At 43.3% G+C, this 72089-nt stretch overlaps 2 protein-coding genes and 1 pseudogene across 3 annotated transcripts; 1 reads left to right on the top strand and 2 right to left on the bottom strand.

Moving 5' to 3' along the window:
- Positions 1 to 12439: 12439 nt before the first annotated feature.
- Positions 12440 to 17245, bottom strand: LOC123094075 (anthocyanin regulatory R-S protein). 2 transcript variants are annotated; one of them, XM_044516153.1, is made up of 9 exons: positions 17107 to 17240; positions 16853 to 17018; positions 16459 to 16719; positions 15222 to 15318; positions 15114 to 15128; positions 14945 to 15001; positions 13342 to 13983; positions 12867 to 13265; positions 12440 to 12758 (listed from the first exon to the last, which is right to left on the bottom strand). In XM_044516153.1, exons 2-9 carry the CDS (start codon positions 16990 to 16992, stop codon positions 12675 to 12677), a joined length of 1695 nt encoding a protein of 564 aa, XP_044372088.1. In that variant the 5' UTR covers positions 16993 to 17018; positions 17107 to 17240; the 3' UTR covers positions 12440 to 12674. The 2 variants fall into 2 exon arrangements, with proteins under 2 accessions (XP_044372088.1, XP_044372087.1); XM_044516152.1 differs by having other exon boundaries at positions 15114 to 15318; positions 17107 to 17245.
- Positions 17246 to 21647: 4402 nt separating this feature from the next.
- On the bottom strand, positions 21648 to 26390 carry LOC123094074 (anthocyanin regulatory R-S protein-like; annotated as a pseudogene).
- Positions 26391 to 45253: 18863 nt separating this feature from the next.
- On the top strand, positions 45254 to 48309 carry LOC123089861 (F-box/FBD/LRR-repeat protein At1g13570). Its single transcript, XM_044511419.1, has 5 exons — positions 45254 to 45639; positions 46213 to 46342; positions 46526 to 47398; positions 47502 to 47654; positions 47731 to 48309. Exons 2-5 carry the CDS (start codon positions 46241 to 46243, stop codon positions 48166 to 48168), a joined length of 1566 nt encoding a protein of 521 aa, XP_044367354.1. The 5' UTR covers positions 45254 to 45639; positions 46213 to 46240; the 3' UTR covers positions 48169 to 48309.
- The last annotated feature ends 23780 nt before the right edge of the window (positions 48310 to 72089 follow it).

The following is a 72089-nucleotide window of genomic DNA, read 5'->3' as shown; positions in this document are numbered from 1 at the left end:
GGTGGCAAACGGCGGTGACATCTACGGCGTCACCATGGGCTTCGGTGGCACATCTCACCGTCGCACAAAAGATGGGCACGGCCTCCAGGTCGAGCTTGTCAGGTGAGTATACAATTTTGCATCTCAACACCATGCGCATATTTTAGTACTCCTGCAATTTTGGCAGTAGCCACCGCTAACAAAGGGAGGGACGGTAGTGGGTTCGAGAAAATACATTCTCCCTTGTAGCGTGCATGTATCAGCCACTGGTTATCTTTGAGATTCGGATTTTTTTTTACGAACCGGCAGGAGCACTGCCTTTTCATATAAGAAGAAGAATGCATCTGGTCGTTGTGTTGCTTAGTTAACCTCAAATTCATGACCCCTTCTTTCTATTAATTTTTGTCACCTCTCATATCAATCAGTCACTATTTTCCCGGACAACCTTTTCCCGTAGTTATTACGTGCAATATCTCTCCTCTCAGTCACAAATTAAAGTAGAGACGAGTAGTACTACACTCACTCAGGTTTTTTTCATATGATTCTAAAAGTTATATTTGTTTTATCTTTTGAACCATAAGTTTGATTTACAATACATTTGCGTATTTATGTTCCTTGTGAAAAGAACATTGAAATAAGATCACTCTTGAATATATTTTCAAAAATTATAAAATTCAGATATGAAACGTGGAGAGGCCTTACGAAACTGTAAAAAACTGATGTATGTGCCATTTCATCGAGTTTTTCATAGGCCAATTTTCTATAGGTCTTTTTTAATATATCTCTTTGGTATAAACATATTTGTCCAAATAGAATATAACACAAACTTTTATTTCAGAAGATATCAAGCAACTAGATCGTTAAATAGAAAGTGAAAATATATTTCTGGGATAGAGTTGCAACGAGTGGGAGGCATTCAAACGGAAGGACGCTATTTAAAAAAGGCTGACACACACAAACTGACCACGTGACAGAAAGGTGGAGAAAAGTGAAATGTACAGCAGGTTAGATTGTGATTTCTTTAGGACCCTGAAATAATTAAGCGGCAGATAAATGCACAGTATATACCGTGCATGGTAGAAAATGCACTCTCTAGTGGGTTCCTGATGTTTCTTAGCTTGAGCTCAAACGAGCTTGGAAATCTATTTTTTTTACAAAGTATCTAAGTAATTTTAGTATTTTTATGATACATAGACAAATGTTTTGAGTGCTTATAAGGTTACATCATGAAATAACATTTCTGGAGCTCGTGGCTAAAGAAAACCGATGATCCAAAAGAAGCTATTTTCGAAAGCTTTGTAGGGTGCTCATCTTTTTCGCCGTGAGTCCTACAAATGTCGTTCCATAATGAAACTTTGGAAGCAACTAAAACATTTGCCAGTCTGTCATGATATAAAATTCAGAGTTATTTATTCATTATTGTCTGCATTTTCCTTCGTAGATGTCACCGAAGCCCGTGGTGACGCCGTAGATGTCACCGCCGTTTGCCACCGAGTCGATGATCCAGTCGCTGCAGGCCTGGACGCGGACGCGCGCCTCGTCCGCGAGCTCGACGGTGACGCTGGCGGCGTCCTTGGCGTGTGCAACAGCAGCCATCGGGCCGACGCTGAGGCCAGATGGCGTGTGACTCTTTTTGCTGTCACGGCATTGAGCAGATAACGGGGGAAAGCAGTTGCACATCCAACCATCTCCCTCTCTTTCTTGTTGGGTAGCTGAAGCAAGCGCTTTATTATTGACTCACTCATGCTGCAAGTCCCACCTAACATCAAGTATGCATGTAGTATCCTACTGGCTAGACTAATAAAGAATGAGAAGAAAACAGTAAGCGTCAAGTGTTCTTGATAAAACTAAAAAAATTAAATAAGGATATACTTCAATGTTCGGAAATTGCATTTGGAGGACGAGCTCCATGGAGACCTTTAAATTTGAAATTTAAAATTCATCAAAATTCATATTTCTACTTTTCAAAAACAATCTGAAAAAAAGAATTCAGAGATAGACAAATGCATAATGCATAAGTGCGTACATTTTTCAGGACGAAATACGTTGAATTATGGGCTGTGCAAAAAAGACAAATCTAAAGCTTTTTAACACATGATACTATTCATCCTACTAGACCATGAATTTGCCTTTTTTGTACATGTCGCAATTCAAGGTATTTCATCGTGAATTTCTATGCACATGTAGATTACATCCTTATATACATGCATATTTTTTCAGAATTATTTGAAACAGAAAATTTGAAATTTGAAATTTTTTGGCCTCCATTGTTCTCGGCAGCCAAACGTCCTCACTCATCTTCGGAAATTGCATCTGGAGGCCGAGCTCTATGGAGACCTTTATATTCAAAATTAAAAATTCGACTCTCGGCAGCCAAACGTCCTCACTCTTCAAAGTTGTCTTATATAGCTTTGTTCTATTCATTCGTTTAGGCATCTTTTGGTATTGGAGTATGGACACCTCCATTGCCGCTTGCTTGTGCTGTTTGAAATTGCTACTCAAGTTGATTGTGCAAACTGGTTTATTTGTTGGTTGGTTTGCTTTATTAATAGGGAAATCCCCATTGAGTGATCGCCGTTAGAGTTGTGGTCCTTGAGCATCCCTCCGTTGTTCGACTACATCCTCTACAGTCGAGGGTGAGTTACAAATCCATCTCTTCATTTGCTTTTTTTCATGTCACGATTCCATTTTCATGTCTAGTCGCGTAACATACGTGTCTTTGTGTATTTATCACCGCAACTCTTTCAGATTGTCCAGCATTTTTCACGGACAGTCTGAGGATGTGTAGATTGGGTACGTTTTCATGCTCTACCCCGTTCCGAGACAGGATTTAGGCGGCGCCTCCCCGTTGTTCTCTGAATGCATATTCTCCCGGCTTTTTTCCTAGGCGTGTGTCCGGGGAATAGGGGGGAGGAGTTGCCAAAATTTTGTCTTGGAACGGGGTAGAGTATGAAGAACGTACTCAATCTACACATCCTGGGGTGGGATTAGGACCCTCTTTACCTATTGGAGATGTAGGTAGATTCAATGCCGTTTCTCATCAACCCGGTAGAAAATAAAAATTCGATGTGATTAATTTAAATAAAACCTTAATTTTGTTGTGTTGCTTCCAATAAAGCAGAGGATGGTAGATAATCCGTGGATGTATAGTGGTTTTATCCATCGGAATCAAGTAACAACAAAGTGGGTCGAGAAAACCGATGTGTTTTTGTAGAAGATATTCCGTCGTCCAATGAGAATTGTCCCAGAATGCCCCTGTGCAAAAATGTGGCAGGCGTACCCATAGAGATCAGAATGACAATGACTTTGCACCTTAGCACATGAGGATATATGCCAAACTTTAACATGCCGATAAACTTTACCGAGCGGGACCGTAGTAGAGAGGAGGTGATGCGACGACGCATCTGTAATCTGACCCGTTCCCTTCTCTCCCTCGATCTTGAAAGGTTGCCACAAGTCGGGTACACCAAAATAGCACCCATGCATTCCTGTATGGATGAGCTTCACATGCATCCCACGTACGCATGCAGCTGCATGCGTCGTTTGCTTCCGGGCTGAAGATTGCAACAGCTAACGGCAGAATCAAATTCTATCAAGGCAAGAGAGAGAGAGAGGGAGAGGGACGGGTAAAGGCCTAGAGAGGCAGCTAGCCACGTATATAACATATATATAAATTGTTTTATTTTCAAACCGAGCAACTCTTTTCCCCCAATTTTCAATGAAGAAAACTGACAACTACAACAACACTGTTAACACGACCTTCACACACGTGCATACCTCAGCCCAAATGAACACCCGAGACATACACAAAGCCGACGAAGGGCTACGTACAGCCTACCAAAACCAGTAAGCCATAGAAGCTGAGAACAACGAACAAGAGCACAAAATGAAGTTACCACTCACTCTGGACGCCAGCAACAGAATCACCCCATCATTCCAATCCTGCTTGTCCTTCGATCCCATCCTCCACTTTTTGCGAAGAAGTCATCGCATTGGAATCGATGCACACAACCGAAGAATAGCAAAGTAGAAATAATAAGAAGAAACACAACAATCATGCACCCTCCCGTACCTTCATGTGTTGTTAGCTGTTGCCATCACTAGCACAGTCATCCTCACCACAAACAGAAAGCAAGGACGATACGATCACATTCTGTTGGGATTCAGCCTACCAAATTCTTCCAAATCACATCGTTCTGTTGGGAGTCAGTTTTTACTAGACGGCCAGTCGGTTGAATTGCAAATGTTTATTATGCATGCAAACTGAAGTCGGGTACGTACAAGTATTTACGAACCACCCATTCATGTTTGTATAAACTGCACATGTATCCGACGTATGCATGCAAGATTGCAACAGCTAACTGTAATCACTTCACTGCAATTAAATCGTGGAGTTGGTATGCTTAGTCGCTTAGAGCATCTACAACCGGACCTTGCAAATCCGGTCTGTGAAACGCCCGCGGACGCGCCCTGACCGTCTGCGGACATTGACCGGTCACGCCTTAAATAATGGATTCTACATCCGGATACCTCAGATTAGGAACCTTAAATCCATATTATTACGTGCAACGTAAACCTAATACTAAGCGGAGGTCATCCGGCTCCGCCGCGCCCATGTCCGGCCGCTGGTGAGGTAGAGTAGGACATGGGACACTAGCCGGCTCACGGGACTCGATCTACCGCCGTCTCCCATGCCCTACTTTTCCTCGTCGAAGCCCGTAACATGGCCGGTGCCGGTGGACGTGAGGTCAATGACGGGTCCTTCCAGGGAAGGACGCTGTTGCGGCGCCCGCACTGGTGCACCCTACGGGGCGCCGGAGAGTGTGACTCTGCCTCTCCAACGTCCACCACCGCAAGGGCCTCCACCGCCTCATGTGCATGCTGCCTCGCCCGGCGAGCATGCCGCGCCATGACATCGTCCGAGGAGGGCCATGCTTCATGCTCGGCACGCTAACGGAGGGGTTGCGTTTTCGCCACGGCATTCAGACACCAAACGAACAACACCGCCTCCGGTGAGGTAGCTACGCCGGATCCAAGAACCGGTTGTGCGGATGCAATGGATTCCCGGCGTTGCGAGTCTAAGCGTTGTCGTCATGCAGCCGCCTCCCGAGAGTGGCGGAGCGGAACCCGGACGGCCATCTCCTCCTCGGGGCCGCGTGGGATGAGCTCATGGTCGATGGATCTAGAGGTGAAGGACACAGATCCGCTGCCCGCTATGTCGAAGAAGGCCGGAGATCACCGGAGGTAATCTTCGGTGGCAGATGGGAGTGGCGGGGAGTGGAGTGAAGTGGCTCTAGGGTTTGGTCCGACGAGCGGATGGGGACGAATATATGTGCGGTAGATGCGGGTCAGTGCGGGCTAGGTGGTCGTGTCCGGGCGCGCCCGAGCTCCCCCATATCCGCTCCATATTTGGGCTGGAAATGAGGGGTGCCAGTCAGCCCTGGCGTTTGAGGTCGGTTTGAGGGGCCCATCTAGGTCTTTTTTCGTGACCGATCAGTGACCGAGTGTCCTGCCCTGGTGTTTGAGGCGGGTTTGAAGGGTCCGACTATACATGCTCTTAGTTAACATTTTCGCTACTCAGATTCAAGGATTCCGCGACGCAGTTGACGTGTGCGAGTTAATCGACCTTGGTTTCCAGGGTCGCAAATGGACTTTCGAAAAGAAAGTTACAGGGGGATCTTACACAAGAGTCAGACTACATAGAGCTTTGTGCACTCCCGAGTGGGGATCATGCTTTCCACTAGCGGCTGTGGAGCATCTAACAGCCGCTACTTCTGATCATTCGCCCATCAGAATGATGCTTGAGCCACCAGAAAGTACGCAAGTGCAGCGGCAGCTCCGGTACGAGTGCATGTGGGACACGCATCCCGAGCTAATCCCCACCGTCCAACATGCATGGGAGGCGAACGGCCCTAATCTTACGGCTGCGGAAGTTCGAGCGAACTTGCAATCTCGATCTAACAACTTGGGCGAGTGGAGTAAGTCAACTTTCGGCAGTGTCAAGGCAGAGATAAAGAGGTTGAAGAGAGATTTGGAAAGATTAAGGAATGATCCATTGAGGGCTGCACCGAGCCATATTGAGATTAAAACGAACGATTTATCTTCGTGAAGAGATAATGTGGCGCCAAAGATCAAGAGTGGCATGGCTGTCAGAAGGGGATAGGAATACACACTTTTTCCATCTCCGGGCGTCCAACAGAAGGCGCAAAAATCTGATCAAAGCGCTGCAGAAGCAGGACGGTCAATTAACGGATGACCTATCCGAAATGCAGCAACTAGCTCTAGATTTCTACAAAACTCTGTACACATCAGAGGGGGTGGAGGGACTATATGATGTTATCCAACATGTACCCTCAAAGGTCACAGCAGCAATGAATGACACTCTATTGGCGCCCTATAAAGATGAAGAAGTGAAGAAAGCCCTTTTTCAGATGTTCCCAACGAAGGCTCCTAGGCCTGACGGGTTCCCCGCGCACTTCCTCCAACGACATTGGGATATTTGTGGAGCTGCGGTCACCCGTGCGGTATTGAGTATAGTGCGAGGAGAAGAAAGCCCGGAGTGTGTCAATGACACGATTCTGGTTCTAATCCCTAAGGTATCAAAACCTACTCTTTTATCTCAATTTCGACCGATCAGCCTATGCAATGTCTTCTACAAAATTGCTTCAAAGGTTTTGGCTAACCGGTTGAAGGTTTTATTGCCCGAGATTATTTCTGAAGAGCAGTCAGCCTTCGTGCCTGGCAGGCTTATAACTGATAACATAATTTCAGCATATGAGTGTTTGCATTTTATGAAGAGGAATAAGTCCAAGAACAACAATTATTGTGCTCTTAAGCTTGACATGATGAAAGCATATGACAGAGTGGAGTGGAATTATCTAGAAGCTATCACGAGGAAACTTGGTTTTGCAGCACCGTGGATCAATATGGTGATGAGAATGGTCAGAATGGTATCCTTCACAGTTCTGTTTAGTGGAAATAAATTGGAGAATTCAAACCATCTAGAGGTATTCGACAGGGAGACCCAATCTCTTCATACCTTTTCTTGTTGGCAGCAGAGGGCCTTTCGTGCCTGTTAAAATCTCAGAGTCAATCATCCCAGCTCAGCGGCATCAAGGTGGCACCATCGGCACTGTCAGTGAACTACCTTTTATTTGCGGATGATAGCCTGCTGTTCTTCAAGGCGAGTGTTGATGGAGCGGAGGGTGTGTCACACCTTTTGGATACTTACTGCGGGGCCTCAGGCCAAAGGATTAATAGGGACAAATCGTCTATCTTTTTTAGCAAGGGATGCCCTCAGATTGTGAGAGATGCAGTCAAGGGGTGCCTTCAGGTGCCTAACGAGTCATACCTGGGTATGCCTACAGATGTCGGACACTCAAAAAAGGCACTTTCAAACATTTGAGTGATCGTGTATGGGACAAGGTAAAAGGTTGGATGGGTAAGTGTTTGTCCACGGGAGGAAAGGAGGTGTTGATCAAGGCAGTTGCACAAGCCATCCCGGTCTACTTCATGTCCTGTTTCAAGCTGCCTAGAGGTTTATGCGAGCACATAAATTCCATCATCCAAAAATTTTGGTGGGGCTTCAAGGAGGGACAACGGAAGCCGGCTTGGGTCTCGTGGGAAGTAATGACAAGACCAAAGTACTTGGGAGGAATGGGTTTCAGAGATCTGGAGCTTTTTAACCTCGCACTTTTGGCTAGGCAGGCCTGGAGGGTGCTGCAAGAGCCGTCATCGTTGAGTACGAGAATTTTGAAAGCCTTCTATTTTCCCAATACTGATATCCTCTTGGCAGAATTAGGGTCACGACCATCGCAGATTTGGCGAGCGATTTTGGAAGGGCGAGACATACTAAAGCAAGGCATCATCTGAAGGATTGGCAATGGACAGTCGACAAGCATATGGGACCATAACTGGATTCCCAAGGAGGGATCATTGCGGCCAATGCTGTCATTGGTCCAGAACCCTCCTGAGTTGGTCTCTGAGCTCCTTCTACCAGCAACTGGTTCCTGGAATAATGATCTTGTTAGGTCGATTTTCTTGCCAACAGATGCCGAGGCAATCTTGAGGATTCCAGTATGTACCAGCAACGTTGATGATTTTTGGGCTTGGCATCCAGAGAAGAAGGGAAGGTTCTCGGTGAGCTCGGCTTATAAATTTATGATCAAGACGAAGATCACCAGAGAGAACTGGCTCGAAGGGAGGAGTGGACCTTCGAGCAATGAAAGAGAAGAAAATGACTGGACCTCTCTTTGGTCCCTGAAAGTACCATCAAAAGTTAAGGTCTTTTTGTGGCGTCTTGCCCGGCACTGGCTACCCACAACCGACGTCCTCAGTCGAAGAAACATGGCCACTCGAGACACGTGCCCACTGTGTGGCTCCCCTGATTCCTGGAGGCACGCGCTCGTATCATGCTCTATGGCGCGCTGCACCTGGGCGTTGAGTGATTCAGAGCTGGTAGCGAAGATGGCAGACACCGGCGAGGCAAATGCTAAGCATTGGCTGTTCCACATGAGTGAGGAGGTGGATCACAGTTTATTCATAAAACTTGTTGTCACCCTATGGGCTATATGGTACGCCAGGAGGAAGGCCATCCACGAGGGGATTTTCCAATCCCCAATGCAAACCTCCAAGTTTGTTAACTCTTATATTGATGAGCTGCAGCAGCTCGAGAAATCTGTCAATTTACAGATGAGGACTGTAGCGACAAGTGGAGGGACAAGAAGCTGGCTAGCTCCACCAGTGGGGATGGTGAAAATCAATGTCGACGGAGCAGTCGCGCGACACAAGCGTGGAGGGGCAGTTTCTGCGGTGTGCTGAGACCAGAAGGGACTATATCTGGGTTCGTCGGCGGCAGTCTTTCGAGGCATTACTGATCCTACAACGCTGGAGACCTTCGCGTGCAGGGAGGCGTTGGCGTTGGCGCTGGATCTTCAGGTGTCTAACATTAAAGTTGCTTCAGACTGCAAGGGCGTGGTACTGGACATAAATGAAGGGACGGGTGGTCCACACTCAGCTATTGTTCATGAAATAGTGCAACGTAGGATCTCTTTTGAGTTAGTATCTTTTGTTTTTGAGAGTAGAAAAAACAACTTCGAGGCTCACAATCTCGCCAAGTTCGCCTGTAATTTAGATGTAGGTCGACATGTTTGGTTGGGACTCCCCCGTGACCAGACTAATGTACCTATGAATATTTCTATTATCTAATAAAGTGGTGAGATTTCTCAAAAAAAAGTTTACATTTTCGCTTTGCTACAACCATCCTAAACACATGCTAGTCAAGGATGCGAACGCAGGACCTCCTACTACAAGGAACGAGCTGATAGCCACTAAGACTAACAACCACTAAGACTAACAACCACTTCTGATTAATTAGCAGCGCCAAACCTTGAAAATAAAACTGAAACATTTTTTTTCTAAAAGAGTGAATATTTTCAAAACACGAATATTTTGCAGAAGTTGTGAAAAATAATTAAACTCGGACATTTTTGGAAATCTCAAACTTTTTTCAAATTATCAGCATTTTTTGAACGTGGACGTTCTTCGAAACACAAACAAATTTTAAGAGTAGGAGGTAACGTAGCAAACATTTATATAAAACACAAAATAATTTTGAATTTTTTTAACATTTATCAAAAACGCAAACTTTTTTTTAAACATGAGCATTTCTTGAAAACTAGCGGGTACTGTAGCAAACATTTATCTAAGACGACATTTTTATTTATCAGTTTTGGAAAAGTTGAACAATTTTGAAATTCTTAAAAAAAATTAAAACACGAACATTTTCAAGAATGTGGGAACATTTTTTGAGTTTTGAACAAATTTTAGAAAAGGAAGATAATTTAAATTTCTAAGCTTTTCTTACAATACTTGAACCAACTTTTCGAATCCTGGACATTTTTTGAAGAATTAAGTCTACAGAGGTGATGAGTACAAACCTTCTTCTGGCTCGATCTGATGACCACGTCCATATTCTTTTCCATTCCCTGGTTGTGAAAATACTGCTCTGCAAAGGGAAGATATAGGTAAACAATGAGATACAATTCATTTGCCTTATATTAACTCCACAGGAACACACTCTAGTGGTATTTTTATATAAAGGTATTTATGTTCCAAGGTTTAGCTTGCTACTCTGTATTTTGTTTTGCAGTACTTCTAAACACAACTTGTGTGATGCCTTCAACAGGCACCATCTTTTTCTTAAGATTTCTAACAAAAAATATGTATAAATATGAGAAGAAATCTTCAAGCCCAACACTGGCATGATAAGTGACAAATGCATCATATCTATCTATTCTGTGACCACATGCATGGTGAGATCAGGGGCTTATATATGCATGGCTGGTTAAACATGGCCCTTATATATCTTGGATGCAGATCCTCCAAAACTTTGACAGCCACAAGAAACAAGGCGGCTAGACACTGGTGAGGTCCACGATGTCACTACCGTGGCCCCTCCCACTCTCCCCCTCTCCAACGACAAGCCAGATAGATAGAGAGAGATTTTGCTCAATGAAACGTTGGGTCTATTACTACAGTAGATTATTGGTTGGTGAAGAACTGCATGTGTGGTACCTTGGCTTTATTATGCGGCCAAAGTACCATTAAAACGAATCCACCCACATACTCCTTCCGCCCTCGATGCTCGAAAATGAGACGAAAAAGTTTCCTCTGAAGTAGAAATGCGCAAAGTTTGACCAAATTTATAGGGTAACTATCAATAACAACAATACTACTCCCTCCATTGCTAAATATAAGTTTTTGTAGAGATTCCACTCGGTGGACTACATATAGAGCAAAATGAATGAATCTAAACTTAAAATGCATCTATATACATCCGTATGCGGTTTATAGTGAAATTTCTACAAAGACTTACATTTAGGAACGGAGGGAGTAGATACAAATGCTTTTCTACTCATAAAGTGTACAGTAGAAATGTTTGTCCAAAGAAGTAGTGTATACTCGCTCAAGCACAGTAGAAATATTTTTTCTACTGTGTGTGCGCAGACCAGTTGACAATTTGCCTTGGGAGAGGAAGTTGGAGCAGCTATATATATGCAAATATAGTGGCCAAGAATCCAAGGCATGCGTTGTATAGATAGAACTTGGAGCAGCCGGGCAAATGACAGGGACACAGAAGCACTCCTGCTTGCTTGCTGGTTACACCAACGGCAAGCAAAATATATACTCCTACCTACTTTGAAGGCATTTTATCAGAAACACGAACGAAAACACCATTTTTAGTAAGAAAACCGTAGCCAGGCCACATCTCCATCGTAAAACTCTTATCCTTTGGCTACACACACGTGAGGCCAGGCTCCATAGTCGTGGATTTGTTTAGATTATCTTACTTATCTGAGCGCAGCATGCATGTGAGGGCTGAGGACACACTGCATAAAATTCCAACAAAAAACGACGGATCTGTAAGCTATAGTAAGCAGTAATATGCATGCATCGATAATAATTGGGGTGAGTGAGTCATCAAAGAAACGAGTGTGGTGGGAGGCAAAAGACAAAGGGAGATCGACTCGTAGCGCATCAGGGTCCGTCTGCTAGCGATTTCTTTGCTCTCACCAGATATTATGAGATATGATTTGCTCTCGACATAAACGGAAAGCCTTGCTGTCAACAACAGGAATGGTTTTTTACGGCGCCATGAGGTGAGAGTCACAACACCAGGGCCACAAAAAGACTTGTCTTTTACTACAAAATATTGTTTATGTTTTCTTTCTTGTAATCCATCAGAGACAAAGACAACTAAAACAATGAGTTGGACATTCGGTGGTGCTGGAGGACATGCAGACTCATGGTGAGATGAGGGGCTTATCGCTGGCTGAATATGGGCCTTGTTTTGGATAATGGTCCTCCAAATCTTTGACACCCAAATATTGGACACACCATGATAAGTATATTCTTTTGTCTTCAGAGAGAGAGAGAGAGAGAGAGAGAGAGAGAGAGAGAGAGAGAGAGAGAGAGAGAGAGAGAGAGAGAGATCTATTCAATGGCACCACCTATTTACGGGCAATCTTAACCCATAATTTTCTCACAAACCTAACATTAGGGACAATCCAGTTAGGATTATAAGAAAATATGGGTTCAAATTCTGGGAGAATCGGAGGGAGGTCTGATTCTCAAGATTCTGGGAGAAACGGCCAAACGAACTGGTATGTAGTCCCTAATTACCGTGTTGCAACGAATTGTCTCCTTATCAAAATGTGTTTGCTGCCAGTAGTTGGCTCTGATAGAATTATGTTGGTGAAGGAGATTTTTGCAAGATGCAGAAGGGTCTAGTTCCCCTCAAAAAACAAGGTCCCGAACTCCTCAATTTTCCAAAACTAGAATAACAGAATCACAATTTATCACAATTGCCAAAGAGATCTACCTTTTTTCCAAGTTTTTTTGCGTCCGTCCTAATTATTTTTAACCAGAGAGAAGCCGGCACATGTCACCTAAATGGTTGTGAGGGAAGCCAATACTCTGCCAATTGTGGGAAAGTATCAGTTGACTCTACACGCAATATTGCTCACTGGTGGATGTACCGTTGCTATGCACTTTGTCATCGTGTACAAATGAAGTGCATTCACGTCTGATGTTGATATGGTCATATCTGATGCAATTGTCCTATCTGAAGAACATAACCATCAGTGTCTGAGCACTATACCATGCTCTACTGGTGTCTGGTCATGCTTTTGATATTAATTTTGCCAGCGGTTGCCTATAGCTTTCTGAAGCGCTTCAGTGATCATCCCAGGTGCCACGGTAGCAAAACCAGCCGCAACCTGCAACATTCCAACAATGTTGGTAAATGAGACTATAATGTGAAGCCTTAATAAACGTTATATATTCTATATTGTCAGATCGCCATTAGAAGGTGGTGAGATTGAGACCTGGTGAGTGGCTCGTATCTTGAGTTCAAGAAGGCCACCCGGTGTGGATGTGTGCACGGAGACGATGTCCAAACGGAGGTTCTTGATGGCGTCGAACACTCGTGTCATCAACAGCTTCTTCCATCGGCATTGCACCTCCAAGATCACCTCCTTGTCCATCATGATCACATTGACAACATTGCTTGGGCCATCGCCATCCTCCCTCTCTGACTCCGACGCCTTCCTCTTGCATCCAGTTGATAGTTTGATCTTCTTCCTTCCGGCAACATCATGGAGTCCCCGTCCCGTTCCTTCTTTTGGGTGCCATGATGGTGTCCTGCTAGATTCTAGCTCTTCTACCCTTTGCTCTAGCTCTTTGAGATATGTTATCGTCTCTGCGAGGATGGATGCTTTGTCCATCTGCAACCCAGGAAAAAAGCTATGGAAAACATTTTCTGCAATTTGCTAAGAAGCAATGGATGCTAAATAATACTACCTTGTTAATGGACGGGACCAATGACTTGAGAACTAGGAACATCTCGTTGAGCTTCTCCCGGCGTCTTCTTTCCGACAAGACATGTGTCTTGATGTTACTTTCTTGAGCTCTCATTGTCCAGTCACCGCCAGCCACAACTTTCTTCAACAACTTTTGTGACTCCCCGGGATCCCGCACATCCATGTCTTCCCAGTCTGATGACCTCTTCCATACGGTAAAGCAGGATGGACGAGAGCCATTAACAGAGCTACTTAAAGTTACGGTGTTATCATCGATTCTTGGTGCTTCCATGTTTGGCGCCATTTCCAAGGAAGACATGAACTCAAAGGACCTTTCGATGACCCAGTTGTCCTCAAGAGCACACACGTCCAACTCCTCAATGAGGCCATAGAAATCATCCACTTCCTCGGTGACGCAATTGATGTTCGCGTCGGACATGCTCTCGACCTCGCCTAGCTCAGAGATGAACCCCTTGGCGATATTGTCATCAAGGTCTTCGAACACGATGATTTCTACATCCCTGTTCCTAGTTTCGTTTGTTGATGGACTGGAGCTTGGCGCCTCTGACTCCAAGCATGCCTGGAAGGGTAGCTCCCAGAAAGATGTGCCGATCCCGTTCACCATGTCTGGATCCTCCAACACCTAGCAAATCCATTGATAGATCTTTGTTAGTAGCACTTCATTAATGTGGACTTATTAAGGGGGGGGGGGAACGTGTCCTACAATTGACGTGGTAGGTTGTCTTAACCTTGTGCATAGAACATATAAATATTTTCTACACCAGTCATACCGCAAAAGAATGAACTTATTAATAATAGTTTAAAAGTAAAGTATCACTGCAGGATCATTGCTGAAAAGTCTGTGATATGTCAGAATGACATGTATCTCATATGGGTGGGGAAAACATGTATGCATTTATCCAACGAGTACCAATATAAAAATAGCGAGTTGTGGAGATCCAACACATTTCATCCGTTCAACCGCGTTTATCCAACGGTCTACACCGCTCTGTTGTTCAGCGCTAAACATGTTTAGCGCCCTCCACTAATTAATATCATGCCTAGTATCAATGTTGCCATTAACCAAGCAATTATAGTCTATGGAAGTAAGATGTACTGCATACGGGCTTTCAGACATCATCCTCTTGATGTATCATCGTTGACAGGTGAACCGATTCACCCACCTGTGATGACCCTATCGCTCCTATAAAGGTAAGCATAACCCTCCGTTGTTGCCTAGCGTGCCGTCATATTCTAGTCTCACACCGCCACCCCCATTGATGGAATCATCCATGCTTAGATTATGCCATTATATATAATATTGTAAAACATATTTTTATATAATATTATTTGATATTACTAATGTTAATGTTTTTCTCTATAAACTTGATTAAACCATAAAAATATGCTTCTAAAAAAGTTGTATACACGATAATTTGTGACGGAGGGAGTACCGGTAATTGAAGCCGTCACAATTTCAAAGTTTGCGTGCACCCGTAAACAGAAGTACAAAACAAAAGGAAATAATATATTGAGAGATACTCAAAAATTAAAGTGAAAATCCTTCGCACATAAAAGTTATAGCGAAAATCATATGCCCTCACCAAATCCGACGTTCCAAGCTCCAGCACACCACCCATGAAGGGAATGCAAACGACTGTCTGAAAAATGTGATCCAGCTTGAGATCAGAGATCTAGAGGGTAAACATGTGATAGACGCATATAAGGAGATCTCGAAGCATGCATGAAGTATTAAACAAGTAATGTGCTGACCTGAATAGGCGCAGTCTGATTTAACCGTCCGGTAGCGTGGGCAAGCATCATGGTGTTAGTTAACGACCGAAAGATGTATACAGTTTGAGATAAATATGTATAAGATACCTTTGCTAAGAGAGCGCGCTGGAAAGTTTTGGTGTCTGCGTATTGAGCATTGTACAACCAAACATGTTCATTGCTCGCAAAGCTCTTGCCTGGCAACCTGAAAGTAACTAGGTAAGTAGGAGTATATTAATTCACAGGTGCTATTCATTAGACGGTGCCCGAGGTCGCCAACAAGGGCTTGCCAGGACCTTGTTGGAGGCGGGCACTAAGAAGTGGCGTCGCCACCGGAAGAGAGGTAGACCTTCGACTAGTTTGGGTTGGGAGTGGGGAGGGAAGCTGAACCAGAGTCATTGGATTTCAAACTAATGGCTCAAAACCCGACTTGAAAGCAGAATAAATTGAAATCCTATTCCTACACAAAGTTCCTACAAAAACTCTTACGATACTAATTTGTTTGGATCATAATTCCATGATTTAACCAGCTGCTTCCCGATTGAACAAGCACGTAAACTTTATTCCAAAATAAAAGGCAACTAATAAAATGTGGCACCATATTAACTTACACTTCAAGAACAAACACTTCAGTAACAACGCTTTGACTCTACAGTCAAAGTAAGTACAACAGACTAGCTTGACTTGTTTTACTGTATTACGTAATGTTTTGCCGGTTTTTCTTCTTGCTTTAGGTGCGTCGAAGTTTTACGCGGTGTAAGAATAAGAATCCTATCACCGTGTTTTCATGTCGTTTTGTCATGTTTCTCTTTTAGACTGAAGAGTGTACCGTAGTGTTTCACTATATATCTTTAAAAATGAATGCAGGAATCTCCTATACATCAAACCATATACGCTAGCTATGTATATCACCCTTTATCGGAACTTAGAGTTAAACTAGCTTGGGCGTAGGTTTTTCTACACTCGGGTGCATCGCACGCATGATGAACAGTAAAATAAAAACCAAATAGCAAACAAAATCTAAAAAGTCTGAAACTTCGTGGCCTTGATTATGATAAAATGTTTTAGGTTCCTTGTAAAATTTGGTGGCCAAATGACATCCGAGGAGCTCCTTTCAATAACTAAATAAATTTGTGCTCAAACTTGTGTGCACTGTTTGAGCGGAATTTTCGTTTTGTTTGCCACAAGCTCATTTGATTTTATTTGGCTACCAAATTTTGCAAGCACCTAAAAATTTTGGTCATAATTGAAGCCACAAAATTTCAAAAGGTTTAGATTCTGTTTGCTATCTTTTCTGATTTTACGGTTCATTGTGTGTGAATGCGTATAGTAGTTGCATACGTACCCTTGACTAGGCCGGAATGAGTAAGTCATGCTCAGCGTGTAGTACCACTCTGCTTCCCCGAGATCCTCCGGGGACAGCGAGGCGGCAGGACGCCTCGCCCGGTGGTCCGCCTTGCCGGACAGGAGAGACTCGTAGAGCTCCCTTAGCTGCTCACTCCTCTGCAGGATGAGGTCGTTTGCGGTAACCTCCGTGGTAGTCGAGCTTATGATCTTCCTCGTCTTTACCTCGCCGTTGTAGAAGCCGCCCTTCCACGTCAGAACTCTACAAAATCAAACCGATAGGTTCTGGATATGAAATGTACAAACTTTACGAATTTGCTTTAAGAAAGTACCAACTTGTCACCAGCTATATATACATGAATGTACTCCGTACGGATGTATGATTGGTTAATTACCCAGGTGGGCGCAGGCCGGTGGACAAGGACCAGAAAATGGCGTAAGTCCAGTTGATGCTCCTCACAGCAGCGGCGAGCTGGTAGCTGAGCTGCTTCCCGGACGGCGGTGCCTCGACGCCAGGGGCAGCTGATAGCGCCATTGATTACCACACTAGCTAGCTGTTTCCTACATATGCATCGGATTGCATGCAGAGTTACTCACAAAGTGAAGCTAGATATGATCGAGCAAACAAGTCTGCTTAGACCTTACTTACTTGAGCTGTGTGCAAACTGCAGACCAACAGAAGAGCTAGCAGCCGCACGTTTCTGCTCCTGTTAGCGAGGAAGATATGGATCTGCTATGTACGAAAGCAGGCCAAGAATCCTAGGCAAGCTATATAGAATCTCGGAAGTCGGAGCAGCGGGGCAATGACAGAGACACGGACAGCAGAGCCCTCCTGGTTACACCAACATCTAGCAACATACTCTCCATTTAAGGCATTTTATCAAAAACACAAAAACACCATTTTTAGTAAGCCGCGGCAGTGAGAAAACCGTAGCCACAACGGGCGGTCCATATTTAGGCACCTCTTATCTGCATTGTAAACTTTTCACCTTTGTCTCTAAGCGCATATATAGCAACACATGTGATTGTGTGCAGAGACACACTGCAAAAGTCTTCGATCATGCATGTGATTGTTAGATTATACTCCCTCCGTTCCTAAATATTTATCTTTCTAGAGATTTCAATAAATGACTACACACGAAGCAAAATGAATGAATCTACACTCTAAAGTATGTCTATATACATCCGTATGTGGTAGTCCATTTGAAATCTCTAAAAGACAAATATTTAGGAACGGAGGGAGTACACTGATTTCAGCACAGCATGGAGCATGCATAAGCAGCCAAACGTGCCCAAATTGGGAGGCCGTAGAAGCTAACAACGGAAATCAAAGATGAAAACTACAGATTTGTCGGTATCAGCAACACATTTGCATCGATGATAAATGCTGGTATGGTGAGTCATAGAAATGAGTGGGTGGTGGGAGTAAAAGACAAAGGGAGCCTTCTAGAATCAGGGACCTCTCCGCGTCACGGCCGTCAGCTAGCGCCTTTGCTCTCACCCGAAATGGTTTGATTTGCTCTCGACAGAAAGGGAATGCCTTGCTGTCAACAACATGAATGGCTTTTTACGACGCCACCAGGTGAGAATCACCATGCACAGGAGCTGGAGGGCAGACGGGCCTTATCATCGCCAAAGAAGCAAGTGGCGGCCGCCGCCGCATCGACTTGTGACCGCATGCTGAGATCAGGCCCTTGTTCTAGATACTGATCCCTCAAAACTTTGACAGCCATAGGAAGCAACGTGGCTAAATATTTGACAGGCACTGAGTACCATCTCTAGATTTTCACAAAAATGTATATTACTTTGTCTCTTGACTATGCGAGCACGGCATCGCTGGCTTGGTCCCTGCCTCTCCCTCTCCCTCAATGTGTGTGTTTGTGTGACAGGGAGAGATGGGTGTGGTGGGAGCAAAAGACAAAGTACTATCCTCTAGCATGGGGGGCCTTCCCAAATTAACTAGCGCCTTGCTCTCAACAGAAATGGTATGATTTCCCAAGGCAAACAAGCTTGGCGTTTATTGGAAATTCCTTAGTCCTTATGGGCCAGATTATTGAAGCAAAGTACTATCCTCAGGGTCACCTTCTTGATACTGCTTTCCCGAAGTTCGTCTCTGCATCTTGGCAAGGTATCATGCATAGTCTTGAGTTGTTCAAATGTGGAGTTATCTGGGGGGTCTATGATGGTAATGTTAATATTCAAAAGGATAACTGGCTTGCCAGGAGTTCTGTCCTTAGAGTTGCCGCTAAGAAGAACAGATTTTTTTGATTTATTCTCAGGGAGAAGGAGACGAGACATGAATTTAATTTGGGATCTGTTTTTCCCATGATGCTGATGTTGAGATACTCATGATCGCATGTACATTAGGCAGCTAGGATCTTCTATTATTGTTTCCTAGTCTATGAATATCTCCCGATACTTTCCATGTATATCGGATACGGTTGAGATATTCTTGCCCTTGTACTCTATATATGCTACGACATACGATCAATGCACATATCGATAATCTACATGGTATCAGATACCGTGTATCTTTCCTAACGCTTCTGCCTGCGCCGCCGCTGCACCTGCGCCGCCGCTGCCTCCTTCCGACACTCTCCCCAGTTCATTAATGGCATGCAGAGTTTTTTGCATGCGGCTGAGGCAAACAAACGGGATGATGGTTTTATGTGTTGCCCATGTGGTGTGTGTAAGAATGATAAGACTTACTCTAGCTCAAAATAGATTCACGTCCACCTGTTTACGTCATGTGACAGTTCAGGTGAGAGAGTCGCCATGCACAGGACAACCAAGTGACAGTGTGGATAACAGTAACACTCACTTTCTGACGGTGATGCTAGTATAATTGACAGCCATGTTTCCTTTTTCTTGTTTTATTTTTCTTCATCCAGCATGTTGCCAAAAAGCGTGAATGATCCATCTGACTATCAGAGGCACGGACAAAAAACCAATGAGCGGTGCCAGAGGACGGATGGGGCCTTGTCATCTACTGTGACCACATGGTGAGATCAACCAGGAGCTCATGCCTGCCTAAACATGGCCCTTATTTTGGATGCAGATCCTCCAAAACTTTCACAGCCACAAGAAACAAGGCGGCCACACTCGTGAGGTCCACGATGTCACCACCGTGGCCCCTCCCGCACTCTCTCTCTCTCTCTCTCTCTCTCTCTCTCTCTCTATATATATATATATATATATATATATATATATATATATATATATATATATATATATATATGAAACGTTGGGTCTAGCACTAGATTATTTGGATTTCATGAAGAACTGCATGTGTGGTACCTTGGCTTAATTATGGGACCAAAGTAAAAAAAAATCCACCTGGCACAGATTCGGTTTTGACCATGGTTGACTACTTTCAAGAATGAACCTCACACAATATTGAAAGTTAAGGATGAGAAGTGTACACCAGAAAATAAACAGGGCCAAGAATCCAAGGCATGTGTTATATAGATCTTGGAGTAGCCGGGCAAATGACAGGGACACAGACAGCAAAGCACTCCTGCTTGCTGGTTACACCAACAACAGCATATATACTCCCACTTTTTGGTAAGCCGCAGCAGTGAGAAAACCTCTTGTTTCCGTCGTAAACTTTTAGAGTGTGGTCCATATTAGCTACATATCACCTCTTGTCTCCATCGTAAACTTCTTGTCTCTAAGTACACACGTGAGGATAAGGCCACACCGCTTAAGTTGACACTCATGCATGTTTAGATCACGCATGCATGTGATGACACTCTGCATAAAATGACATTGAAAACGACAGATCTGTAAGCTGTAGTAAGTGACAATATGCATGGATAATAACTACCGTGTAGTGTATGGTGGTGAGTCATGAAAGAAACGAGTGTGGTGGGGGCAAAAGGCAAAGGGAGGCTTGTAGCACGGGAGACCTCTCCACATCAAGGGTCCGTCTGCTGGCGCTTTGTTTGCTCTCACCAGATATGAGATATGATTTGCTGTCGACAGAAACGGAATGCCCTGCTGTCATGTCAACAACAGGAATGGCTTTTCACGGCGCCACAAAGTGACAGGGTTGGTAACAGTAACACTCGTTTTCCGACCGTGATGCTAGTATTTCATGGACCATAACAAGACTTGTCTAATTTATACTACAAAAAATGTATGTTTATTCCTGTTTATTTTTTCTTGTATTTTCTTTGAAGGTACGTTGTAGGTAGGCGTAAGTAATCCATCAGAGACACATACAAAGAAAAAGAGTGGGACAGGCGGTGGTGCTGGAGGATGGACGGGGCCTTGTCATCGCCGGAGCAACGACAAGCGACCTCAAGGTGAGATCAGGGGCTTATCCCTGGTTGAATACGGCCCTTGTTTTGGATACTGGTCCTCCAAAATGTTGATAGCCAGATATTGGATAGACACTGCATATGAGAGAGAGAGAGAGGGAGAGAGGGGGGGGGGGGATCCTCAATGACACGTTGGGTCTATGTAAGATATTTGGTGAAAAACTTCATGTATGGTATTGATACCACCAAGGATAAATTACGTGGCCAAAGTACCATTACGACAGCGCCACCTTAGAACAAAATTGGTTTTGACCCTGGTTGACCACTTGAATCAAAATTACATAATATTGAAAGTTAGAGAGGAAGCGTACACCAAAGGTAAACGGAATACATAATCTACATTATCTCACTTTGCTTAATTCAAATGCTCTGTTTTTCACTTAATACTTAGAGATGTGTGATGGATGCGGTCTTGGTGGAGTTTTAGATATAGATATAGTTGGATAAGAGTCTATAGATACAACGACGTAACGCCTATATGCAAGCATGCCATATATAATCAATTATAAAAACTTAAATTTCATTGATACAAAACTGTAATTTGTTCACCACACATATGCTATATTTTCTAGAGAGATGACACTAGTGAAGTTATGGATCCTGGTCCTTTGTTCCTTGTAATCACATCCGCGATCAAACTCTTTTTCTATTCTTTACAATCTGAAACATTTTGTTTATTTTCTTTCAATCATCAATAACAACCACACTATTCATTAATCCTTGTAACTGGCAAGGCTTGTAAGACTCACAATATCACTTTCCAAGTTTTGGACCAAGAAGAAGTTATCTAATTGTGTGCAAGTGATGTTCGTTGACTCTAGTCAAGTGCTCCATCAAATTGATAAAATTAGTTCTTCACCGAGGGAAATACTTGTACTGCAAACCCTTGCCCTTAAGGGACCATCAACTTTGTCCACAAGGCATAAAGATTAGCAGGGAATATCAGTACCAATGTTCTACCAATGTCAGGTCATGTTGTTGATATTAATTCTTTTAGCGGTTGCATATAGCTTTCTGAAGTGCTTCAGTGATCATCCCAGGTGCAATGGCAGCATAACCGACTGCAAACTGCAATAATCCAACAATGATTGGTAACTGAAAGGATAATCATGGAGCCTTAATTGATGCTACATTATATAAATTATCAGATAAACCTTAGAAGTTGGTGCGATCGAGACCTGCTGAGTAGCTCGTATCTTGAGATCAAGATGACCTTCTGGTGTGGATGCGTGCATAGAGACGATGTCCAGGCGGAGGCTCTTGATAACGTCGAACACCCGTGTCATCAACAACTCCTTCCATCGGCACTGAACCTCCAAGAGCACCTCCTTCTCCATCACGGTCACATTAACGACATTGTTTGGGCAATCGTCATCCTCCCTCTCCATCTCTAGCGCCTTCCTCTTGGATCTAGTTGATAGCTTGATCTTCTTCTTGCCGACAACCTCATGGAGCCCTTGTCCTGGTGCTTCGTTCGGGCGCAATGATGGTGTCCTGCTAGATTGTAGCTCTTCTACCCTCTGTTCTAGCTCTCTGAGATAAGTTATAGTTTCTGCAAGGATGGATGCTTTGTCCATCTGCAAACCAAAAAAAAGCTATGAAAAACAATGTCCGCAATTTGTTAACAAGCAATGGATGTTAGATATTACTACCTTGTTAATGGACGGGATCATTGACTTGAGAACTAGGAACATATCATTGAGCTTCTCCCGACGCCTTCTTTCCGACAGGACATGTGTCTTGATGTTACTTTCTTGAGGTCTCGCTATCCATGCACCACCGGCTACAGCTTTCTTCAACAACTTTTGTGACTCCCCGGTGACCCGCGCAACCACGTGTTCCCAGTCAGATGACCTCTTCCACACCGTAAAACATGATGGATGAGAGCCTTTAACAAAGCTACTTAAAGTGATGACGGCATCGTCAATGCTTGGTGCATCCATGTCTGGTGCCATTTCCAAGGAAGACATGTACTCAAATGACCTTTCCATGACCCAGTTGTCCTCAAGAGAACGCATGTCCAACTCCTTGATGAGGCCATAGAACTTGTCCACTTCCTCAGAGACATGATCGAGGTTGATGTCGGACATGCACTCGACCTCCCCAAGCTTAGAGATCATCCCATCGACGACATTGTGATCGAGGTCTTCTAACATGACGATGTCTACCTCCCCGTTCCCTGTTTCGTTTGTCGATGGACTAGAGCTTGGCACCTCAGACTCCGAGCATGCCGAGAAGGGTAGCTCCCAGAAAGATGTGCCGATCTGGTTCACCATGTTCGGGTCCTCCAATACCTAGCAAATCCATTGATATATCCTTGTCAGTACCAATTCATTAATCTGGATGAGAGGGGGGGGGGGGGAATAGTGTTCTAAAGTTGATGAGGTAGCTTGTCTTAACCTTGTGCACAAAACACAAACATTTTCTACACCAATCATGACAGGAAAAAAAATGAACCTTAATATAGTCTACAAAGTAAAGTACATGTGAAGGATCATTGCTGACAAGTGTCCGGATCTTTCAAAATGACATGTATCTCACATGGGTGGGAAAAAACATGTACTAGAGTAGTGACCTAAACGGTCTTATATTTGTTTACAGAGGAAGTAGTATGTTATAGGTGGGTGTTTCTTTCTGTTTGCTGACAGGTTAACACATCATTGTGGTTGTACATAAGACCCATATATGGTAGTGAGATATATTGCATACGAGCTTTCAAACATCATCCACTTGAGGTATCATCATTGATAGGTGAAGTGATTCACCTGCCTGTGATGATCCTATTGCTCATACAAAGCTAAAGATATTGCTCATACAAAGCTAAAAATAACCCTTCATTCTAGCCTGGTGTCCCATCATATTTTAGTCTCAAACTGCCGCCCACATTGATGGAATCATCCACATTTAGGCCGTGTAATTTTCCATCCCTCAACTAATCGTTTCATTTGTAAAACATATTTTTATATAGAGCAATGCTACACTTACAAAGGAGTCTACATAAGTCTTACGTGATTATGCAGATGGCAAATTGTGATTGGGATGGGGAAAGAAGGAGCCCACCCCACCCGAAATTCAGGGGGGTAGTTAGTTCATTAGGAATTTTAACGTTCGTAGCTGTTAGTAGATGTAGGATTTTCGTTTTATATAATATTATTTGATATTAATAATGCATTTTTCTCTATACACTTGATTATTAAACAAATTAACTTTTGAAAATAAAAAAAATCTACACAAGCTAATTTGGAACGGTGGGAGTACCAGAAATTGAAACCGTCACTACTAAAAAAGTTTGCGTGCACCCATCGGCAAAACTAAAGGAAATAATATGTTGATAGTTACTCAAAAATTAAAGTGAAAATCATTCACACACAAAACATAAAGCGAAAATGAAATGCCCTCACCAAATCCGACGTCCCGAGCTCGAGCACACCACCCATGAAGGGAATGCAAACAACTGTCTGAAAAATGTGACCCAGCTGGAGATCAGAGATCTAGAAGGCACACACGTACTTAAGAAAAGCATATATGATAGATGCATATATGGCGATCGAAGCATGTGAAGTAATAAAGGCATGTGCTCACCTGAATAGGCGCGGTCTGATTTAACCGTCCGGTAGCATGGGCAAGCATCATGGTGTTAGTTAACGGCCGAAAGATCTATGCCTAGCTTGAGATAAATATGTAAGATACCTTTGCTAAGCGAGCACGCTGGAAAGTTTTGGTGTCTGCGTACTGAGCGTTGTACAATCAAACATGTTCATTGCTCGCAAAGCTCTTGCCTGGCAACCTGAAAATAACAAAGTAAATATATCAATTAGCAGTTGCGATTCATCGGGCAATTGAATTTTTTAATCTTTTTTGCCCGGGGGTACAATAAGAAGGTTTCCACATGCTCATGAGAATTTTTCCCTTCATTGAACATATACCCATTTTGTATTCCTTAGATTTTTTTTCTATTTTGCATGAAAGAGGGCAGCGCAACAATGAGCTCGAGACGAGAACGCCATGGCTGGCCATGGCGTCGCGGGCTTGGGCTTGTCAGAACTTCGCCCGAGGTGGGCAACGTGCATCGCTGCAGCGTCGCCATAGGTGAGGACGAGGGTCCGTAGACAGTGCCCGAGCACGCTGACTAGGGCTTCCTAGGACCTCGTCTGAGACGTACGGTGAAGAGCCTTGACTGGTTTAGGTTGGGAGGGAGGGAGTGAACATGAAACGGAGTCATCGGATTTCATACTAATGGCTCAAAAAACTGATAGAATGTGTGGCCCCATACTAACTTATACTTGAAGAACAAACACTTCAGTAAGAACGTTTTCACTCTACAGTCAAAAACAGTTTCTTTCCCCCTTTTTTCCAAGCCATGCCCACCTCTCTCACTTTGGTTCTCTATTGTTTCTTTTATAATCTTAACCGATGCCACATAAAATAAAACCAACATAAATAGAGTAACTTGGAATAATCTAAACCGAACCGGGATTTTCCAAAATCACGTCATCTTGTGTTACCTCAATCCGATCAAAATAAATCTTACCAAAATCTCAACTAAATCAAAACTTTTCTTACCTTTCCCTATTGTCCATACCCAAATGAAATCAAATCATACCTAAACCTCAACTAAATAAAAAATTTCCTTGTCTTTCCCTACCCATACTGAAATATATATAAGTTAAATCTTACCAAAATCTAGAATATGGTGGGTGTAAGGTATATGTCAGAAAAGATTAATGTCGAGCCACTAGAATAGGTATGCCCCCAATTGCAACGCACGAACAATTAGCTGGTCGGAATAGTTGTGTACGTACCCTTGACCAGGCCGGAAGGCGTAAGTCATGCTCAGCGTGTAGAACCACTCGGCTTCCCCGAGATCCTCTGGCGACAGTGAGGCAGCGGGACGCTTCGCACGGTGGTCCGCTTTGCCGGACAAGAGCGACTCATAGAGCTCCCTCAGTTGCTCGCTTCTCTGTAGGAAGAGCTCGTCGGCGGTAAGCTCTGTCATGGTCGAGCTAATGATCTTCCTTGTCTTTACCTCGCCGTTATAGAACCCATTCTTTCATGTCAGAACTCTACAAAAACAAAGCGACAGGTTCCGGACATGAAAAGTACAAACTTTTCGAATTTGCTTCAAGAAAGTACAAACTTGTGACCAGCTATGTATAGGTATGTTACTGGTTTATTACCCAGGTGGGCGCAGGCCGGTGGACAAGGACCAGAAAATGGCGTAAGTCCAGTTGATGCTCCTCACAGCAGCGGCGAGCTGGTAGCTGAGCTGCTTCCCGGACGGCGGTTCCTGACCGGGACAGGGAGGAGCAGACGATAGCGCCATTGATTACCACACTAGCTAGCTGTTTCCTATACCTATGCATTGCATGCGCAGGTGAGCAAACAAATTAAGGTAGCCAAGAAGTGGGAAACCGAATATTAATCTGCCTTCCAACTGAAACAGAATTACTAATAAGGACAATTACTAATGCTTACTTGAGCTCTTGGTGTGTGTGCAGAGCAAGAGGAGCCGTACGTTTCTGCTCCTGTTAGAGAGGAAGATATGGATCTGCTATATACGAAAACGGGCCAAGAATCCAAGGCAAGTTATATAGAGTCTCGGAGGTCCATATTAGCCCCAGCCCCAGCTAGCACCTCTTGTTTGCATTGTAAACTTTCCTCCTTTGTCTCTAAGCGCATAGCAACACATGTGATTGTTAGATTATACCACTGATTTCAGCACAGCATGGAGCATGCATAAGCAGCCAAACGTGCCCAAATTGGGAGGCCGTAGAAGCTAGCAACGGAAATCAAAGATGAAAACTACGGATTTGTCGGTATCAGCAACACATTTGCATCGATGATAAATGCTGGTATGGTGAGTCATAGAAATGAGTGGGTGGTGGGAGCAAAGGACAAAGGGAGCCTTCTAGCGCCGGGGACCTCTCCGTCGACTAGCGCCTTTGCTCTCACCAGATATGAGATATGATTTGCTCTCGATAGAAACGGAATGCCTTACTGTCAACAACAGGAATGGCTTTTTACAAGGCCACCAGGTGAGAATCGCCATGCACAGGACACGGAGTGCGTAGGGTAGCACTCGACGGTGATGCTCTTTGCCATAGCTACCGTTGTACTCGCTCCGTTTCAAAATAAGTGTCTTGAGCTCAGTACAAATTTGTACTAGAGCTAGTACAAAGTTAAGACACTTATTTTGAGACGGAGGGAGTAGAAAACTAATGAACCGTCAATGATCCATCGGGGTCCGGGGACAGGGACAAAAACAAGGAGGCCACGCTTGTTAAGATCCATGCCTTGACGCATCATTTTCTTTCTAGGCGGTACACATGTGTTGACGGGTAATATACACCTGTAAAATCTGCGTATAAACTTCAACCATCGAAGCAGGGCCAGTGGTGGAGCCAGCGTTGAACCATTGGGTTCACATGAACCCAATGAAATTCGCTACCTACGTGCATGTCATGTACCACATATAAGGCCTGACCCCAATAAAAAATCAAGCCTGACCCCATCAAGCTGCTAACGCCTTATGATTAGACAAATAAAAAGGCCCAAAAGCCCAGGCATCTTCGTTACTAGTACAAGATCAATACATGTACGACATCTAAAAAAAGAAGATCAATCAATACCTGTACGAGGAATACACGGACGGCAGCCGCACACCTCTTCGCTTTCCAACTCGCCTCGCCTCTCCCTCCGCCGTCTCGCCCCGTTTTTGTTAGGCCCGTCGCTTCCGTCCTCATCTCGACGCCGACGCCCGACGGTAAATAGCGTAGAAGCGCTCAACTGCAGTCTAATTCGAGGCAGTAATATCACCTCCACATCTCTTCCCTCTGCTACCCAATCTAAATCTAATAGCCTTTTGCCCTAATTTTCTAATTCTTATTTTCATGGACTTTCATTGATGCAGGCTATGGAAAGATATTTTTCAAAGAAGAGAAGTCGATCATCTGATCCAGATAATGACGCGGGGACATCGAGGACACCCGTCAGATGTAAGCAAACTGCATCAAATGTCGCTGCCAGTAGTCTCCCAAAGCCTTCTGTCCACAAAGAGATTAATTTAGATGAATTGCCCTACGATCCGGCTGATCGGAAGAGAATTTCGGAGTACACAAGAAATCCTAAGAAGCAAGATGAGATTAGGCCACGATACTTAACAAGGGGACCTTACAAGCCTCCATTTACTTTTGTTTATCCACACAGGGACATTGGAGATACTCAACGAAGATTTAATCCAGACTGGTTTAAAGATTATGGTCGTTGGCTTGAGTATAGTGACAAGGAGCATAAGGCCTTTTGTTTGTGTTGTTATCTTTTCAGAGATAATAATGAGGGACAAGCTGGGAGTGATGCATTTGGAATTAATGGTTGGAACGGTTGGAACAAGAAAAGTAGGCTGGATACCCATGAGGGTAAAGGTAATGTTAATAGCTTTCATAATGTAGCAGTAAAACGGTGTGATGCTTTGATGAATCAAGATCAATCAATTCTGGTAGCTCTCGATAAGCAAACTGATCTTACAAAAAAGCAAAATCGAATTCGGCTTAATGCTTCAATTGATTCTGTTAGATACTTGTTGCATCAAGGCTTAGCTTTCCGAGGCCATGACGAAACAGAAGAGTCAAAAAAATAAGGGAAACTTTCGAGAGTTGGTAAAAACTTTGGCAAATCAAAATGATGATATACGGAAGGTAGTTCTTGAGAATGCTCCACAAAATTGCAAGTGGGTATGTGGAGATATTCAGAAGGAAATTGCGAACTATTTTGCCAAGGTAACATCATCATTAAATTATATTTCCTACTATTTTTGTTGTGTTCCAATTTACACTAATCTCTAATGATCCCCTTATTCTGTTGCACAGATAACTTTGAATTCTATTATTGAAGAAATTGGAGGTGATGTGTTTAGTTTGTTGATTGATGAAGCTGCTGATGTGTCTGACAAAGAGCAAATGGCAGTTGTTTTGAGATATCTTAGCAAGCGTGGATTTATCATTGAACGGTTAGTTGGAGTGGTACATGTGCAAGAAACATCGGCAATATGTCTTCAGGCTGCACTTCAAAAATTATTCACCGATCTTGGTTTAAGCATAAAACAAGTCAGATGACAATGTTATGACAGGGCTAGCAATATGCGCGGCGAGTTCAATGGCTTGAAAGCAAAGATTTTGCAAGAGAATAAGTCAGCCTATTATGTGCATTGTTTTGCTCACCAACTCCAGTTGGTTATTGTAGCAGTAGCAAAGAAGCATGAAGATATTTCAGATTTTTTCTACATGATCTCCATTTTATTTAATGTGGTTGGAGCTTCTTGCAAAAGAAAGGACATGATTAGAGAGAAACATCGAGAGGATGTAATAAAAGCCATAGGTAGTGGGCAGATTAGCACTGGCAGAGGGTTAAATCAAGATCAAACTCTTCAGAGAGCTGGTGACACTCGTTGGGGCTCACACTACAGAACTCTCTCAAGTCTAGTGAAGTTGTTCCCTGCAGTCATGTCTGTTCTGAAATATGTGGAGAAAGAAGGTAAAAATGAAAAGAAAAGTCAGGCGCGTGGTCTTGTAGCATATTTTGAGACCTTTGATTTTGTGTTTTATTTGCACATGATGCTGCATATATTAGGAAATGCAAATACTTTGTCACATTCTTTACAAAAGAAGGATCAAGACATCCTAAATGCCATGTCATGTGTCAAGTCCACAAGGAATGAGCTACAAGAACTAAGGGAGAATGGATGGGACTCACTGATACAGAAGTCATATTCATTTTGTGAAGAACATGACATTGAGAAGGCGGACATGCTGGAGCAATATATCAATCGACACAAACCAAGACAAAAAACTAATAAGACAAACCTCCAGCATTACCGAGTAGAGTGTCTTAATTCTGTAATTGACTGGCAACTTCAAGAGTTTGATGACCGTTTCAATGAGGTAAATTCTGCATTACTTGGTCACATGGCTTCTTTCAACCCAAACGATGGATTTGTTACTTTTAACTTGGATAGCTTAGTGAAGCTAGCTGAGTTTTATCCAGATGATTTTGATTCAAAAAAAAATGGATGATCTTGGTCCTGAACTGCGCACTTACATTGATAATGTGAGAGCGGATGAAAGGTTTGCTAATTTGGACGGGATTGCTGATCTTGCGAAGTTAATGGTGCAGACAAATAAACATGTTACTTTTCCCTTGGTCTATCATCTTCTAAAATTAGTATTGATATTACCAGTTGCAACAGCATCCGTGGAGAGATGCTTTTCAGCTATGAATGTTGTCAAGAAAAAGTTGCGCAACAAAATTGGTGATCAATTCATGAGTGATTGTCTAATTTGCTATGTGGAGAAAGAGATGTTTTCTCCCATTAGTAATGATGCTGTGTTTGATCTTTTTAAGGTGATAAAAGATCGAAAAGGGAAGCTCTAAAATGTGAGTGACTTTACATGATTCTTTCACATGATGTCACTTTTATTTTAAACTTGCCAAACTAACTTGTTATTTTCTTCATTGTTTTCAGAAAGATGAGAAGTTGGATCTGAAATATGAAGTTTATTTTGGTACCACTTTTATCAATAATATGTAAACAAGTGATTTTATAATTTCATCTGATCGGTATGTTATGCACTCTTATTTTTTTAAGTGACAAATATGTGTGATAAATGATTTCATATTCATTGTGGTTTCTTTGACTGATATAATCTCATTGCAATTTGTCACAAAATAGGACTAAGTTCATTAAAAAAATTCACAACTAGTTAGTGAATGAACCCATTGACAAAAATTTCTGGCTCCGCCCCTGAGCAGGGCCTGAGTGCGGGGCAGGCGCAGGTGCTGGAGGACGGACGGGGACTTGTCATCGCCAAAGAAGCAAGTGACCGTCGGCGCCGCAACGACTTGCGACCGCACGCTGAGATCAGGCCCTTGTTTTAGATACTGAACCCTCAAAACTTTGACAGCCAAAGGAAACAACATGGCTAAATATTTGACAGACACTGAGTACCATCTCTAGATTTTCACAAAAAAAAGTATATTGCTTTCTTTCTCTCTTGACTATGCGAGCACGACATCGCTGGCTTGGTCCCTGCCTCTCCCTCTCCCTCAATGTGTGTGTTTGTGTGTGTGTGTGTGTGCGCGCGCGCGCTGAGGTGATCCATAAGCTTAGTGTCCCTTCTTCTCAGGAGGGAGATTTTGTGGCTTGGTACTATGAGAAGAGTGGAATTCTTTCTGTTAAAAGTGCCTACAACCTTTGCTTTAGACCTCAAGGAGCAGAAGGAGGATTTTGGACAATCTAGTTGTGGGTTGAATGGAGATAGATAGAAGATTATGGAATGTCAGTTGGAATACTAATGTACCTCAGAAGATTACAGGTTAATAGAGTCACTCACCACCAAACTTCTTCAGTTATGTGCTCGATTTGTTGCGTTGAAGAGGAAAGTGCTTTCCATGATACTCATGAGTTTCACTAAGGCTTGTCACAAAAATGGATGTATCTACAACTAAAATACATCTAGATACATTCATTTCTTGGACGAGTAATTTCGAATGGAGGGAGTACATATGGCGATGATAGATTTGTGGGACCTTTCAGGTGAAGAATTTTTTGTCCATTCCGGCCTAGACTGGTTGTTAATTCTGCTTGATATTATGAGTAGGTCATTGCATTGACAGTTTTTAATTCTCATTTAGAGACCATCACATTTGAAAAATGATGTGCTTTTTGGAGAAGGGAGGAAAACCATCCTCAATTCGGTTAATCTTTTGAAAAGCTATTGGTCTTCTCAAGGTTGGGAAGTGTAGGCATACGTGAGGCGGTTGACCTTCACCTAGTGCCTAGGTGATGCTTAAGCGCCCTAGGCGCAATTTAGGTGGATGTACAATTTTGACTATCATGTAATATTTGCAATATTCTATGTGTATTGATATGTAGAATAGAAGTGAGTAATCTACCAACTATTGCAATTGGAAGATAGCCAATTTGGTCTGTCGGTGCAATATAGCAGGATTACTCACTTGGGTGGGGACAATTTCTTGCTTTTCATGACTAGAGTTCTGCTTATGCACCAAGCAAGGCGCTTGCTCATTGCCTAGCGCCTCCTAGGAGTTGCTTTTTCCAACAGATCAGGGTCTACTTACTCGGGTTGCCATGGGGTGTCAGACTGTAGATACCAGAGTACCGGGTTGACATTTTTGTAATGGTTAAAAATGTTGGGTGTCTGCCTGCTTCGTCTACTTGTATTAATACAAACGTGGATGCCAGTTTTGTTGCTACCCCTGGGTCGGCGAGTGTGGGTGTGGCTGCCAGAAATTCTTTGGGCGAGGTTATGTCTCTTCTTGGGATTTTATTTCCATTTGTTCCAGTGTGGAAGAAGGGCAGCTTCGTGCTTACCGGGTGGGTCTCTACGTTGATATCACTATCCACCAGCTATTATTTTGGAAACTGATTCCTCCTTCGTATATTTTTTTCTTGCAAATGAATGCTTATGCAGGTCGTCGTTCATTGATCTGAAGAAACAAGTGCTGGATTGACAAAGTTTTCCAAAATTTTGGAGTTGATGTAGTTCAAACGGCCACTGAATGTTGTGGGGCATGAGATTACTAAATTTAGTTTTGGTAGTAGCTCTAATGGTATTCTAGATGGTAGTGCTCCACCCTGTGGGGTGAGTGCTGTATTGAACTATTGTAAGAATATTTTACTTAATTAATATATGAGAGTTTTTTTTTTTAAATTATGGGTTTTGACCATGGCTGACTACTTTCTGGAATCAGTGTTACACAATATTGACAGTCAGAGATGAAGTGTACACAAAAGATAAACAGGAACAAAAGTAACACTATGTCAATAGTTGAGGAAGAACCAAAAATACACTTAGCGCTTTTTTAGTAGACACGCAAAACCTATTACAAACTACGGTTTTGTGAATTCCCAGTCCCTTGAGAATTTGTCCTTTTTATTTTTTGCAGGCACCCTTGAGGATTACTCAACTCTGAGTTGAGGCCGAGCACTGTGGATTTGATGTTGAGACCGTGTAGATCTCATATTTCTTTAAACTCTAAAACGAACAATCATTTTTTAATTGAACACTTCTAGGTTGGTACTGACAAATTAGTAAAATCTAATGAGAATTAAAGAATTTTTCAGTGAGTGAGATAATACTACATTTTTTTTGCACCAAACAATAATCGTGTTGCGATAATTTATTGTAGAAGATTTTCTACAATAAATTATCGCAACACGATTATTGTTTCGCCATTTCGCAGTCCCTTGGGGATCTTTTTACCACTCAGTCGACGCCAAGACAGTTCATTTAAAATTTACCATGCAAGATTCTACATTTCTACAATAAGTTATTGCAACACGATTATTTGTTGGTGCAAGAAAAATGTAGCATTATGCATATGCATATATAGGAACTTACGCGGACACATGCTGATGAAAGGCTACTGCATACGGCGTACACAATATGTATAGCCGTCCTTGCAAGGAGAACATCATTTTGGCTCGCAGGCTTAATGGGGAGCTAGAATTTTAAAAACTCAAAGAGAATGTTTATGGGCTTCAAACCAATTCAAATGGTTTCTACGTATTTTACAATTTAATAAATAGTACGTTGATTTGTAGGTTCCAACAAAAAAGACAATTTTCTGATCCCATGACAACAAAAGTAAGCTAATTTTGATCATGTTTTTATGTGTACACCACGTATGAAAACATATATTGATAAGAAAATACGTGCATATATTAGACATCTGCATGTACAGTCTTTTTCAGGGGTCATTGGCTTCCAAAACCAGTGCTAGCTGTAGGCTGGGCTCCAAATAGTTCTTTGGTCCTTAGGGCATCTCCAGCCGCGCCCCCAACAGGCCCCCCAGACCACTTTTTCGGCGTCGGCGCCGAAAAAACGGCCCAGTCGTGCCCCCAGGACGCCGAAAATCGCCGGTTCGGACCTTTTTTCCGCCCGGCGGTCACAGGCCGAACCCGGCGCGCTGGGGAGCCGTTGGGGGCTCCGGCGCTAGGGAAAAGCACGCCTGACCCACACCGACAGGGGAAAGTCAAGGTTTTCTTCACCCGACTCGCCTCACACCCCCCGCGCCCTCGGCCACCACTAGCTATATCCCGGCGACGGCCGCCGGCCTACTCCGCTAGATAGCCATTCCCCGCCGGAAAATAGCAGCGCTTCGCCGCGGCAGCCCCTCCCGCAGCAGCTGGGCGTTTCCGGCCGCGGAGGCGCGGTTTAACGGCGGGTACACGCCCACCGAGCGCAAGGTGTTCGGCGTTTTGACTGCCTAGGCGATGGACTCGGATGAGGAGGAAGAGCTCGCCACGCTGCTGGAGGAGGAAGCCGCGGCCGACGTCCAGGAAAAAGAGCATATGATGGTGCTCGCCGCCCTCGCCCAGCTGCTGGCGAGCAATGAAAAGCCGCGTCGAGGTGGCTCGGCGCCGGGGCGGGTGAAAGCAAAGAACCGGCATCGTCTGCAAGGCTACTGCATGCTCTACTCCGACTACTTCGCCGATGCTCCACTTCATGGCGAGAGAACATTTCGGCGCCGTTATCGGATGAGCCGAAAGCTCTTCCTCAGGATTGTGAATTCCATCCGGGAGTTCGACAACTACTTCAAGTGCAAGATGGATTGCACTGGCGCTCTTGGATTCACCTCCATCCAGAAGTGCACGACAGCGATGAGGATGCTTGCATATGGAGCTCCCAGTGATTCACTCGACGACTATGGGCGCATGGCCGAGTCCACCAGCATAGAGTGTTTCTACAAGTTCTGTCGGGCAGTGGTGACAGTGTTTGGGCCACAATACTTGAGAACACCCAATGCGTAAGACACTGCTCGGATCCTAGCCCAGAATGCAGCAAGAGGATTTTCTGGGATGCTTGAAAGCATCGACTGCATGCATTGGAAATGGAAGAACTGCCCATTTGGTTGGCAGGGGATGTACAAAGGCGCCAAAGGCGGTTGCAGTGTGGTGCTTGAGGCGGTAGCCACACAGGACCTCTGGATTTGGCACTCCTTCTTTGGTATGCCAGGAACTCACAATGACATCAACGTGCTGCAGTGCTCTCCTGTTTTTGCCAAGCTCGTTGAGGGTCATTCTTCTCCGGTGAACTTCGAGATCAATGGGCATCAATACAACAAGGGGTACTATCTAGCTGACGGCATCTATCCGAGATGGTCGACATTTGTGAAGACGGTCTCAAACCATGTGGCAGGAGGCAAGAACGCCTGGTTTGCGAAGCTTCAGGAGGCTTGCAGGAAGGATGTCGAGCGGGCATTTGGTGTGCTCCAATCTCGATTCGCTGTTGTTCGGTACCCCGCTCAGACCTGGTCGAAAGATCAAATGTGGGAGATCATGACTTGCTGTGTCATCTTGCACAACATGATCATCGAGAGCGAGCAAGAAGACCCAATGTTTGACACTGAACCATACTACAGGCAGGGTCCTCTAGCCGAAGTTGATCACCAGCTACCGGCAACTTGGACTGCCTATCTCAGTATGCGTCAGGAGATCCGAGACCCACATGTGCATCATCAACTGCAGAAAGATCTGATTGAGCACCTATGGAGGCTCAAGGGGGACGCCGCGTGATGAAATACGAGTTTTTATTTGTTGAACTATATAATTTGTATTGAACTATTTGTTGTTGTAGTATTTTGTTGAAGTATTTGATTTTTCTTTGATGAAATATGTGATAAGGAAAAATTGTGTTGATAATTGAACGCCGAGACACGGCAAAACCACGCCGAATATGGGTCTATTCTCGTCCATATGGTCCTTTATTCGCCGAAATTTGGCTGCAAGGTGGGTCAATTTCGACGCCTGGGGGCGAGATGGGGGCGACGACTGGGCGCAAAATCGCCCCAGCGCCGAGTGTATCGCCGGCTCGCCTCCAGGGGGTGATTTGTATGCGTCCTGGGGGGGCCAACGGCTGGAGATGCCCTTAGATGCCCTTTATCTAGCTCCGCTGCTTGTTGGCTGGCCACGTACGCGCCTTATCCGACTCCGTCGGACGATGGCTGGCCACGTAATACGTGTACGGATTGCCCGGATTTGAGCTAGTGGCTCGTATGCATGCCAAACGTGTGAGTGTTGAAAATGATCTTATATTTTGAGACGAAGAGAGTATATTTGTATGAAGTTCTTTTAAATGATGAACTTTCATGAAGAAGTGGTAGGAGCTTTCGCCATTGATACGATGAGCAGTTGGAGTAATCTCTGTTTAAGTGAGGAGAGGACATCTGCGTAATATCTTTTTCTCGAGGATTCCTCCTCCTTGTATGTAATGCCACTTTCGTCGGCTACTACAAACAAGAGATCTCCACGGCTCCGCGCTTATAGCCACAAAATGCCTGGCAAACACACCGGCTCTTACATTCCAAGCTCGGCCCAGTTCAAGCTTTCTTTACAAAGCCATCTTCAACATTGTTCATGTGTTTTCTTATTTGGTTTACTGAGCGACCTTCATCAGGGTTTGTCCATTTTTCTAGTCCATTTTTCACCTGAATATTTTTTTTTGAATTTCTGATGATTTTCTAAAATTTACGGTTTTAAATTCATCAATATCTAAAAGCATTTTTTTCAAAACTTCTATTTTTCTTAACATTCACTGAAAATTCATGAATATTTCTTAATTTTGGGAAAGTTTTAAATTTCGGAACATTTTATAAAATCCGAAAAAATAGAAAAAAAATGATTTTTTTTAATTTCAATACATTTGTTTCAATTCTAGAATGTGCTTAAAATTCATTATAATTTCTCAAATTACTGACTTTTTAAATGTGTGAACATTTTTCTGTATTCATGAACATTTGCAAAATTTACAAAGCAATTTACTATTTTTAAGTACAGTTCCTATTTTTCATGAACATTGTTACAATTTATTTATGTTTGTAAATTCACAAACATGGTCATGGGAATTTTTTAAATGTGCGAAGATTTTTCAGTTTGTGATTTTTATAAACTCATAAAAAAATTTATAATTGTTGAATATATTTTTAATCGTGCACATTTTTATCTCCATGGAAATAATAAACAACATAATGTATTTTTACTAACCAAAATATAAAACTTAAAGAAAAAGCAAAGAAAGTAAAAAAAAAACAAAAATATGGAAAATGGAAGATAATAATAATAGTAATAAAGGAAAAATATGAGAAAACAGAAAATGGAAATCGAAGGGCAAAACGGTAGGGCAAGACAAAAAATACAAAATGGAACAAAAGCCAAACCCAGCAAACGAATGCACTGCACGTACATAATTGAGAGGAAGCTGAGTGTAAATGGTCCAATTCGGCCGCCCTTTGCATTTGGCGGAGAATTCTATTTGATGCATAGGTCGTTAGTTAGGGGACCGGCGGCGGGGAATCCTATTTTTTACACAGGTTGCTAGTTAGCGAGCGAGCACGTATCCTCACTGCCGCTACATACAATTTTGACCGGCCCATTAGCTCTTTCCGGTTTTGGTGTTTTTTGTTGGTTTTCTTTCTTTTTCTGCTTTTTCTGTTTTCATTCTTTGTTTTTCATTTTTCCTTTTTCATTTTTCCTTTTTCATTTTATTTTTATTTTGTTCTTTTTCTTTTTCTTTCTGAACATAGTACAATCTCAGATGCTCACATACATGCACATACAGTCATCAATATGCATGCACACACATATTATCCTTATGAGCACCTTCCAGATACCGAGCTGACACAACATCCTGAGATTGACGACGTCACCACATATGTCTTGTAGTCGACGGATACGTCTCCTCCCGCTGAAAGAACATCGCCGGAAAGGCTGAAATAAATTTAGAAAAATATGAACACTAGTGCTAGGTCTAGGACTTAGACCCTGATGGGCTGGTTCCACCATAAGGAAATACTCATTTCGCTGGAAGCATAACAAAAGTTATTTGCTTGTATTGCTACCACCGAATAAATATACTTCCATAAGAACAAACAATAGAAAAATCATGATAATGTACATATAGAGGAGCACAACAAAAATATAAATTACAACCAAGTCCTCCAAATTTACATTCAGGATCCATACGAAGAAACAAAAAAGTAATTGAGTCCTAAATCTTCCAGCGGCCTCGCCGGAGATGCATTGGCCACCATCTCTATCCACGTCCTTGGCAATGCAGGGCAAAGGAAGAAGGATATTACTTCTAGAAGCCGAAGACAAGGACATCAGATATGGAGCATGTCCGTTTGAAGTTGGGGTTGCATCTTAGGCACCCTAAAACGCTCACCGAAAACAATCCCTTGTTTGATCCATAGCTTGCCAAGGTCAATGCAAAGGAAGATGAAGCAAACGAGGGGTAGAGTCATCGAATCTCAAGGTCAGCAGAACTTCTCCGCACTCATCGAATCTCAAGGGGTAGAGTCAGATTTGCCATCCTTACCCTTTCCTCCATCGTGGCTGAAAAGAGCGAAAAGAGCAATTCCAAAGACCCCGTGTCCATGGCCTTAATGAGTTTATTGTTGAAGTCGTTTCCAAATCCACATCCATTAGCTTCAATCCACAAACACACAGGAGCTAGAGGAGGTGGAGGGGTTCCACCATAGGCCGCTTGGGAGCAGCATGTGGTGCTTCTCCACAACATTAATTATTCACCAATTGCCATGTAGGAAAATCAAACTCTATACCACAACCTAGATCTACTATATACAATGGCGGCATGTCCTCCTCTTCCATCCCCACTACGGCGGACGAAGCAAGTTTAGTTAGGTTGCTAATCACTCTTCGGTGAACGCCTTCCAAGTTTGTTTATCTTTGCTAGAACCATGGCATTTTAGTACCGAGCTCTCTGCTCAGTTCTTCATCCCACATCCTCGTGTCCGGGATCATCAATTCATTTACTATTCTCAATAGTGAATTACCTCTTCTTGTGAACATCATCTTTGTGGAACTCGAGGGAATCCAATGACCATCCCATATACCGATTTTCTCATCGGATCCAACCCTCTAGACGTGTCCTCTTTTAAACGTTTGCAGCCCCGCTCAGATGCTTTGCCATGTGTAAGAAGAACCTCTCTTCGGTCATGCCTTGAGTATATTCCCGTCTGGAAAATATTTTGCTCTCAACACTTGGGCTCACAAAGTGTCAGGATGAGAAATCATCCTCCAACTCTGTTTAGCCAGCATTGCCAAGTTAAAAGCATGAAGATCCCTGAACCCCATGCCCCCTTTGGATTTCGGTAGGCACATCCTCCACCAGGCTACCCAATGCATTTTCTTCTCCTCTTCTATGTCTCCCTACCAGAAAGCCGCCATAGCATCTGTAATTTTCTTACATATACCTTCTTTGGTATCTAAAACACAGCCATAGCAAATACAAGAATTGATTGGATGACAGCTTTCAACAAGATCTCCTTCCCACCGAGGGATACCAATTTCTCCTTCCACCCTTTTAACCGGTTCACCACCCTTTCCACAAGGTGTGTAAAGCTTTCACTCTTATCTAGCCCAATCATAGATGATAGCCCAAGATAAGTATCCGAGAGAGCCTCTGTCGTGATATTTAATTCAACACAAAACTTGGGCTTTCACCTCAACATCAACATTGGGGCTAAAGAAGATACTACTTTCCCATTCACTCAGCGTTTGACCAGAACTGGTGCAATAGTCATTCAAAACCTGTCTCAACAAGGTTGCATTATTCATATCTGCTTTCATAAGGATCAGGGAATCATCAACAAATAACAAATGTGAACCTGATGGTGCATTCCTATACACCTTGATACCTCCAATGCCACGAACCTCCTTTGCATGAGTCAGAGCACTAGAAAGACCCTCTGCACACATAAAAAAGGGAAAAGCTGGTGTTCAGCCGACCGATCTTTTCTCTTACATCCGTCGTGTCCTTAGCCGTAAGTTCAATCCCGATCGAGCACTCGCACTGGCCCGCAAGTGAGTGCCACAACCAGTTTTTTTCCCGTGGTAAGGGTCTTGTTTAAGTGGATTTCTGCAACACAAGACTAGTTTCAGAAAAAGAAAAACCGATTCAGTGGCGAAGTTTTTTTTCCTACAACAGGGGTCTTGTTTCAAAAGGGTTCTGCAACAGATGTCATGTTTCACAAAATTAAAAATGGTTCGGTGATGAAGTTTTTTTTCGCAAAAGGGTCTTGTTTTAGAAACATAGTCCGAGCTGCAGAAAGCGTCGGAGGAGGCTCTGACGTTAGAGAGTGAGTGGTCAGACTTTACAACATGAGGCATGTTTCAGAAACATAGCTCCAATTGCAGAAAACGCCAACGTTACAGAGTGAGTGGTCAGACTTTGCGACATGAGGCATGTTTCAGAAACCTAGCTCCAGTTGCAGAAAATCTCGAAGGAGCGCCCGACATGAGAGCGCCGCCATGGTGCTGGAGTGGAGCTGGTAGCTTCTCATGCGGATGGCGACGCCTAGGCACGTGGTGTGCTGTCTTGGCGGACCTTTGCAACAAGGTCCTTATTGCAAACCCCCTAAGCGCAACAAGGTAGTTGTTGTAAAGGTCCTCGACTGGCTGGGACTATAGATCGGACAACTATCTCTACTCTTATAAAACCACAATTGGTGATGATGGTGTGCCTGCCATCTAACATTTTGGACCATCTGATCTGCATCTAACGCTTCCGAGGCAAGAAATGGCATTTTTGCAAAAAGAACCCTCCACTCCACCTATATCTTCAGGAAACCCCATAGGCTCTCCGCCGCAGCAGTCTAGACCGATCCATCTCACATCTCCAATCAGCGAGAGTCCTCTGGAAAGAAAATGAACCAGCTCAAGAAATCCCATAGGTCAGACGTGGGGTGTGGCCGCCGCTGGCGCCGTCCGCCCCCGTCGCCTCTCCAGCCTCTCCTCTTCCGCAGCAGCACACCACCACCTCCGCTACCCTTTCCTCTTCACCGTCTCCTTCGCCCCTCCCCCGTTTCCTTCGGCACCAACCACCGCAAGCACGCCGCCGGTGTCGTCTGTTTCCCGATGCCTCTCTTGTCGCCGCAGCATCCCCGCCACCCACCACTGCTCCTCCTCGAGCCTCCTCCGCCCCTCCCCTGTCTCGTCTGACGCAAATCTCCGCTGCTCATCCTCGACGGCGGTGTTGCCTTCTACTCCCCTAACCGACTCGGTGTGCTGCATGGTTGTCCCCTTCAAGTAAGAGTTGCTTCCATAGGAACTTTACGTGGTCCACACACACACGTCCTCTTCCAGCGGAACTCCGTCTCGGAGATGGCCTGATCTGGTGTAGTGGTTGACGGGGAGCTACTGTGTTCTGCTCTGTTCATACCTGCAATAATGCTTCCACGTCCTGTCTGCAGTTACAGGTGCGTCGATCTCCATCCTCTCCTTTGTTTTCGTCATGTTCTTGCCCGTGTGTGTCGCGTGTGTTGCTCTTGCATTCCAGAATTTTTGGTAAGCTATGCCATTCTTTCCCATTACTCAGATCATCCTTGCCTTGTCCTTTGACACAGCCATGATTCATTCGGTGTTTTGACTTCTGAGTTGTGTTGTGAGATTAATTTGGTGCAGATTACAATTTCAATGGAGGATGAATGGTTTTTCAGATCAAGTGGAGAATAAATAATTCTTTAAAATATTTTTGTTCTGACTTCTGACACAAATATATGACGTGGGTCGGATGGTAGATTGATTAAAACCTTTGTAAACAGTATACATTGAGAATTGCTATATCAATTATTCTTTCCTACGAGTTGAAATAAAATCCTTGTAGTTATGAGCCTGGAAACGGCTTGCTCGTTTTTATTAATTTAGTTTTTCAAGTTCTCCGATAAAATGTTCGGAAACATGTCCGTGTTATCTCGAAAGCTAAGAAGTTGTGAGTGATGCCTACATGTATGAAGAAATAGGTGGATCATTTGTCCCTCTAACAAACAGGGTCATGTCAGATATTGAGATGATCCTTGGTCAAGATATATAAACCACTAGCAGATACTGAAACTAAAGTTTGAGTTGTCCCTCTTAACAAACAGGACAATGCACATTAATTGATACATGTATCATTTTTTCCACTGATTCAGACTCCATTACTTTTATGAAAGGTAAGGGCAAGCACTTTTCACTATCAATCCTAGAGTAAGATGCCTGCAGGTGAGGAGTAGTTGATGAAAACTATTTGGTTACCACAACTCTTATTAGTACCAAGTTGTAGTATCTGAATTGCTACAATGTGCTTTCGTAGTCTTCCTTATTAGCTCTGTTTATTTCTCATGGAGTGGCTGACCTATGTAGTGTTGTAAAATACAAACTACCAGGCAAGCTAGCATATTGCCATCTGCCAGTATTTCTCTTCATCTTAGAAAACTGGAAATGCTGAAGAACTGTCATGCAAGCATATTGGCATCAGACTTCAGGTGAGACTTCAGTTTACATCATCAAAGTGCTATTGCTCCTAAGATAGTTAAGTAGATTACTTGAAATTGGAAGAAATTGCTTTATGAAAACTCTACGTGTGATATACTAATTAATAAACAGGTACATAATTTCATTCATGAGTTCGCCATCAATTTGCTATGGTTGTCTTAAGTCATGGGCTACTAATGATACATAAATCTAGAGGTTGAACTTCTATTATACGCTGACTGCTGTCAATTTTCAAGAGAATAACGAGGCATGCTACCTGCTCTATTGTTCCATGCATAACTACATATGAAGTTGTACCTTATCATCTACAGTTTAAAAAAAGCATCCTTTTTTTTCATTTCTCATCACACTGATTTATACACTGTAATTATGTTGCAACCGATTGTGCCAAAGCGAGCCATTGAATTGGGCCAATGGATAGAAACACATATTGATGTATCTGGGCTCAGCTGGGAGGTGAACATCGACAAGCAGTAACTGACCTAGACTGGTACTCGCTGGGCTGAAGAGCCATGACACCCTTGCTGTGTATAATTTTGCAATGCGATTATCAATGCATATTATTGTTGCTTCATACTCCCAGAGCCGGTCCAATGTATTTTTGGGCCCGGGGCGACATAATTTTTTTTTCATATTAAACTTTTATACTTATTTTAAACTAAGTGTACCATACTACAGTTGTAATTAATATTTTTTTATTACTTAGCCACATAAAATGTTTTCAAATAACATTTATATTATTAATTTGTACGCATCTATAATGTATATAATTGAAAATTTTAATTTTACAAAATGAAAATTTTATGATGTACCAAAACTTTTCTTTATTGTTAAGACAATCTTTCATATTTATTTTTCTAATACTGCATAAACGATGTAGTGTATGCACATTTGCATATACATGCGTGTGTTCATATATCTTTTAATATTATATTGAATATTATGATAGATATTTATAAATTATAGACACACTAAAAAATATTTTTATAGCGATTTCTAGTGTATATTAGGCAGTCATATTCATGGAAACTTATAGGGCATAGAAAATGTGGCTTGCATGTTCGGTTTAGTAATTCGAAGAACCAAAAATGTTGTTCATTATACTTTTACACATGATTCGGTTACCTAACATGCTCGTCCAGATTCACTTGGTTTGGTTTGGTGCAAATGAGATGCTTACACGTTTATGGGACTAAAATTATGTATTGGTTTAAACATTGAAATTCAGATATCATAATTTTCATTATGATACTAAAACATGCATCGTAAAGAGAGACTAATGTATTTGAACTCAATTCCGCCAGTCAGTTTGATTTTCCTAAGCGTGGTATAACTTATCAGTATGTGGTGTGAACTTATGCTTCTGCAAATTGAGGCTCTATTTTATGAATTTAATAATCTTTTAGATGTAATGTATACTTGAACAGATCTTACTAATGTAAGTTTTAGTTGGGCCCCTCCCCTCTTGTGGCCCGGGGCGGTCGCCCCTTTTGCCTGGCCTATGGGCCGGCCCTGCATACTCCCTCCGTCCCAAAATTCTTGTCTTAGATTTATCTAGATACGGATGTATCTAATACTAAAACGTGACTTGATACATCCGTATTTAGACAAATCTAAGACAAGAATTTTGAGACGGAGGGAGTACTTCAGACATTTACATGTGCATAATAACTGTCCCTTCCGGCTACGATGTAAAGAGTACAAATTATTTCTACCTTTACACCTATGCAATGTTGGTCCTACATACGAGGCTTGATGTTTTATATCTCAAAGAAACCAAGTACTCTGTTCCTGTTCGATTTCAAATCTTGCTTTATATTGTATAGTGTAAAAGGGTGAAAGTTTGTTCAATTAAGTAGTAATCGAATGATACATATACAATATTGAATGCCCTTTAGGAGCAATGCCTCCGGTGGCTTGCTGTATGTCGAGCATTTATTTATATTTTGTTGTACATATACTAATATCTATGTGGCTATTTTCAGGCTGTAAAGCATGGTTATTAAGCAGTGCTTGCTGGAGATGAAAATCAAAGAGATCACACCCCATTGGTACAGGTGAGTGGAGTGGAGGTGTACGTTGCACTGAGGGTGAAGCAGTGGCTGAAAGTTAAGACTGGTTTTCTGTGCTTCACAACCTGCTTTGTAGCAAAGTTAAATACTCTGTTTTTTTCAGTGAGGGGAGATACTCTGTTTTTTTATGGAAGATACTCTGCTTTGTGGCTGGGGGAGCGTGTTATTTCGATCCTATTAAGCTTAATAACAATTGATTACGCTCTGTTGATTTTTGCGATGTAACTTGTTTTTAGGCTAACCACATTGCGACGTACTCTTGATGACGTGTTTTTTGTATTGAGGCCCGTATGCTTCATGAGGTGATTGATTTTAAGAATAAAGAAAAAACATCCATGTGCAAAGGACATATATGGTCCAGGCTATTATGTGGATTAGCTAAGGATAGGGTAGGAAGAGAAAGTAGAAATTGAAGAAATAGTGGCAAATAAACGAAAGAAGACAATCAGATATTCTGATGATACATTGTTTTTTGAAAATTGTCATGATTATGTGTCCTTGTGATTGCAATGTTTTAGCCAAAGTTCTTGTATTCATGCATCACTTCTACTCCCTCCGTTCCTAAATATTTGTCTTTCTAGAGATTTCAACAAGTGACTACATACGGAGCAAAATGAGCGAATCTACACTCTAAAATATGTCTACATACATTCATATGTTGTGTCCATTTGAAATGTCTAGAAAGACAAGTATTTTGGAACTGGGGGAGTATTTTGCATAGATGTGGCCGAAAACCCATATATATTTGTAAGGTAAAGCTGTAACAAACCCCCCCCCCCCCCCAACAAACATAAGCATCATATTCAAATCCATGTTGTATCTCTTTAGAATTGGCGCCACCTCTAAGTTTTTTTTCCCGTGGTAACGCACGGGCATCCAACTAGTTGTTATAAATGTTTTTGCAACACCGCTCTTTTCGCCTTGTTTTTTTATATCGTTAATATTTCCTTTTTTTTGGGTGCTACAGATAGGCAAAGAGACGGCCTATTGTACAGGCTGTTTTTAAGGCTATCTCCAACTGACGTGGGGGATTGCTATAGACGAAGGATATCTAAACTGATGTACGAGCCCGTAGTAAAGGGCAGTTGTACCGTGCCACGAGCCACGTCAGAGGAGCTGCTGGCTGGCTGGAGTTACAACAAGCCAGCGGACGCCGCCGCCGCCGCCGCCCCAACCGGCTCAGACCTGCGACCGCCTCTTCCTCTGGCTCCTTAGGTCCGACGGGATTCCTTCCGCCGACCGCCCACACCGTCGTCTCAACGGCGCACTTGTCGCCGTGCATCGCCCGGCTTTGCCGCTAGAATCGGATCGGGGGCCGGATTTCGGCCGAGAGAGGGTAGGCGGCGGTGGATTGGTCCGCTGGCGGAGGGCATTCTCTCGCGATCGAGTTCCTTCTTCCTTCCCACCGGGCTGGCTCCTCACCAGAGATCTATACGGTACCAACGCCCTCTCCCCTTGCGTATCTCGCTCCACAAAGTTCCATCCTTTCTGATCTGAAACTAAGAAAGAATCATGCATGCATGTTGATTCACAAACCAGCTGGGACATAATTCCTCAGATGCAGGTTCTAAACCTATTTCAGATTCAGTAAGGCTTGGTGGGACCAATTAGGGAAACAAGAGTGCACTAATAAGTACTCCTATAATGCGTCTGAAATTACAGTTTGTTTGTTACTATCTGATCTGATGATACCTTGCTTCGTTCAAGGTCCACTTGATAGCAAGGAAGTAGTAACATGTCTTCTCCGTATGTAAACTGATCAAGTAGTAACAAACATGCTCTGTTTTCATGTCTGCATCTATAACTTGTCTCACACACATAATAGGCTTGCCGCTTGCTTTCTTTTTGGAAACTTAAGTAACAATTAACTCTCTTTTCTACACTTAACTAATTAATGATAATAACCACCAAAGTAGGAGTGCTAGCTAGTCTCAGGTTAGGCTTTGACCTTTTGATTGATGTCTCACTCTGTTTTCACTGTTTGTGTGTGTGACCTGCTTCTCTTTCAGGCAGAGCAGAGGCTAAGATAGTTTTTTAATGGCAAACATAAATATTGGTTCAAATGAAGATCTGCATCAGACTATGATGATGATGAGATCAAAGAGAAGAAAGGGGCTTCAACTCACCAACCTGCCAAAGGTATGGAATATATATCTATATATTTCGACGAATGCACTCATGCCAAGTTATTACTAGTAGAATCTAATCTAAGCAAGTATATCAACTTGCTGTCCTCCTCCTACTTTTCCTTCACAATGCACAACAACTGAATTTGCTCATCATTGTTCAACAATCTAAATGCCATTCTGTCTTTCACTCTAGGACATTCTCTGCAGCATCCTCTCACGACTGCCTCTAAAGGAAGCCGTGCGGACGAGCATACTGTCGGAACGGTGGAAGCATCTCTGGCGCTGCCACTCAAATCTAGAATTCAGTCTTAGATCAGTGTTGCCAGGTCCTCGTACCAACGGACCCAACGATGGTAGGCCATGGAAAGACGTGTTTATTCAGAGAGTCGATGCGGTCCTGCAGCAACACTGTGGTGCAGGGGTCGACAACATTCAGTTCCAGGCTCCGTGCGACGATGAGCATGGGGAACGGATAGAGGGATGGGTCCGCTTTGCCGTTGCTTCCAAGGCGAGGCAACTTATTCTCGATTTCTCAGCCACACACCACATACAACAACATCCATATAAAATCGATTTGCGGCTTCTCGATGACAGTGAAAGCTCACACCTGCAATCCATAAAACTCTGTGCCGTTTCTCTGAAGGTGCCCGCGGATTTCAAGGGTTTTCGGAACCTTAAACGGGTTTTCCTAGCAGACACGGATATTACCGACGGCGACCTTCAACATCTGGTGTCCAACTGCAGCAGTGTTTTGGAGTTCCTTGGAATCTCTGGCTGTGGGATGCTCACAAGGTTACGGATATCTCATCTTTCAAACAAGCTTAAGCATTTGCAAGTATATGACTGCCGTTTGCTTCGAGCGATGGAGTTTAACTTTGGTCTGGTAAAGCTCGAGTACAAAGGCCCTTCTATAATACTGTTATCGCCTCCTGGAACTTTACTTCTAGCAGATGTATGCATCAAGCTGGAGGGCATCTCTACTAATTCTCTAGAGTACATGTTCACCAAGCTTTGCCATAATGCGCCCCGTGTCGAGACTCTGACTCTAAGATGCCATGAGGGGAAGGTTTGCGTTTTCGTGCATCCGTATTTGAGGTTTCTTAGGTCAACTTTCATTGCCGATTTTGTTGTTTGTGTTCTAACTTGTGCTATGCATTTGTGTGATTCAGATGGCTGCATTGCCAGGAAAGCTGCACGAGTTTGTTCATTTGAAGCACCTGACACTGGGCTTGACTTTTGGGTTTGGGACAAGGACAAGTGATATTCTTCAATTTGCCTGCCTTCTGGTTGCTGCTCCTTTCTTGGAAAAGCTGGAATTTCATGTCAGTTTGGCCTTTCAACTTTCATTCTACTCTAGTAACCATTAGAAATTTGATGAGTATGACATTTTATCTACAGATGTGGCTGCGCTGCCAGCATGAAAAATACAGCGCGGATAAAGGGCGTCTCCGGAGCCTTCCCTCACAGCCACACTCCCATCTCAGGGCGGTCGACATCACGGGGTTCTACGGCGAGAAGGACCAGCTGGAGCTGGCGCTCCACATCCTCATAAACTCCGTCGTGCTGGAGTCGATGAAGATAGACCCAGAACCTGTGGCCGCCCCCGCCGGTCTCACCCGACTGGTGCGCCCGGAGGCTCCTCATTTTGCAGACGGCTACGAAGTCGCCCGGGAGTTCCTCCGCAGCAGAGACTGCCGCGATGTTGTCCACGTCGTTAAGCCTCTGGCATGTCGTGTGAGGCCGCTCATGTTTGGCGCCCGCACGCGTATCGGTGCAACCCAACGCGCGTCTTTCTTCGCAGAGCTGCGTAGAAGAGAGGCGAGGAATGCGGCGTAATGGTCGCGGCCGGGCTTCCTGAAGCTATGCATACACCGGTGACATTTGGTACCATTCATTCAGAGTTGGTCAAAACTCTTTGTGTTGAACAAGATCCATTTGGTAGCATTCTTTCATAGTGAAAACTCTTTTGTTCGATCATCATGGAAAAGAAAAGACTTCTTGTTCAGAGCTTGGCTTGGCATCATGTATGTTGATTGGTCAAGCTCTCCATCTCCATGAATGTTTTTCAAAATTCATGCAATTTTTTCAAAAAGAAAAAAAATCGGAATATTTAAATATTGTCTCTACTTTTCTTTTTCCAGTTTTTCTTCCTCTGTTTTATTCCTTCTCTTCTCATGCCGGCCTTCATTGCTGTTGCTGATCTGAATGAAGCCCTACTTTCTTGTTTTGCATATATGGTGTGCAACTTTCTTGTGTTTTTGTATGGGACAGTATAATCATTAGACGTCTGATTTTCATCGTTCAATGTCTGGTTGACACATGTTTTTTCTAGGTTAATAAAACCTAGAAAAAAAACCAATCAAAACCCAAAAACTCCCCCAAAATTATGAAAACAACCCAAGAACACTTGCAGAAACAAAAAAAAAATTGTGCGTCCACGTGCGACACGTGACGGCTGCTGGACGCACCACGTGGTGACTGGAGCACTCGTCGTGCACCTCGTGATTGTCCGCTGGGAAGCCCCATCCAGGGGGTACCTGTGGATTAGTTAATCCCGCTATGTCTTCCTTCGCGGGAACTCCTATTTAGTGCGGGGCGCGCTGGGAAACCAGCCAACGCGCACACCCCGCGCGCCCTTGCCAGCCCATGTGCGGGGCCGGATGACCCCTATTTTTTATTATGTTTTTTACTTTTTGTATTCTATTTCCTTCTTTTTCTTATTTAAAATAATTCATGATTTTAAATAATTCCAAATTTTTAAAATGTTTGAGAAATCTTAAAATGTTTATGAATCCAAAAAATATTCATCATTTCGGAAAATGTTCATGGATTAAAAAAGATTAAGTGATTTTTTTCGAAACAAATCACATATTCCAAAAATGTCCAGGATTTTGAAAAAAAATTCAAGATTCTGAACAATATCCATGTATTCAAAAAATGTTCATGATTTTGAAAAAATGTTTGTGTATTGAAAAACCAATCATGCAATTTAACAACATTTCACCAAATTAAAAAGTGTTTAAAATTTTTGATAATTGTTCCCAAAAATACAAAATGTTATTTAATAAAAAATATTATATGATTCAATGCGTTTTCGTAAATATGAAAAATGTTCATGCGTATCAAAATAATATCCGTCAAGACAAAAAAATGTTCATGCATTTAAAAACTGTTCCCATCTTTTTCTTAAACTAGATGATACCCCGCACGTTCTTGCGTGAATATTTTGCAACATATTTCAATGTGATTCGTTGTATGAAACATGAATATTTGAAGTAATACTATAAAATCAAAAATGAAAATACATATAATTTATTATGTTTGATTACTATATAGTTGTAAAATGTTTATTAAATATGAATAGCATAATAGATTGAAAATTCTCATGTATTTTTGTATGTTTGGATGGGTCTTTTTTCATGCATGTTTCATGATGAAGTGTCATGCTTGCAAGTTAAGACATATGGTAGTGGGGGTGGGCCTTTTCTCATGCATGTTGTGAGATGATGTGGCATGCTTGCATGTTGAGAGAAATAGTTAGCGGGGGCTACCTATTTAGATATAGAAGATGTCCGTTGATTCAAAAAGATGTTGATAATTTCAAAAACATTTGCAAATTCGGAAAATGTTCTTGATTTAAAAAAACATGCGCGTATTTAATAAATCTTCACAATTTACGAAAAGTTCATGATTTCAAAAAATCTTTGTGAATTTGAAAATAATCATCATTTTCAAAATGCTTGTGACAGCAAAAAATGTTCACGAAATTTGAAAAATGTTCGCAAAATGAATAAGACAAAAAAATAAAGAAAAAACGAACATGAAAAGAAGGGAAAATCAAAATAAAAAAAAAGGAAACGAAAAATAAAAAGCAGAAAACCACAAAATAACAATACAAAAGCTGGTCTATGAAGGATCTAGAACAAGGGGCTAGTTCAGCCAGCCCAAGTGTATGCGATGGGGGGGGGGGGATCCGAGGGTACATGCTAGGTCACTATACGCGCCAACTAGGATCTGCCTCTTTTGTGCGCGAAGGAAACCCCCGTTGCATGAAGCCTATACCTAATGGGCCGGTCCAGCGAAGAAGGAGCGTTGGGTTTTTCTTCTTCTTCATTTGTTTTCCCTTTAGTTAAGTTTTTGAAATGGAAAAATATTTAAATTTTCAAAAACCGCTCACTGCACAGTAGAAAAAATATAGAACCAGTATTGTTGACTCAACTTTTAAATAAGTGTTTATCTCTACTACTTCAAAAATAAGTATTGTTTTTTTCTGCCCAGCAGAACTCTTCATCAACCGTTTCCCCTCTCCCACAACGTTCCTCCATCGTTTTATTTCATCTAGCCGTCTTTCTCCACCACGCCATAAAAAGGAAAATACAAAGCAGAAAAGAGGCCCGCTGAAAACTGACACATAAAGCCGTTGAAAACCGATGTACAAAAATAAGAAACCTCGAAAATGGATAAATGAAACACAGAAAACTGAAAAAATGCATGAAAAATTCTAAAACCGTTCCAAACTGATCTATAGAACATTCTCAAAACAGTTTTAATGGGTAGGCCCACTAAAAGGAAAAGGCCTGGGCACAAGACACGAGGCAGAATATGCCTCAGTGTATGCGAGATGTAGCTCATGCTCTAATATAAGGAATTCCATGTTCAAGAAAAAAAGGAATTACATGTTCTTTGCTCCTTTTGGCAAGGATAGTCTCTGTAAATCCCATGGCTGAGCGATATGGGCCCGCCCATGCTCAGCGGCCCCTGGTCTTGGGAGATTTTTATAATTTTCCTCTTTCTTGTGCTGGTTTGATGGTTTCTCTCTTTCTTTCTTTTTTGTTTTTTAAATTCATGAACAACTTTTAAGTTGCGAACATATTAAAAAAAATTGTAGACATTGAAAATTAAGCATATTAAAAACTATGCAGGCAAGCAATTGCTTTTTGTAAGGTGAACACCTATGTCATTCATTCAGTAATAGGAGTACAAAACAAAATTTCACCACGATCTAGAGACAACCAGAAGGACAATTGGCACACCACTTTTGCTAAAATAACCCTATAAACACATGGAATTCACCGGGGGACCCAAAAGAAGAAAACAAGCAAAAGCCGCCGACGTAAATGAGACCTTGTCGGACATATGAGATACACTACCATCTCGCGCAAGATCAAAGAAGTGTCATAGCAAGCAATGTTGCACCATGAGTCGATGAAGTAGGCCGTCGTGCGGCCCGAGACTTTGTAGCTTTGTCGGTCGTGGATCTTCCCCATGCTCCCAGGCCCGTGATTTCTCCATCGTCATCCGACATGGTCAGAGAGTAGACCTAAAGCCACATTCCTAAAACCGCCAAAGACATGCCAAGCCGAAAATCTTCTAGATAAGGTCACTACCATCGTGCTTGAACAAGACAACACCAACAACCCTGTTGCATCCGGAATAAGGCCACCGATCCATACCATAGTGCCAAAGAAAAGCACCTTGCAACGGCAGGACCGGAGCACAATGGGACTTCACAAAGTCGCCGCCACAGCCGCGTCTACCATGCATGACCAACAAACCTACCAGATCGGCCACAGAGGCACTTCATTTACCGCCATCGTCACCACCACTAAAGAAGAAGCCATGGTCAGGCGAACCCTAAGCAAGCTAGTCCTAAAACTACCACTAATAAACCCCTTGCGCGGGGGATTCATTGAACGGGAAGGAGAGCCGCCGGAGATAACACCGGCAAATGGAGGTGCAAAGGGCGAGCGGTTTCGCTTCTTTCCATCGGCACGGGACGAGCGAGGCGGTTGAGACGGAGCAATGCAATGTAGCGTACGTATGAGTTGTGCAAATATGAAATGAGTGTTTTTTGTTTTGTTTTTTGCGGGGGAATATGACATGGGTGTTGATGCCACCAGTTGTGTCTTTTCTGCTGTAGTGCCACGTGTCTTGCCTTTTAGTAACTTCCTCAAGAACCTATAGAGAACCCAAGGAAGGATTGACATCAATGGCAATAATAGGCTACTAATTACTCCTCGCCATAATAGGTTATTTTTTGGAAGGAATTGATTCGCCAAGTTCATTCCATCTATCATACACCCATATTCAGATGAACATGAAAGGTCTCCCCGGCCCATGTCATCCCCTTGTTCTGCTCAACTTTGGATTTGCAAGCTTTTTGCTAGCTAGTAATCTGGATTGGTTGGTGTGAGATCACCGCAGCCTCCCTCTCCCCGGCCTATAAAACATACTTGTGGAGCCCCAGCCAAGCTGCACCAATCGATCTCCAAACAAACCAATGGCGTGCGGCCACAAGGCGGCGGCGCGCGACGTCCCCGCCGTGCTCCTCCTCCTCCTCCTTCTCCTCGTGGTGTCTCTCGCCACGGTTACCAGTAAGTAAAACCTCACGATGTTTTCTCTTGGCGGCGGCGGCGGCGGTCATGTTGATTGACGATGATGCATGGTTCTCTATTTCCTTCCATTGCTTAACTACTAGGGTGTGCGTGGGTGGGCGACTACGCGTCGGACCACGGGTGCGGGAAAACGTTCGTGGAGGCGCTGTGCGACCCGGCGGACGCGGCCCAGAACCGCGCCTGCAGCGACGCCTGCCACTACAACGGCTGCGGCGGCGGCCGCTGCGTCTACGTCGCCACCGCCAGGGGCTGCTACTGCAAGCCCTAGCCCTAGCAGTCGCTTCCATGGTTCCATCCTCCTGCCGCGCTATTGCTAGCTAGTCGATCATGTGTTCCCTTGTTGAATTGAATTTGAATTTCAATAAAGAGGTATGCATCCAGTCTAGTGTAGGCATACATGTCAGATATACTCATACAGATACATGTCAGAAATTGCATGCTGGAAACGCACAGCGTGATGAGTTTCTCAACATGGCTTATTTCGTTGATCGGGGTCAAGCGAGGGAGAAAAACGATTTACAACAATGCAGTAAATCTTTTCCTTGATAACTCCAGATCGTCGCGGTCGATATTCATTGCCTGCCATATATGGAATGTTGTATGTTTGACAGCAAATCAATTCTATCCATTTGTTGCGTGTAATGCATTACTTTGGCGTTCATTATTTTCAGCGTATTTTACATTGTTTTTTTTGAGGGACATTCATTGTTTCTGAAAACTATCGGCAAAACGTGTTTTAGTGGCCGGCCCATTGGGAGATCCACCACTGCTCCCATACCTAATTTCAGGCCCAACAGCACAGACTGAAAGCTTACTTGCCTGGGCTGTTAGATTCTAAAAAAAAACTTATCTGACCTGTTTTCTCTGCAACAACAAAAACAAATCAGCACTTATGGGATCACTTCTGTTTTTTAATTGCCTCTTTATTCGCAATTGTTTTGCCTGTTTCTATTTAGCAAATAGATACTTTTTCATTTTGTTTTCGTATGTCTTGACACACTCATTAGGCTACACGTACTTATGCCACACATGCGCGCCATCATCATTTAGTTTGCACGAAACAAGCGCAGCTCTATGTGCAGTTTCAGGCTTTCTAAATTGAAAGGACGCCCATAACACAAGCATAATGATTGAATCTACGATCGATTGACTGCCGATTAACATTGTACAGCTATGACCATATCGCTGCACATATTGTTTTCAATATTATTCACAAAATTTAAAAATGTTTGGAATCTTCAAAATTGTTCACAATTTTTTTAAACAATGTTCATGGTTTTACAAAAAAATATGTCTCAATTTTCAAATAACGTTTTGATTTTAGATAATTGCTAACTTCTTTCAAAAATGTTAATGCTTTGGGGAAAGCGAAATCAAATAACAGACCAAATTCTAGAAATAACCAAAAGAAATAGAGAACTCGAGCAGTCAAAATGGACCGAAAACAAAGCTCAGCTCAGCAGCTAATGCTAAAATTGCCCAGCCCAGTTGCGGTGCTTGAGTGCGTCACTGATCCCGTATTGGGCCACCCTAGTAGGATCCGGTTTCTTTGTTTTCTTCGATTGCTTATGTTTTTTATACTATCTTTCAAAATATTTTAAATATAGTTTTTGTATTTATATTTCCAAATATATAAAATTTCATCACACATTAAAATAAATGTTCATGTAACATAGAAAATAAGCGAGATATAGCATTTCCACGCTCCATTCGTCAAATAGGAGGTCCCCGCCTGAGTTGGGGTAAGAAACATTGGCGGGCGAATGGGCATGGAATTTTGTTACTCCTTGTACGTCTAGTCCGGCTGATCGACAATGTGTTTGCTCCCGACGAACATGGTCTCCTAAGCTTTAGTTTGTTATGTTGCATTCCGTTATGGTCTAGTAGAACATCCCTCTTATTTCGCAAAAAAGAGAGTAGAATATCCCTCTTCATAAAAATGGATTTCATCTATGGAAAATGCTATTCTACACTTTATGTGAAGGATAGCGAACATTTCACTTGAAGAGTGCATGTAGGCACATGTTTTGCGTTTGTTCCTTTTTTCCCCTTTGTTTCTTTATTTTTCTTTTTGCTGTTTTGTATTTTCATATTTATGTTTTAACTAACTTTTTATTTTTCCCACCCTTTTATTTTGATTTATGTTTACTTTAAAAATATGCATTCCTTTGTATTCCTATTATTTTTATTTTTACTACTTTTTTGCAAATATGCGAGCAATGTTTTCAAATCATATGAACAAATATTCAGACCCGCGTGAATAACTCCTCATAAATACATGAAGCCTATTCCAATTACATGAAATCTAATCAGATGAATGAATTTGTTCGAAAAATTCAAGGTCAAACCTTTTAATAAAAAATATTATTTTTAAAATATTAGGTGATCATTTTATAAAAGAGAGTTAACATTTTTCAAAATTGTGTAAACATATTTTTAGATGACATAATATCTTCTAAAAGTCGAGGAACACTTTTAGAATAAAAAACCCCATTTTTTTACAAAAATACTAGAGGTAAGGGACAACCAAACGACATTGAAATACGAAAAGAGAAAAATCATACGAAACAGAAGTGGTTTTCTGTTTTGTGGAGAAGGGCGTAATAATTGGGTTGCGGGGGAGAAAGTCAGGCTGATAAGGTTTCACCACAAAGTAGTAGCTTGTCAGACCTATCACCTTTACTTTATTGCAAACCTAACAGTATTCCTATAGTACATGAACCTTCAATTCTTGTGCTAGAGTCCCCTCAAAAAAAAAAATCTTGTGCTAGAGTCATGCTATAGGGAAAAAATTAATATTGGAAAGTGTGATCCATGAGAGGAGGAGAATTTCAACTTAAGTATCGAATAAATGATGTAGACGCAAAAATAACTAACTTATACATCTCCGAGGCCCTAAAACTCACCTCCACCAGATGATGTGGATGAAAAAAAAATATCTCCACCTTCAGGAGATGTAAAGTACAACAACTGGAGATGCAAATTTGCATCTTTATCTTCACGAGATGTAAAACTGGCGGCCACGCGTCAACCGCCAAACCGCTTTCATGTTCGCCCCCCCCCCTCCCCGATCACCGCCCGGGCCATGACCGACTCCGATGACCCCGCCACGGCCTTTGTCGGCGTGACCACCATCCCCAATCCCGCCCCCACCCCCATGCCGCAGCCCCAGTTTTGCCCCACATTGGCTGGTCGTTGTCGCGGCTGCGCCGCTGGCGAAGAAGCAACGTGTCGCCAATCCCCGCGGTGGAGGTGTGAAGCAGCCGGTGGGGCTCAACCCAGCGACGAACCCATCTTGGGTAGCCAAAAATTCAAAGGCAGTCGCGCCTGTGCCGGCTGATTAGCTGCTACCGGTGGCCGTGGCATCCGCATCCGGTCAAAGAACCCCTACTCCACCTCCGCCGCCGCCAGCGGCGGCCATGGAGGAGTGGGTTGAAAGGCCTGTATGCCTAATCTATGTAGGGTAGGTACTTTATTTAACAGTACATGATGTCCCCGCATAACTTCTTGAAGTATTTCCCATACAATGGGTTCCTTTTCCGAAATTTTCCTTTTAGCAATCCTTACATTAGAAGTGGCGCGTTTCGTGGTTAAATGCGAATTACAAATAGCTGAAAAAGCTTTATTGCTATCTTTAGGAGGACGTGGTCACAGTGGTTGTACAACAACCTCGCGGCCGTTGGCCAGATTTACATCTCCGCTTTGCATCATCTATTGAAGTGAGTTGCACTTTTACATCTCCAATATGCATCATCTGTTGGAGTTGCCTCTTTTTTGAAGATGTAAAATGCACTTAGAATATCTGGCCATTCATTTTGCATCCAACAACAGGGAACAAATCGACTAACCCCAAAAACAGATTCAGTCGACTGGTTCCTAGTCATTCCCTATTCTTTTTAAAAAGAAAAACACTGCTTCGACCTCTTTTTTTTTGCAAGAGAAATTTTCAATATATTCATCATCAATTATAGCAATGCAAAAAACACTAGATACAAGAAAAATTACAACCAGGTCCATTGACCACCTAGCAACGACTATAAGCATTGTAGCGAGCCGAAGACGCGCCGTCATCATCACCCCTTCCTGAGCGGAGCCGGACAAAGCTTGGTTTAGTAGACACTTGGGAAGTCGTCGTATCAAGGCCCCAAAGGACCAGCACACCAGATCAGCAACCATCGCCGATGAAGAGAGTTGTAGATCAAAAAAGTCAAATCAAATCTGTAACCACATGAACGAAAACTGGATCCAAAAAGATTCACCAAAGACCAACACCGACCGAATCCCACGAGATCCGGTAGAGACACACCTAATTCAGACGCCCTCCAATGATGCCAGACACACCTTCGGGACGGGGATTGGACGTGAAAGATATTATTTCATACTAGAAAAAGAGGCTTCCGTCCAGCCCCATTAGTCGCGAAACTGTAGGAACCGCGACTAATGAAGTCTTTAGTCGCGGTTCGGCAGACGAACCGCGACCAAAGGCCTGGGCCCAGGGCGCTCGGTGGCCAGCTGGTGCACGTGAGGGGCTTTAGTCGCGGTTGGCCAGGCCAACCGCGATTAAAGGTGCGCAAAGGCCTTTAGTCGCGGTTGGCCAGGCCAACCGCGACTAAAGCTCCTCCCCTATATATACCAGTTCAGCACGCTCACTTAGCCATTTGGTGCCACTTCTCTTCACAAGCTTCACAAGGGGGTGTAGGTTTGCTTTTGCTTCCTCTTATGCACACAAGGTGTTTGATGAAATGCCCTAAGAGGGTGAAACAAACATGATATGAAGTGTTGGAGCCACACTTGAGGTTCCTCATTTATTTTTTCCTCCTCGATCGCGGTTAGCAACTTGAACCTTTCATGCATGTGTGTCATTGATAAAATATGCATGTGTGCAGTTCATTGTTTAATTTATATTGTTTGTAGCTAGTTAGTTTAACAAATGCATGATGGTTAATTATATATTTTATATTATAATAATGCAGATGAATCGGCAATGGATGTACGGTAACCGACTCTCCGGCGAGTTCACTACGGGTTTGAAAGATTTCCTCGTAGTGGCTAATGCGAACAAGCAGGGGGGTTTTGTTATCTGTCCATGTGTTATCTGTAAGAATCAGAAGGGTTACTCTTCCTCAAGAGATGTTCACATGCATCTGCTTCGGCACGGTTTCATGCCAAGCTATAATTGTTGGACCAAGCATGGAGAAAGAGGGGTTATAATGGAAGAAGATGAAGAAGGGGATGATTTCATCGATGAAAGCTATCTTGCTCATTTCGGTGATACTTTCATGGAGGATGCTGAAGGTGAAGGGGAAGGTGAAGAAGAGGCACGTGATGATCCCGTTGATGATCTTGGTCGGACCATTGCTGATGCACGGAGACGCTGCGAAACTGAAAAGGAGAGGGAGAATTTGGATCGCATGTTAGAGGATCACAGAAAGGCGTTGTACCCCGGATGCGATGATGGTCTGAAAAAGCTGGGCTGCACACTGGATTTGCTGAAATGGAAGGCAGAGGCAGGTGTAGCTGACTCGGCATTTGAAAACTTGCTGAAAATGTTGAAGAATATGTTTCCAAAGGATAACGAGTTGCCCGCCAGTACGTACGAAGCAAAGAAGGTTGTCTGCCCTCTAGGTTTAGAGGTTCTGAAGATACATGCATGCATCAACGACTGCATCCTCTACCGCGGTGAATACGAGAATTTGAATGAATGCCCGGTATGCACTGCATTGCGTTATAAGATCAGAGGCGATGACCCTGGTGACGATGTTGAGGGCCAGAAACCCAGGAAGAGGGTTCCCGCCAAGGTGATGTGGTATGCTCCTATAATACCACGGTTGAAAACGTCTGTTCAGGAACAAAGAGCATGCCAAGTTGTTGCGATGGCACAAAGAGGACCGTAAGTCGGACGGGGAGTTGAGACACACCGCAGATGGAACGCAATGGAGAAAGATCGACAGATGGTTCAAAGATTTTGCAGCTGACGCAAGGAACATAAGATTTGCTCTAAGTACGGATGGCATGAATCCTTTTGGCGAGCAGAGCTCCAGCCATAGCACCTGGCCCGTGACTCTATGCATCTACAACCTTCCTCCTTGGTTGTGCATGAAGCGGAAGTTCATTATGATGCCAGTGCTCATCCAAGGTCCGAAGCAACCCGGCAACGACATCGATGTGTACCTAAGGCCATTAGTTGATGAACTTTTACAGCTGTGGGGTGGTGTCCGTGTGTGGGATGAGCACAAACAAGAGGAATTTGACCTACGAGCGTTGCTTTTCGTAACCATCAACGATTGGCCTGCTCTTAGTAACCTTTCGGGACTGTCAAATAAGGGATACAATGCATGCACGCACTGCTTACATGAGACTGAAAGTGTACATTTGCCAAATTGTAAGAAGAACGTGTACCTTGGGCATCGTCGATTTCTTCCGAAAATTCATCCAGTAAGAAAGAAAGGCAAGCATTACAACGGCAAGGCAGATCACCGGCCGAAGCCTGCGGAACGCACTGGTGCTGAGGTATTTGATATGGTCAAGGATTTGAAAGTCATCTTTGGAAAGGGTCCTGGCGGACAATCAGTTCCGAAGGGAGCTGACGGGCACGCAGCCATGTGGAAGAAGAAATCTATATTCTGGGAGCTAGAATATTGGAAAGTCCTAGATGTCCGCTCTGCAATCGACGTGATGCACGTTACGAAGAATATTTGCGTGAACCTCCTAAGCTTCTTGGGCGTGTATGGGAAGACAAATGATACAAAGGAAGCACGGCAGGACCAGCAACGTTTGAAAGACCCTGATGACCGGCATCCGGAATGGTTTCAAGGTCGTGCCAGCTACGCTCTGACCAAAGAAGAGAAGGTCATCTTTTTTGAATGCCTGAGCAGTATGAAGGTCCCGTCTGGATTCTCGTCCAATATAAAGGGAATAATAAACATGGCGGAGAAAAAGTTCCAAAACCTGAAGTCTCACGACTGCCACGTGATTATGACGCAATTGCTTCCGATTGCTTTGAGGGGGCTCCTGCCGGAAAATGTTCGAGTAGCCATTGTGAAGCTATGTGCATTCCTCAATGCAATCTCTCAGAAGGTAATCAATCCAGAAGTTCTACCACGGTTACAGAACGATGTGATCCAATGTCTTGTCAGTTTCGAGTTGGTGTTCCCGCCATCCTTCTTCAATATTATGACGCACCTCCTGGTTCACCTAGTCGAAGAGATTTTCGTTCTCGGTCCTGTATTTCTACACAATATGTTCCCCTTCGAGAGGTTCATGGGAGTATTAAAGAAATATGTTCGTAACCGTGCTAGGCCAGAAGGAAGCATCGCCAAGGGCTATGGAAATGAGGAGGTAATTGAGTTTTGTGTTGACTTTGTTCCTGACCTTAAGCCGATTGGTCTTCCTCGATCGCGGCACGAGGGGAGACTAAGTGGAAAAGGCACGATCGGAAGGAAATCAACGATATGTATGGACGGCCATTCTCTGACTGAAGCACACCACACTGTACTGACCAATTCCAGCTTGGTGGCTCCGTACTTTGAGAAACACAAGAATATTTTACGCTCGGACAACCCGGGGAAGCCTGAATCCTGGATTAGGAAGGCCCACATGGAGACTTTCGGCAGTTGGTTGAGAAAACATTTAATGAATGACAATGATGTTGTAGATCAGCTGTACATGTTGGCCAAGACACCATCTTCGACTATAACGACTTTCCAAGGGTACGAGATAAATGGGAATACATTTTACACGATCGCCCAAGATAAAAAGAGCACCAACCAAAACAGTGGTGTCCGCTTTGATGCAGCAACCGAGAATGGGCAAAAGGTCACATATTATGGTTACATAGAGGAGATATGGGAACTTGACTATGGACCCTCCTTTAAGGTCCCTTTGTTCCGGTGCAAATGGTTCAAGCTAACAGGAGGTGGGGTAAAGGTGGACCAGCAATACGGAATGACAATGGTGGATTTCAACAATCTTGGTTACCTTGACGAACCATTCGTCCTAGCGAAAGATGTCGCTCAGGTTTTCTATGTGAAGGACATGAGTAGCAAACCGAGGAAACGGAAAGATAAGAAAACGATCAGTACATCATGCGATGATCCAAAGCGCCACATTGTTCTTTCAGGGAAAAGAAACATCGTGGGAGTGGAGGACAAGACAGACATGTCAGAAGATTATAATATGTTTGCTGAAATTCCGCCCTTCAAAGTGAACACCGACCCAAGCATTAAGTTAAATGATGAGGATGCTCCATGGATACGGCACAATCGTAAGCAAGCAGGGACACAAGGGAAGAAATGATGTGTAATAATTTATTGTACCAAACTTTGTTGAATGGATCATGTGAATTATATTACCCGTGAATGGATCATGTGAATTATATTACCCTTGACGAAACATTTTGAATTGAATTAGTTTTATTTTTCTGAATTTTTTGATATATTATTTGTATTTTTAACATTTTGAATTGAATTAGTTTTATTTTTCTGAATTTTTTGATATATTATTTGTATTTTTAGAATTTTGAATTGAATTAGTTTTATTTTTCTGAATTTTTTGATATATTATTTGTATTTTTAACATTTTGAATTGAATTAGTTTTTTTTTCTGAATTTTTTGATATATTATTTGTATTTTTAGAATTTTGAATTGAATTAGTTTTATTTTTCTGAATTTTTTGATATATTATTTGTATTTTTAACATTTTGAATTGAATTAGTTTTTTTTTCTGAATTTTTTGATATATTATTTGTATTTTTAACATATTGAATTGAATTAGTTCTATTTTTCTTAATTTTTTGATATGTTATTTGTATTTTTAACATATTGAATTGAATTAGTTTTATTTTTCTTAATTTCTTGATATATTATTTGTATTTTTAGAATTTTGAATTGAATTAGTTTTATTTTTCTGAATTTTTTGATATATTATTTGTATTTTTAAGATTTTGAAAAAGAAAAAGTATTTGGAAAATACCTTTAGTCGCGGTTGGCCTGCCCAACCGCGACTAAAGGTGGTTGCGCGCGGGAACGAAAAACCCGCCAAAAAAGTCCTTTAGTCGCGGGTCGCCTCCCCAACCGCGACTAAAGGTTACCCTTTAGTCGCGGGTCGCCTCCCCGACCGCGACTAAAGGTTCTCCTTTAGTCGCGGGTCGCCTCCCCAACCGCGACTAAAGGCCCTTTAGTCGCGGGTCGCCTCCCCAACCGCGACTAAAGGGGGGGGGCTATAAATACATGCGCCCGACCCGTCGCCTCCATTTCTCCGCTCTGCCTCTGCCGCGCCGAAGGCCTGCCGCCCTCGCCCTCGACGCCGCCCGCCGTCGACCTCGCCCTCGACGCCGCCCGCCGTCGCCCGCGCCCTCGACGCCGCCCGCCGTCGCCCGCCGCCCCCTCTCGCCCACGTACGGCGCCCGCCGCCCCCTTTCGCCCTAGTACGCCGCCCGCGCCGGCCTCCCTCGCCCACCACCGCGCCGCCCCGCGCCGGCCTCCCTCGCCGGAGAGGCCTCGCCGCCCTCGCCGGCGGCCGGCCTCGCCGGCGTTGATCGAGAGAGAGAGAGAGAGAGCAGAGAGAGAGAGAGAGAGCAGAGAGAGAGCAGAGAGAGAGAGAGAGAGAGAGAGAGAGAGAGAGCAGAGAGAGAGAGAGCAGAGAGAGAGAGCAGAGAGAGAGAGAGAGAGAGAATTTTGTGATTTTTTTAAAAATAATTGTGAACATTTTAAATAATGCATATTTTCAAATCCATGAACATTTTTACAAATTCGCGTACAATTTTTAAAATTGTGAAATTTATTGAAACTTTGTGAACACTGTTTTAATCAGCGAATAAATTTTGGAATTCATTAATATTTTTTTGTTTTGATGAATTTTTTTGTGTCTAATAAAATCAATTTTTTGAAATACACGAATAATTTTTAAATTCACGAATATGTCATGAATCAGTGAAAAAATTAAATACGTGAACTATTCTGAAATCCCTAAACATTTTTTGAATACACAATATGTTTTTATTCCTGTTTTTTCCACAAAATCATCAACATTTTTTGAAAACCTTTTTTTTTGCAAAATCACAATGTTTTTGTATCCATGAACATTTTATGATTCATTTTTTTGAATTCACATACATTTTATGATTTCTCAAATATCTTTTTTCATTGCTATATTTTGATATACTGAATTGTTTTAAAGATGAAAAGGATAAAAACAGGAAAAGAAAAAATGAAATGAAATGAAAAAGAAAAGAAAAAAGAGTGTGGCCAGCACCCCCCGCCCTGCACATGGGCCATCCCGACCCCACATATATTCGTCTCCATCCGCATCCCTGGCCAAACCCTAGCCACTCTACTCCAAGCTCTGTTCGGACAATTTGTTTATACGGAGAGGGGCGGCGAGGGGGGCGGCGATGCGCGCGGTGTTTTTTTAGGGATCGAGAGGGGACGGCGAGGGTTATAAATGTGTTGTCCTCGCCTCCCCTCTCCGTGACGCCGTCGTCTGCCGCCCCGTCTCGCGCTCTACCGCGACACCCTCTCCCACCCCTTCCTCGCCCCCTCCTTTCGCCACCGCCCTTTCGCCACCGCCACCGCCACCGCCCCCCTTCTTCACTTAATTAATTTGTTTTTACTACATGTTTTCAGGACTGACATAATGGCGGACGATAGAGCTGACCCGATTATGGACAACTATGATCCGGACGGTGAAGCACATATGTTCGGCATCATAAACGGCGATATTCTATATGTGCCGACCGGAGAAGAAGAAGATGATATCTCTTCTTATCTGAACCTTGACGGTGAAGATGAAGGGCGCCGTCAGCAAGATGATGCCGAACAAACGTCGATAAACGACGATCTTCAAATGGAAGTAGCAACCACCTCCGGCGCCGAGGTATATATATACATTGAGCCTCTGGTGATACAAACTAACTGATTTGAATAAATATGTGTGTACTAACGCGCGCGACTCTTTCTTATTTTAGCCCTCGGCCGGATCGTCGAAACAATCGAGTACGTCGTCAAAGCGTGGCGCAACCAAGACGATGAAACAAGGAGAAACATGCACCATCGAGGTTGTCGACAGTGCAACCGGCAGGCCGCTGGAGCCCCGCAAGAACGCCACCAAGTTTGTCAGCCAATGCGGAGCCATTGTTAGAGACAACGTCTCGATCACCGTCCAGGAGTGGAATGAGCCAAAGAAGGCACGAATTGATGGTTTCACTTTTGTCGATAAGAGAACAAAAAAAGATTGCTTCAAGAAGCTTATGGAACATTTCGTTCTACCTCCGGAATACAACAAATTCGATGAGGAGGGTAACAAGATTGAGGAAAACAAGGAGAGGAGGAGGCTAGTCAAACAGTTCGCTCTTCATAAGATGGCCGACGCATTCCGGAAATTCAAGCAAAATCTAGCCCATGACTTTGTCAAGCAGAACAAGACTCCGGATTTCAAAGGACAATATGAGAAACTGAAACATGATTGGCCAGAATTTGTGAAGCAAAAGAAATCGGAGCAGTTCATTCAAATATCGAAAAAAATAAGGAAAATGCGGCTAAGAAGGAGTACAATCATGTTATGGGGCCAGGAGGGTATCGCATTTGGGTGCCTAGGTTGGAGAAGATGGAGAACGAGCTGAGGGCGCGAGGAATCCGTCCAGGTACGGAGGGATGGGACCCAAGGGCCAAAAGCTGGTGGTACGGGCATGGGGGAACGCTGAACCCGGAGACAGGGGAGTGTGTTTACCGGGGCAAATTAATTAAACCCACCCAAGCCCTTATTAACGCAATGAGGGATGCTCAACAGGGGAAGATCAAGTTCAACAGAGAGAACGACGCGCTGACAAAAGCCCTCGGGAATCCTGAACACGGAGGACGTGTACGAGGCATGGGGCACATTCCGTGGAAAATAGGGTTCCCCCAGAACGATGACCCGTACGGTTACAGAAGCCGTAAGAGAAAGATGGATCGGGAAGCAGATGTTGTGGCGCGGTTGGCATCGGAAATGGATGTGATGAAGAAAACCATGAGTGTACTAGTAGCCGAAAGAGATGCAGCTCGGGTGCAGCATGAAGATCATCCAGCGGATCTCGGAAGCCAGCAGCGGAGAAGCAGCGTGGCTTCCACGGAGGCCCCACCGGCTGGTGCAGATGCACCGACGATCGAAATTACTGCACCGGAGCCTCTGGTGGTCCAAATTACTGCACCGGAGCCTCTGGTGGTCGAAATTACTTCACCGGAGCCTCCTCGCTACCCCGTGGACGATATAAAGGAGATGAAAGAATGTCATCTGTATTATCCTATCGGGAACATGTCCATGAAGGTAGCCATCGGCAGTGCTTTACCATGTTTACCTGGAGCACTCCACCACAACAACCCCATTCAAGATGGCTATGCTCGTGTCACGGTGGAGGACATAGTCCAAGGGTTTGAGGACCTGGAGATTGACATTGCTACACCTGAAGGGGAGAAAAGACTTGGAGATGTCAAGCGCCATTTCATTCTATGGCAAAAGAAGTTTATCAAGTTTCCAGGCGAGGCGCCAAGGACAACAAGTCCACCCCCCTACGGTGGTGGTGGTGGCGGTGGCGGTGGTGGTGGTGGTGGTGGTGGTGGCGGTTCACCTACACCTCCGTCACGTCAGCCGACGCCGCCCCCCAGTCCACAACGTCCGGCGGGTGATCAGCCGCCGCCCCCCAGTCCTCGTCCGGCGGGTGATCAGACGCCGCCCCCCAATCCACCTCCGGCAAAGAAGCAGAAGCAGTCCTGGATTATTAACCCGGACCCTTATGTACCTAAGACCACAAAGGTACCGGAGCCATCACTGAAGCCTCTCCCCACAAGGCCTTGGGAACGTAGTGCCGAGGAAGTCGACGCGGCCGCGGCTGCTAATTTGGAGAAATGGAAGGCGGATTGCAAGAAGAAAAGAGAGCCCGAGCCCAAGCCAGTATTTTCTGATGAGCAAAAGAAGTGGGCTAAGTCATTTTTGAGCACACCGTCCCAAGCCGCGAAGAATCTGCCTAACGACTATGCACGTGAACTTCGCAGGCAGGCACTCATGTTCAAGGAGAACAAAGAGCGGGAGAAGGCCAAAAGTAAAAAAAGCGGGAAACAAGTTGCCCAGCTCGGGGAACAAAGTAAACAATCGATTGCCCCGCTTATAGTGGAAGCCTTCTGTCCGGATGCCCCCGAGATCATACAAGCTGCGGCAGCACAGGGATTGACTGTAACGAGTGCCAGAGAACAAGCGGCCAACTTAGGTATTACTCTTCGTGAACTGTTAGGCCTTGATGAGGCGCCAGTGAAGGAGGTAGTAATTACATATGTCAAGAATGGGCCTCTCGTCAAGCCTGCGCAGGAAAAGGATCTACCTCCACAAATGAAAGGTCTGCTGAAATGGTACAAGGGTTACATAAAAAATAAAAACGCCAAAGAATATATTTATGCGGAAGTTAGACATGAGCATCACTTCAAACATTACTATGTACAAATTGAACTGAGTGAATTGTTCCAACTTTTCAATCTGCGCGAGCTCGATAAATCTATCATCAGTTGCTACGTTCTGTAAGTGATTTATTAATTTCTACCCCATCTCGTTCATATTGCCTGCACTATATATATGTCCTAACTATATTGTTGTGTCCGCTATTATACATGCAGAATGAAGATTAAGGAATGCAGAGTAAGGAACATCCATGATGTTGGGTTCATTGACCCACACATCGTTAATGGACATGTGTTGGAGCGTTACCCCGCCGACGTGGAGGCAGACCTGTGGCAGTTTCTTACAAAGCAGGAACTCAAAAGTGATATTCTATTTCCTTACCATTTTGAGTGAGTGTTTCTGTCTTGAGCACATTCTCTTTTGTTTACTCCATGCATGGTATGTGGCCGGCTAATCGATGAGTTATGCATGACGTACTGTGCATGTATCGTGTCCGCAGGTTCCACTGGATTCTGCTAGTAATTAAAGTTAACACCTCAGAATGTCTCATCCACGACTCTGTGAATATGGATCCAAAGCTTTGGGGCGGCATGAGAAGAATGCTGCAGAAGTAATTATTTTCATTCATTTGCGCTCTATATCGATCGGCCTATTTCGTTCATTTCCTAATATCAAGTAACTAATTAATAACTCTCTTGTTCATTTAATTTTCTTTGCCTCGTAGGGTTTGGAGACGGTTCGTAGATACAAAGGTCGGTGAATTCAAAAAAGAGCTAGAATTCAAAATGTTAAAGGCTAAGAATGCTGGGGATATTCAGCCACCGGAGACCAATCTATGTGGATACTATGTCTGTGAGATGATCCGGAGATACACCTCTGAGCGGGTTCCGAGTGATACCAATGCTCAGAGGAATAACCTCCGGTGGATGCTTAGTCCAGAAGCTCGCTTCCGACCACTTCAAGAGGAACTAGCTGGATGGTTCAGCAGGGAAGTCCTCCATCCTAAAGGAGAACACTATTACGAGGACGTAGAACTTTATATGCATTAAATCATGTATGGAAACTTGTTCAAAATTGTATATGGTCATCCGATGATATTGAATATATATTGTATATTCCTCTTGAATTCTTTTTGGTTCTAATTTCAAATTTATTTGAAATTGTACATTCATATGCATGTATGTAGTACCGTAGAATATATGAAACTCCTTCAAAATTAAAATAAAGCACAAAAGAAATAAAACAATACAAATTAAACAGAAAACAGGTTTAAGGGGGGGGGGGGGGCTAAAACCCTAAACCTGCGGCGGCCTTTAGTCGCGGTTGGCCAGAAGAACCGCGACTAAAGGTCCTCCGCCCCGACGGCCACCTGGCGCCCACGTGGACGGGCCTTTAGTCGCGGTTCTTAAGCAACCGCGACTAAAGGGGGGGGGCCTTTAGTCGCGCCCGTTCGGTCGCGGTTGCGCAACCGCGACTAATGGCAGTTGCGAGCCGCGACCAAAGGCTCTTTTTCCACCAGTGACATCGCCGCCGTCACACAACTCCATACGAAAGATCCTCCGCACCTCCACGCCCCAAAGAGCATCGGAGGCGGGGTGGGCCGACGGCGGGAGGAGGAAGAAGACTTTATTTGAGGAGGAGAAAAGACTTTTCTTATGTGTTGACGGCCGGCTGTAGCCTGTAGGTCGTCAACACTGCTCCGAGCTGTGTTGAAGAGAATGCAATACAGCAGATTCATTCATTACGTCACGTACGCCGCACATGCATGCGTTGAGCGACATCTTCATTTAGGAGTTACCACTTTCCACAAAACAAGGGCAACTATGTATATGCAGTTCTTCGTACGTAGCTCAATCAGTTGGAGCGCCTATATAGGAGTACCTAACAGTACTGCCTTAACCAGTCTCACAATCGAATTCCTTTTCGCTAGCAGAATCAGGACGACGATAACACACCCAAGGTCGACCGGCCCGCCGCTGTCTGTCCGCTACACACATGCATTCATTCTACTCCCTCCGTTCCTAAATAATTGTCTTTCTAGAGATTTCAACAAATGACTACATACGGAGCAAAATGAGTGAATCTACACTCTAAAACATGTCTACATACATCCGTATGTTGTAATTCATTTGAGATGGCTAGAAAGACAATTATTTGGGAACGGAGGGAGTAGAAAGAAAGAAGAATCTAGTAGCATGCACATGCACATGCACGTACGTACAGTAGAGTAGAGCACAGCACGATGGATTAATTAGCCGCCATGGCAGGGCAGGGCAGGGCAGCGCTGCGTATATAATGGCGATCACTGTCGCCGCCAAATGAAAGCAATCGGCCGGCCACCGTAGGTACTGGAGTACGTACCTTGGTACGCGCGTCCAAGCAAAGCAAGGCTAAGCTCCAGGCAGAAGCGCGCCGCGCGTAAATGGCCGCCTACCCGTGCATCGCGATTCATTTGCAGGTGGCAGGCAGGTTCACAACCGCTCGCTGGTGTTGCGGGAGATGCGTTACGATCGATCGATCCATCATACCGCTGGGGCCATGCAGGATTGGGTCGTCGGATTGGACCCAAGGATTCATTTCATTTCGTTGGGTGTGGCTATACGTCAGTCAGTCAGCTGGGTCAATCGATTTTTTCAACCGTCGGATGCGAAATTGACGGCCCGCACCTTCCTTCAACCTCCAACCTTTCTTCCTCCTGCCGCCCGCGACTGCCTTCCATGTCCTCCCCTGAACCAGCCCGCACCACCGCCCCAGTCATCCCTCTAGCCCCGCACGCATTCAGTTTTTTTTCCTCTCGCGAAACCCCATCACGGCCGTCCATCACCGCCTCCGCCCTAAACCCTAAGATAGATAATGCGGTTGCCCTCAAGCGAGCCCCTTCTTTCTCCTTCCTTCCCTCCGGCGAACTCTCAAAATCGATTGACCCAAACATGAAATTCAATCGACTCGCAATTAGCTCATGTGCATTTCATTTCCCTTTTTCTCTCCATCTGAATGCACTCGTCTCTTACCTACATGCTCTGCGGTGGCCCGGCCGGCGTCCAACCTCGTCGATCGTCGGCCTCGATCGCTGCCAGTGCTAGCTAGCAGGCGCATGACCTGCTCCGTCCATCCATCCATGGATCCTCCGTAGCATCTCTGCGCGTCACCTTGTGTAACTCCCGCCAGCTCTTACCGAGTGCGTGCGTGTTGACGTACGTACGTGCCGATCCACCCACGGCGTGGCTTGTCCTTACGTGAATGCATGCATGCATGGGACGCGGCTCCCGAGGGGAGGCCCCACGTCTGCAAGCCATGCACGCAGCGGTGCCGTGTACGCTCGTGCATGCAACGCCTTCCCTTTCTCCTCTCCTCTCCTCTCCACACGTAGGACGCAACTGCATTTTTACTAGTACTAGCAAGTACCACCTGAGTGCCGTATGCCCACGGCAATGTTAGTTTCGCCGTCTTTAACGATCGGCAAGAGACACGCGCACACCGCCTTGTCGGACGTCTGTCTTCCCATCCATCCATCCATCCATCCATGACGTGCCTAACCCCAGATAGTTACGTCCGGTTCACAACCAGCTGCTAGTTGGTGGCATCTTTCTTACAGAATACATAGTGCGTCCGTACGTGCAGACCGTCAATCATAGTTAGGACAAATATTTAGTCCATTTGAAATCTCTAAAAAGACAAATATGTCTATATACATATGTATGATGTAGTTCATTTGAAATCTCTAAAAAGACAAATATTTAGGAACGGAGGGAGTAGCAGAGAGACCGGATCAGATTTGCATCTTTGAAGCAAAATAGCTATACGCGTGTACGGCTAATAATTTACTCCCTCCGTTCCTAAATGTAAGTCTTTGTAGAGATTTCATTGGGTGGACTACATACGAAGCAAAATGAATGAATCCATATTTAAAATGCATCTATATACATCCGTATTTAGACAAATCTAAGACAAGAATTTTGAGACGGAGGGAGTACTTTACACCTGCTATACTCGTAAGGGCATCGCCTAGCTGGCCGACCCGACGTGCACGTACGTACGTATCAGTATTGGCGGCACTTTCTGCGAGCAAATTAATGACAAGTGAAGATGAGAAGATCATCTAGCGGTTGGAACCAACTTTCTTAATGGGTATACCACACCCGGCGGCAACAAGGCAAGATAAAGATCGGTGAATGCATGGACGACAGCCGGAAAGCATCTTCAGTTCTTTCACCAGTAATATCATTAGGCATTCAATCCTAGCCGTATATATCCGGCCGGCAGGCCCCAATCAGCAATCGAGAGCCAGACTCTTCTTTCAATATACGCACATATATATATGTACGATACCCTAGCCAAACAGGAACATGCACACTTTAGCTATATATCAGTCAGCTGAAAATTCTTATTTGGGTCAATCGATTTTGTGGCCATCCGATTCTGCTTTGAGATGTGTGTTGTTTTCCTTTTTTTCTGTGTCATTTTGGGGGTGAGTTGGGCTGTGTGGAATCGATTGACCCTGAGATTGGGTCAGTCGAATTGCTTCTTGGGCTCGTTTTTGCCCTTCTGGGTTGTGTTTTTCTTTTCTTTTTTCCTTTCCATTATTGGTTAGTTTTTGTTTTTGTAGGTTTTTGGCTAAGTGTAATTATATACATACAAATACTCTATAATATGTGCCAAATTTTCATGATTATATGATTATTTTTTGCATATTATGGTAAAGTGCAATTTCGGTGCAAAGTTGTGCGCAAGTTTTTCTTTAGAAAGAATTTTATCTTCTTAAAAGAAATACCAACGTAACTAATTCATTCTTTTTCAGAAAAAATCATTTGATACTATTGTTTTAGTCTTTACTTCATTTTCATTCTACTTTAAGGTTAATACCAATGACACTATTCATTTGTTCTTAGATTTTGTTTTTGCAAAAGTTCCACTTCTATATGCTTACTCTTGCATATTTTTAAAAAGCGCAATTTTTATGTATATTCGTGCAATTTTTGTCAGTGCTTGTTTTAGATTATTTTTTTCAATTTTCTTTGTTCTTAAATGGTAATACCAATGCCATTAATTTATTCTTTATTTTGTGGGTATTTTTCTATTTCACTTTTCTGTTTCTATGTGTTTTCCTTTTTTCTTTATGTGTTTTTTTGGATGTTGAGTGTGTGTAAATATATGCACGCAAGTACTACATGTATACATTATATTAGATTATGAAAATTTCACTACTATACGTTTCTTCTTACATATTATAAAAAGTGCAACTTTTGTACTAATCGTGACGAAATTTTTGTTTCAAGTTTTTATTTCACTTTCTCTCTTATTTAGGAGTAATACCAATGGCACTATGGCACTAATTTATTCCTTCTTTGTAACTTATCTTTTTGTAAATTCTACTAGTATATGTTTGTTCTTCCATATGTAAAAAAAGTGCAATTTATGTGTAAATTATGTGCAAATTTATCATGATTTTTTCATTCATTTCTTCTTAAAGGGATGTACAAATGTCACTGCTTCATTATGTTTTACAAAATGCTATTTTTTATTTTTGTTTGTTTAAATAAGTATACACACAAGTACTATACAACACGTGTGTAAATTATAGTAGAGAGCAAAATTGCAATATTATATGTACCTTTTTTACATATTACTGAAAGTGCAATTTCAGTGCAAACTTGTGTGCAAATTTTTTCTCCTTTTCTTTTTTCTTAAAGGGGTTCATTCTTCCATAGAAAACTTCATATTTTGATTTTGTTTCTGTTATTATTTATTTTATTTTATTTCTTTAGAAGCAATACCGATATCCTTGCACTATTGTGTTTTTATTCTTGCATATTATAAAATTTCAAGTTATGTATAAATGTGTACAATTTTTTTCATTTTTTATTTTCTTCTTCTCAAAAGGGAATACTAATGCCACTAATTCATTAATTCTTAGACTACTTCTTTTTCTTTTTTACATG

This window comes from Triticum aestivum, chromosome 4B (genome assembly GCF_018294505.1).
Source record: "Triticum aestivum cultivar Chinese Spring chromosome 4B, IWGSC CS RefSeq v2.1, whole genome shotgun sequence".
NCBI classification, from domain to species: Eukaryota; Viridiplantae; Streptophyta; class Magnoliopsida; order Poales; family Poaceae; genus Triticum; species Triticum aestivum.
The sequence above is the reverse complement of the archived record's forward strand: the minus strand, read 5'-3'. Positions and strand labels throughout refer to the sequence as shown.

Coding starts and splice junctions, on each gene's coding strand:
- LOC123094075 (XM_044516152.1), bottom strand. CDS start 16,992: ATGGCGCTATCAGCTGCCCCTGGCGTCGAGGCACCGCCGTCCGGGAAG. Junction 15,319..16,458: donor TCATTCCGGCCTAGTCAAGG/GTACGTATGCAA, acceptor AGTTACTTTCAG/GTTGCCAGGCAAGAGCTTTG. Junction 12,759..12,866: donor AGATACGAGCCACTCACCAG/GTCTCAATCTCA, acceptor GGAATGTTGCAG/GTTGCGGCTGGTTTTGCTAC.
- LOC123089861 (XM_044511419.1), top strand. CDS start 46,241: ATGGCAAACATAAATATTGGTTCAAATGAAGATCTGCATCAGACTATG. Junction 46,343..46,525: donor AACTCACCAACCTGCCAAAG/GTATGGAATATA, acceptor CTTTCACTCTAG/GACATTCTCTGCAGCATCCT. Junction 47,655..47,730: donor TGGAAAAGCTGGAATTTCAT/GTCAGTTTGGCC, acceptor TTTTATCTACAG/ATGTGGCTGCGCTGCCAGCA.